The 72,089-nt window shown below is 36.2% G+C and overlaps 1 long non-coding RNA gene across 1 annotated transcript; it reads right to left on the reverse strand.

The window, feature by feature from the left end:
* Nucleotides 1–18,467: 18,467 nt before the first annotated feature.
* LOC147652679 (uncharacterized) lies at nt 18,468–48,268 on the reverse strand. The gene is made up of 3 exons (XR_015288046.1): nt 48,100–48,268; nt 26,181–26,271; nt 18,468–18,668 (listed from the first exon to the last, which is right to left on the reverse strand). It is a non-coding gene; the product is annotated as an uncharacterized LOC147652679 (long non-coding RNA).
* Between the last annotated feature and the right edge of the window lie 23,821 nt (nt 48,269–72,089).

Raw genomic sequence — 72,089 nt, forward strand, 5'->3', positions numbered from 1 at the left:
CACCTCAGAATAATTTTAAGATATAGAAGTTAGATAATACTTGTAACAACTGAAAACATGCAAACTTTGTGAAATTATTTACCCTTGGTTAGTGGCTTGGCTATAAATTCTCCACACTTTTTTCAGAATTAGGTACATATATGGGTATTAGGCTTTATGGGAAGCCATGCAGAAGGCAGAGCTAGACAGCCTCAGCCTGCCATGGCCAGTTCAGCATGTGTGTGCTAATGATGCCTACTCCTCTACCTCTATATTTGGCAGTCCAGTATTCTGGAGTGAATAGAAGAAAATCTAGAAAAGAAATGCATTAGCACAAGAAGGATGAAGGGCTTTAAAACATGTTTAAAGGTGGAACAAACCTGTTTTGCAGGTGGAACAAACCACCTGCAGTACTGAGAGCGACTAATGACATTGCATCCAAACCCTGCATCATCTGCCCTATCTCTCTCTTTTTACTTTTAGAAATCTCAGAGAACTTAGAGAATTCTGTTTTACTCCTCGTAGATAATACAGTTTACTGAAGGAAGGATTTTTAATGACCCTCAAAAATACTGGTCTCCACTACACAATATTCTGAAAGTTTAACATAAAACAACTGGAGAACTTTTCTTGTGAACCCAGCTTCTGATTACTGATGTTGCAGAGATCCCACTTAGGCTAGAGTAACTTATGTGTCATGTTTATGCCAGGGTTGATGATAATAATCTTTTTGTTGAGAAAATTACTTATGTTATATGACTTGAAAAAATAAAGACACAGATGTATGTGCTCATTAGACCAGTGACCCCAGTAACTTAATGAAACTCATTGCAATAAGTCTAATAAAATGTGCAAATCATGAGGTGCTTCTCAGACATTCCCCCAATAAAGTGAGATAAACTTGCAGAATCTCTGGGGCCAGAATGAAAAGATTTTTTTTACTTTGGGTAATATTATTAATTTTATGACTTTATATAAAGAAAAGAAAATTATGTGCTTAACTATGATCATATCCTAGGAGCTTTAGTTGTTTATCTGTTCAAATAGGCAGCCAAAGTTCCTTGACATAAACACTGTCAGAAGGCTTCTCAATCGGCTGATAGCTGAGACTAACTTGCAGCAGAAAGTACTCCACAGAATCAGAGAATCATTACATTTGTAAAAGACTTGTAAGATCATCAGGTCCAACCTTTGGACTGCCAAGTCCACAATAAATCGTGTCCCTGAGCACCACATGCTTGCCCCTTTTAAATGCCTCCAGAGATCAGGATTCAAACACCTCCCTGGACAGCGTGTTCCAATGCCTGAAAACTATTATACTGAAGATTTTTTTTCTAATATCCAAACTGAACTTTCCCTTGGGTAATCTGATAATGTTTTCCCTTATTCTATCACTGGTTGCCTGGAAGAAGAGACTGACCTCCATACATCTACAACACCTTTTCAGGTAAATGTTGAGAGTGACAAGGTGCCCCCAAGCCTCCTTTTCTCCAGGCTAAACACACCTGCTCCCTCAGGCCTCATATGCCATGTTCTCCTGCCCTTGCTCTGGCTTCATTGCCCTTTCCTGGATTCACTCCACTTCCACCTAAATGTCCTCCCTGAACTGAAGGGCCTGGAATGTTTGATGTGTGACCTCACCAGTGCTGAATACAGAGGGACAATCACTGCCCTGCTCCTGCTGGCCACACTGTTGCTGATACAAACCAGGATGCCATTAGCCATCTTGGCCACCTGGGCACACCCTGGCTCAAGTTCAGCTGCTGTTGTTCAGCCTGGAGAAGAGCAGACTCCATAAAAACCTCAAGCAGCCTTCCAGTACTTAACTAGAGCTTTCAAGAGAAATGGAGAGAGACTTTTTCCAAGGGCAGGTCAAGGCTTCAAACTGAAAGTACATTTAGATTAGATGTTAGGAGGAAATTCTTAATGTGAGAATGGTGAGACACTGGAACAGGTTGCCCAGAGAAGCTATGAGTGTGCCATCCCTGGAAGCGTTCAAGGCCAGGTTAGATAAGGATTTGAGCAACCAGGTCTAGTGCAAGGTGTCCATGCCATTGACAAGGGGATTGGAACTGGATGATCTTTAAGATCCCTTCCAACTGGAGCCATTCTATGATTCTGTGATGCACACATAGATGTAAAATATAAACCTCAAAGTATCTCTGTCTCAAAAAGTTGTACTGAAAGTTCTGGGACATGCTGTGATTCTATATGGAGCCTAGAAACCTTCAGTAAAACAGGCTAAAGATTCACCTTCTTTGAACATAAAAGAAACATTATCACAAGGCAGACTGAAACATTTTATCTCTCCAAGCAAAACACAGAGATAGACAGATACAGAATGCAGAGGTTACCAAGATTAAATGCTAATTAGAGACTCTCACTAGCTGCTAACAGAATGTACCTAAAAGAGATTCATGGCTTGAATCCTTGTAAATGCGTAAATCTTATCTGGCACATAGCTCCAGCTTTGTTTAAGATTGAAAATGGTGTATAATCTGCAGGAGATAAGTAACCAATTGTCTAATTCAAAACCAAAAACGAATAGAAACATGGAGAGGAGGGAAGGGAAGGGAAGGGAAGGGAAGGGAAGGGAAGGGAAGGGAAGGGAAGGGAAGGGAAGGGAAGGGAAGGGAAGGGAAGGGAAGGGAAGGGAAGGGAAGGGAAGGGAAGGGAAGGGAAGGGAAGGGAAGGGAAGGGAAGGGAAGGGAAGGGAAGGGAAGGGAAGGGAAGGGAAGGGAAGGGAAGGGAAGGGAAGGGAAGGGAAGGGAAGGGAAGGGAAGGGAAGGGAAGGGAAGGGAAGGGAAGGGAAGGGAAGGGAAGGGAAGGGAAGGGAAGGGAAGGGAAGGGAAGGGAAGGGAAGGGAAGGGAAGGGAAGGGAAGGGAAGGGAAGGGAAGGGAAGGGAAGGGAAGGGAAGGGAAGGGAAGGGAAGGGAAGGGAAGGGAAGGGAAGGGAAGGGAAGGGAAGGGAAGGGAAGGGAAGGGAAGGGAAGGGAAGGGAAGGGAAGCATTTCCTATTGCTGGGGAAACCATCACACTTTGCCTCATGTCATTAAATAACCTAGCTTAGCCAAAGCTCGATCCTGGTGGAAATCACACTGTGCTAGGAAAGGAGGAAAGCTAATAATAATAATGAGGAAACTAATAATAAAAATATTGTAATAAGATAAGAAGCAAATTATTCAGGAAGACAAGAAGACTGTGCTGAAAAACAAAGATAAAATGCCATAAAAGTAATTTCAAATTGCACATATTTTTGTAGGAGTTGCCTGGTTTGTAGCTCTACATACTATAGAGTCTAAATGCTCAGCAGATGTAGTTTAGCACAGCTCCAAAGGTTGCAATGAGTGTTATGATTCTAAGGATTCTGGGATGCCTGAACCACCTAGACCTTTCTTTTGAGTCACTGCAGCACCAGAGCTACATTTAGAGACCACATCTGATCTGTGATGGAGCTCTTCTGCAGATGGGACTTTGGTTAATACATGTGGTATATTGGTGTTGACATATAGGTACCAGAGCTGCTCTTTTCACCATCAGGAGTTCATAAATAATCAGGAAATGTAATCAACACAAATAGTATTTTTTAATGAAGTTTCTTCTTTCCTTTTAACATTGGAAGTGAAAAGTCCAGTAAACAGATTTTTAAGGTAACAAAATTTCTATGTACCTACTTCCCTGAAGCCAAATTAGATATAATTTCCTCCAATTATATGAAACTTTGTATTTATCTGATTGCAAAACTTCTGCCTTTGTAAGGAGACACTTTCTTAAGGCAGTCAGATGCTGCATTCCTCTTTCCAGACATCTCATCCTTGCTGATCAAAAATTTGCTGGAGCTACATGTGAATGCAGAATCAAGGAATCATAATGCCTTTTTTCTTCACAATTTCCCTGAAGTGTTATAAGTAAATTTGTGTTAGGAATCACCTCTTTGCTGTTTACACCTGGGAGAACTAATATGATACCTTCATATACAGATCCTGTACTGCCTTTAATATTCCTCTAAGAAACCCTGTATATATATTAAATTCAGTAAGTGTGAGCAAAATCAGAATTTTTTTCTGTAGTAGAATACATTTTTGTTTTCTTTTGATGTCTTTTCTCACCCTACATCAATTCAGCCACTGGAAACTCTGTCATCTTAGCTTGACACCTGAATAGAATTAGAAAGTAGAATATTCATGGGAGGACAAAAAATAACTATTATATTATCAGCTGCTTCATTAGATACCTGGTTGTCAGTGTAAGCTCTGGTGCACAAGAAACCTCCTGCTGCTTTTTGGGCCTGCTGCTGATAGCACTAACTGACTTTGTCCTCTTGATATGCCTCCCTAGAAATTTCCAACCTACAATTGCTGCTACTATCTGCTCAGATCTGCAACTATATTTATAAGTACAAAAGAAACACTTCCTTTTCTCATCATCCACAAAGTGAGAAGATGACCTTCACAGTTTTCTGGTAGTGAACAAAAGGATGTGAGCCATCCATAGAGAAGGAGGAAAGTGGATTAACTGAAGGCTTCTGAAAAATCTCTTACCCTAATTATCCAGGTTACAGCAAAGCAACTTTTTTGGTGTTTATATAAATCCTTGGAATAAAGTGAGACAACAGCAACAAACCTTTTTCTTGGTCATCTGTGATTAGACCATCTAAAAATACTGTGACAGTGCTCTCAATTATTTTTAACATTTCACTCAACTTGCTGTATGGGACCAGAACCTTCTGGTTCTAAAAACAGCATAACCTAAGTCTTTCTAAAGAATATAATCTGTCTAAAGTTCTAAGAGCATGAAGCACAGAGAAGGAAAACAGACATAAAGGCATGTGAAATATCTGTCCTACGACTGCAGAGACATTATAGTAGTTCAAAAGTGGGTCTGTACCGGTTCTAAAAAATAGGATGAGAGAGTAGGAGAAGGTTGGGAGTCTCTCTCTGAGTGGCAGAAAGTGTGGAAAGCAGAATAAGAACTCCAACCATCCTTTTTCTCCCCATTCCCCTCCAGGGAGACCTCAAGAAGAATGTAACATTTATTATGAGCCACAGAAAAGGAATGGGTGGACAGGAGGCGAAGGGGGCCAAAGTTTGCCTGCAGTTCACAGTCCACTTTTGAAGGTGTTTGAACAGCAATGTAAATGCATATGGACTGTAGAAGGTTTAGGGATCACTGCCTGTGGAGGAGACAATGAGGGCACAGTGTCTATCAGCAGCTACAGACAGAACATAAGGATCTCAGGGTGTAAGGTTTTGAGGCACAAGTATTAAATGGAAGAGAATGGAACAATATTGTTACACTCAAGACAGCTGAAACCTGGATTTCAGGGACTTGGGAATGAAAGTGAGATGTGATGTGTTTGTGTTTGCAGTGGAGGGAGACATGAGAAAGGAGCATTACTCTGTAGGGAGACAAATTAAATGTCTTTACAGAGTGTCTTTTATGACTTGGATCTTTCATTTTTCCTCATTCTTATCAAAATTGAAAACATCCACACTATCTAGTTTACCATAAATTTAAGGGGTTAATAAATCAGGCCAGACTGACCAAGAAGAGAGTCTGTAATTAACTTTCTCCTGGGATAATTATAAGAGATTATGATGACTGTGTGATGTTATAATATATGTGTTTGCATCATCTGAATTTAAAAATATCTGTTTTAATTGCTGCTTGCTGGTATGGCACAAGTCATGTCCTGAAAGTATGGATACCCTTTACACACTCAATACAAAGCAGTATCCAGAAGCAAATCTTCCAAATTGTATGTGACTGAATGAAGACCTAAACAAGACCACATACACAATCAGGTTAGCCCCAGTGGAATAGTTATCTAAATGTTAGCATTTAAGAGGAAATACATACAAGAGGAAATATTGATAGAATATCAAGATATTTTTTGTTAAAATTCCACACTTTCCTGACAATCAAAGACTTGATTTACCATAGATCCTGCAAGATTTTTCCTTTACCCTAACATGACACTTAGGATAATTGCAATAAGGCTGTTGCTAGATGCAGAACAAGCTGATTAATTCATTGGCGTATTGGGAGAGACATCAGACAACAGCAGCAGGTATTCTCTTTGCATGCATTTATACAGCCTTATAAACTTATTGATGATAGATTTGCATGTCTCATTGGCATCTGGTTCAATGAATACAAACTCAAAATAAGTATTACTAATACCCAACTTATATTATGACTTATTGTGATAAAGAGAGAAGGATATAACCTGTATTTTGTGCTACTTTGACCTTGCACCATCTCTCCACACCTCATGTATGTGGTAAGCCAACAGAAATATTTTAGTCCATAGACTATGAAGCTGTCAAGTACACAATATATAAATATTGGGGTTTGGTCCTTGATCCTGTTTGATCAGCAAAAAAAAAAAAAAAAAAAAAAAAGCCTATATTTTCTCTCTAATAAGATTAAAAAAATTCCATATAAGTTTGGATGTTCTTTGAGCACATCACAGTATAGGTACATTTATTTTCTTTTGTTGTACTTCCAAGTGTAATCATACAGCGATATGCTTGTTCTTCTTTTATGTTAGAGTTATTTGCTATGAATTTGTGTGCTTAAAAGTTCCATGTTCATAAGAGAATGATATTCTCTCAGTTTTTTACATGAAATACTGATTTTAAGGGTGAAATTGCAAATGTTCCCTGATGAATAGAGCTTTAATGAAATATGCAGGGTACCATGTACAAATGACTGTGACTCCAGTGTTATGTGCACACAGACAGCTTGGCCTAGATTCATTCTACTTAACTGCTTTAACGTATATGACTGAATTAAGAGCATGATTGCTGTAGGCTGTCTGTGTTGTTAATGGAGAGAAATGAGCTGTTTCAGATGTTTCTTTAATGGGTATGAAATCTGAATCATGCTCTGAATGTGCCTCTCCCCACTGAATGGAACCTCAGGCAACCAGATGTCCAATGTCTAAGTATCTAATGTCAAGATGTTATGCAATTTATGGTGGGAAGACCTTGGACCAAGGTTGCTACTATTTATATAGCTCATAGAATTAATCTTCTGATAGAAAGACAGACATACTTCTGGAACTTGACAGGAAGAGTCTAAGATACATGGAAGAGAAAATAAGCCAAGTGGGAATGAATAGTCATACCTAGTTTAAAAATATATGGAGGAAATATGAAACTGTATTATATCACATATTCTATGAGTTAGGAAAAAATTAGAGATATGACAAGTGAGATGATTTGGGATCTCAAAAGTATACATACTTTTGTGCATCCTGCTAGGAAGTTAAGTAGATTTTTCTAGAGAGTTTCACTGTGGTGCACATTCTACTACATCAGAGTCATCCCCTGGACAATCCTGCTTTTATGTTATTGTAAGTATCCTGAACCATGTACTTGAATAATATAGGAATTTGAAGAATTGGTTTTGTATCTATGGCACAGTACTTTTTCTTCACCAGTTGGAGGGTGTTCTTTACCTGTTTTCCCATCTTCAGTGATTGTATTCAGCACATAGCTGGAAATAAGGAAATTTAAATCAAATTACCAGGGCTGACATTACAGTGAAAGAAAATAAAGTATGACCTATTTCTAAAAAGAGCTTTGATAGTTGCTTCATGTGATGGTAAACTTGGACCCAGATCAAATTCCCACTTGACAGAATGGTGCCTATATATATATATATGTGTGTGTGTGTATTACAAGAAAATGCTATTGAGGTAATTCTTTAAAGACATGGACAATTTTAGATTCACCTGTGTGATTATACTGTTAGTTGTATAAAGGAATTTCTGCTTCATTCCATAGTATGTTAGGAGCTCTCCAATTCACTGGAGGTTTTTAATGGTTGTATAAAATAATATACATCTGGATTATTTTCCAACAGATTCTTCAACTCACTTCATTTGAATGTCACTTGTATTTTGGAATCTTAAGCTCAACTTCAGGTATTACTTAACTAGCTCCATTGGCAGTTACATGAGGAGGAGGAATTCAGTTGATGTCAACTTTTCCTGATTTCCTGGATGCTTAGTCTGCAACGGGTCCTATTTCTCTGGGAAAAGTGCCCAAATGGTAAAACTTAAGTTTTATACACGTGGGAGAAGAATGGGAGTAGCCCATACACAAACATTTGCAGATAAATATACATATCCCTTGGCAGACCAGACACACAGAGGGAATTTTTCCACATCAACCCTTTTAATGCAGTTTTATATTTCATTAATTTACAAAAATTTCATTATTTCATATGCATTTATCAATAAAAGTTCTGCCTTTCAAGTAGCCTGAGATGTGTGAATTATTCATCTGCTCTGAAGGCTTTCTGCAATTAAAACCTTTTTAAAATATCTTTCCTTTTTCCAAATTTTGGGGAATATCCTGTGATATGCTTCCAATATCCTTGATTTAACACCTGGCTGAAGGTTTTATGTCACAACATAATAATCCTGTCTCCAGACAGGATTAATCTCCTCATATCAGTCAAGAATATCTTGTGGAGTGGCCAGAAGGTGGCAACAATATAGTTCTTTTAGGAAGATGAAAGTGGTGACTAAACAGTTGTACCCCTTCTGGCTCTTTCCAGATTATAAACTCTTAGATCAGTCATCCTAGTTTGTGATTTGTTGTCCCAGGAAATATTCCTGGTTGTGAACTCAATAAGTAAATTAAATGTCCGTATTGAATGATACCATATGTGTAGAACTCCACTCTTGCCATATTTGTCAATGTCCCAAGAGACTTCCAAGAAGTATTGAATTATATTAAAAAAAAACCAAAAAAACCAAAAACAAACAAACAAACAAAAAAAAAAAAACAAAGAAGAAAACCCCATGAAAGTAGTGCTATAGACATTATCCTGCAGAGTCCTGGGCATGATTTGCATCCATCTGAGTCTCATTGAGAGTCTATTCCCTCCTCTTTTGCATGCCACTAGTACATGATTTGCATTGCTGAACTGTCTTGTTTTGGACTTTTTTTTTTCTCACCAAAGTCAAAATGGGTTTGGAAACAAAAACACAAACTATGGTTCTTGCTTCTTTAAAACTGAGAAGTGTCTTAAAAATGACTGGAAAGGTTCCAAAGCTAACCACTTATGGGACTGGTTTTTATTGCCCCAGGCTATCAGATCTACCCATGCTATTGTGGGATCCAGGTTGGAGCCTAATTGAGATACCTGATCATAGAAATCTTAAATTTAGGAAGTATTTAAGCTGCTCACACATCAAGACCAAGAGTATCCTCTGAAGACATCATTTTAGCAAATGCAAAAATGTACATAAGTCTTATGAACTCCTAATAACAACCATGGGGCGATTTTTGTTTTGTTTTCCTTTTTCTCCCTAAAATACTTAGGCCACTTCAACAAGCACAGATTAGTTTTTCAATCCTGGTTCAAATTCTAGTTCAGTGTGCTTTGTGTAAATCCTAAAGTTCTGAATTAATAGACCTTCAAGTTTTCAATGCCAGTCACAGAAAACACCATTAATGGTCACAATGTTGATGAAAAAACCCCACATTCTTAAATTAAATGTGTACTTTGGGCATTAGTATTATGCAAATACCATGTTAAGAGAAGAAAAGTTAAACTTCAGAAATTGTCTTGACAAAATAAACAGCCTACATCAAAAATTTAATTGAGCCAAGTACTTCTAGGTTTTGGTGCAGATGTTCTTCATCATGGAACCCAAAATACCATCCTGCCAAATCACAGTAATTTTATGACCTTTATCCAAGTTCTGCAGAAAGAGGAAGGGAGAGATTAGGTTATGCCTCTGTCTCATCTTCATGTTTGAAATGATGTTGCCAGAGAACCTATCCAGCCAGATAATATTCCCAAACTCTACAAAATAAACCAAGTATTGAAAAGCAGGTAGTAAACATCACTGCAGCATGTGTGTAAGACTGTAAGGATGGTCAGGGGCCTGAAGCTCATGACACAGAAGAGAAGCCAAGGCAATTGTCTTTCTATAAACTTAAGGCTAGGGTAGGTCTTACTGCTGTCTACAACCATACAATGGATACTGTAGAGAAGGCAAAGCCAAAGTCTTTTAGAAGTAAACAGCTATCACACAAAAAGTAACAGATATAAGGATTTCCCTCTCTCTTCAACTTTTGGAAGAAGTCAAATCTTTAGAGAAGATTCAGAACTCAGTTGGACAAGACCAGGAGCAACCTCTGTTAAGTGACACTGGTTTAGTACGCGGTTGGACCAGATGTCTCTGGAATGTCTCTGGAACTTTCCGTATGACATGATTCTGTAAGTTCTGGAGTGAATTATGAATGCTAAGTGCATAGACTTCACATTGAAGAATAATATATGTGCTGGAGGGATAACCATAATAACCCTAGTGTTTTCTGACCCCTTTCTGAATATTCCTGTACCTTTCATAAAATATTCTGCAAAAGTCTGCTTTTTAATACAGGCAACCTAGACTCCAAAGCCAGTAGCTATACTTCACACCAAAATCATACTGTCAGCTTCATTCACTGAGATAATACAGCAAACAGGAAATGCTAAGTACACAGTTTGTGAGACATAAGTACAATGGAGTCTAGTTATTCAGCAGCTTTAATTTTAACCAAAGCTTTAAGTCTTTCCTGTGCATTTTGTTGCACATTTGGTAATGCATAACATAGTTCCATCTCCCTTTGCCATGCTGAATATTTATTTTTCTTAAATGTGTGTGCATGCATACTTACATTTATAGACATATATACGAACTTCCATCTCCAGATGCAAGTTATTCTTCAGAAAAGGTACAATATCTGGCTAATATTCATGATAAGGCTAGTTTTGGTTAAAATCCAAACATGCTGAATTTTATGATTCATAACCATACCTATTCAAGCATGTTAGTGGCTTTAATGAAATTTAGTTCATATACAGCTAATATCAGCTATTATATTATATATATATTAGCTAATATGCCTATATATAGGCTATAGTATAGGCTTGTACTGTCAGAGGCACAACTTTTCAAGTGATGAGATGTCAATAGCTGACACATGCTTTTAACCTACACTTAGGCACTTGGGAGTTTATACACCATACATGCCATTTTTCCTCCACTGTGACCAGGGGAAAGATTGTCTGATGGTGCCAGAGCTAATTCTGCCAAGGTTTAAATCAGAGTAAAATTTTTTGTGCCACCAAACTAGTTCTGAATGAGTTTTATCGCTGGAATATCATCAGAAGGGTAGGAGGTCTAGGCTGGACTGGTAGTTTTAGCTTCAAAATTCAAAGATAAGCTAATATTTATTTCCCAGTCAGAGTCAAACAATATTTTGTCTTGGTTATTTAGAGAATCAACAGTTCACATTTTTCCTTGCATCCCTATACAGTGCCTTCTTTCATTCCAATGTACTAATAGAGCAGGAACATGAGACAAAACAAGATCTAAACTGTTTTTTTATGGGTATTTTTAGAGTTCAAATGCCTATCCTTTGCTCTTAAATCACTTAGCTCCTTCTCAGAACTCCAAAGTAGTTAAAAAACCCCAAACTTGCAAAACACCCAAACCCAAAATCTCAACCCCTGAACTTGTTTTTATAACATGAAAGTAGAAGATTCTGCCAAAAATTACATACTCTCATTAGAGATTTCTCCTTGTTTAGGCCATAACAATAATTTTAGACAAACTTTCTTCAAGTATGGGAAAAATTAAAATAGCTTTTGAAACAAGACAACACAAAGGGAGTGTTCATATTAATCTCTTTGTCTGGTTATTTTTTCTTCATATTTTGGCTGGACAGAATCTTCCAGATCTGTAAATCATTACAGGATTTTTTTATATCATATTAGCCACATCAAATGCTATGATAACACAAATGGCAAGGCTTTTAAGATACTAATGCAAGAGTAACATGGTCTGAAGGGCCATAAATAAATTTAGTCAGTGCCAAAAATGAACACAGGTCTGGGGAAAAAAAGTCTTTCTTTTGGAATTTTACGTTTCCTTCCTGCTTAGAATAGTATTATTCTTGGCTGAGTATTTATGGCCATTCTGTGGTATGTCGATGGATATATTGATGTACACGCAACTGAACTCGTCCTCAGAGGGTAACACAGAGCAAACACAGAGACACTTTTCCTTTTGGCTTTACTTTTCCCAAGTGATTAATTATCTTTGTTATGCTATGAGGCAATATTACTGCAAATAGGCGGAACAAATGCAGTCATATTTGGAAAACCCTCCCATTTCTGCAAACCAACAACTCACAAGAAACTCACTAACACTGCTGTGCATAAATTTAAAAGGGTTGCCACTAAGTCCTATGGCAATTTAATTTTTATTTACTTAGATAATGTATATTAATTGTAAGTGTAAATACACAATTTTGACAGGAAATAAGAATCCATACTACCTGATCGTTTTCTACCTCCATCATCAAGCAATTTAAACTGCAGAAAGGAACAAAGCTCCCTGATTTAGATTATTTTGGTCAAGCTGTGGGAAAAGACATGACAAATGCAAATATTCACGGCTATATAGGTGCCATGACAAATGTTCTAGTTACTGTAATAAGTTTATTTGAAACACATGGCTTGATTGAGTACATACAGTCTCAGTACCAGAGCAAACTATTACAATTTCATAAATCAAATACCTAGAACAGTTCATTATTCTGAAAAATTGCTGTGATATAATACATTTATAGACAGGTATTGTATTTTTTTTATTGGATTGACTATGCAAAACAGCTAAATGATAAGGGCTTTACAAACAAAGTTACATGCAATCTTTGTGGAGATTAACCTGAAAATATTTACTTTAGAAAATGACTCCTTAATATCTATCTGAATGAAACTCATATTTTATTTCTGTTGTGGAATATACTGTGAACTACAACCAGTTAAAATGAGTCTGTAAAAGAAAACAAACAATTGTAATTATCTTTATGCTAAGAAAACTTCATAAATGTCAGAGGTGCTTAGAACATACACCTGCAGGCAGCTAAAGCAGTACATCACTAACCCACACAAAAATCAATCAGGTACAACTGGCTATATACACTAAAAAAACATTGCCAGTGTAGGCACAGCTTCCTTCCAAGTTCTGTCTCCTCTAGATCTGCATGAGAAACCTATGATGACCATAGGTTATCATAACATGATATCTGAGAGATATTGTGTCTCTTGAAGGCTAGTCTGGTTTTCATAGTAATATGACCGAATTTAATATTGAGGAAAAAGAAAACCTTTAATACTTTAGTTGAAGTGAGATGCTGCTCTGTCTGGATATAGTGACAATATGGATGTAGGAATTGCACTGCAGAGTGGATATTTCTTTTTCCCATGATCTTCTAGACAGTTGGAGACTGGAACTCTCTTGGTGTGTCAATGTATCTAGCTGAACAATAAACTATGGCACATCTACTCGTATATCTGTGCGTGATGCTAGCAAATATGGTATTTCACTCTACATGTGTGATGATATAGCATATTGTGAAAGAAAAATAAGGTGAAAGGATGACTTTTCCAGGTCAGACTGAAAGGGACCATCTATCCAACTCTCCTTTTTACAATAGGAGAATGGACAATAATAGATAACGGGAGAAGGATATACAGGCTGTGGCAGAATTTTCTTCAGTTCTCCCCATACTAGTGAGTTGGAATTCCACAAGATAGGTGTAATTTCACAGCCCTCACAGTTAACCACTATTGTATTTAAGAACTCTAGATAAGGGGTCTTTTTTCTGAAAGTATGTCTAGATCATTTTGAAATTTTTATCCTTCACTAATTCTTGCAACAGTCAGAGACTAACTATACACATCACACCTCATTTTGCTTTTTTCACACCATCAGTTCTTACTTTCTTACCCCCTAGTTATTTTAATCAAAAGGAAAATATTGGTATTAAATAGAAAACTATTCCCTACTTAACTGTTCCTTTCTACACTGAAGAGTTTGTTGGTTTTTTTTGACTAGGGAGAACCAGAAATTCAGGCAGTGTTCAAGGACACATATGTGGAGGCATAAGCTTACTAGGAGATAGTGATGCCATGAGAGGCTACCTAGAACAGAGGCTAGACGATGTTAAAGGGATAAAGGAGGTGTTTATTAGAAAGGCATTCAAAGGATACACCTTGGGCAATACAAGACCCTGGCCAAGGCTATACCCAAAGTGGACAATGGGTCACATGTTTTCACACTTTCAAAAGTTTTGCTCCACTTACATACTGGGGTTAATTGTCCAATTACAGCTTCAGGCTATGAAGTCCCATCCTCCCAGATTGCTCTCCTCAATTTGCTGTTGTTTGTACTTTTTCAGCCTGAAGCTGCAAAGGTGTCCTTGGTTTCAGGCTGGAAAAGGATTGTTTTGTCTAACTGAACTGTGAGGAGAACTTGCTAACACTTTATATGAAGTTCAGTGTTATATACTAATGCAATACAGAAACTGAAAAATAGGAAAGCTATAACTTAAGGAATCAACAGACTTTTCTTCTCTTTGTCTGCACACAAATGCAGAGAGGTTTTATCCATTACTAGTGATCCTAAGCACTATTCTAAAATATAAATAAAAATAATATTCAGGTTGGCCTTACTATAAAACCTGGTAGATTCAGGTGAGAATTCAGTGGAAGGAATTTAGGCGGAGTTGTGAAAATGTTTGCTTGAGGCTGTAACTTCAAAAGGCAAAGTTTCAGCACCACAGGTTGTTGAAAACAAAATCCTGATGCTATCCTACTTTGTTTACAATGTTTCATCTATGAGCATTCAATAAATGCAGACTTGCTGAGAACAGGAAATTGAATTTGCTAGGTTGAAAATTAATCATTAAATATCACGAAGCCGACTTCCTGCCTAATCATGAAAATGTTGGCTTTACAGGTTTGAGAAGCCTAGGACTTCCTCCAAGCTAACAAACAAAATTACTTATAAGAAAAACCTGTTTTGAAAAGAAGGAAAAGATAATTATGTTAGTCCTAACTAGCACTGAAGATGGGAGTATATGCTGACATGTACTTCAAACAGATCAGATGAGAAATAGCTCAACTGAAATATATTAACATATGATATTATACAGGCAATTATACAGAAAATATATGACTAAACCCCATGCTTTCCATTAAGCTGTGGATCAAATGTATGTATTCATCAGTTCATCCCTGGTCTTTCTTTATAACACCTTTCAGAATTTATCTTAATTTTAAATGTAAAATATTATTTGATAGAATGATAGAATATCCTCAGTTGTAAGGGATAACTTTACCAGGTGCTTAATGAGACTAACAGGCCTGCAGTTTCCAGGGTCCTCCTTCCTGACCTTCTTAAAAATCAAGACAGTGCCCACCAGCTTCCAGCCAACTGGGACCTCTCTGGATTCCCACAGCTTCTTCATGAGGGGATGCAGAGGGGGAGGCACTGATCTCTTCTCTCTGGTGAAGAGTCACAAGACCCAAGGGAACAACCCAGAGTTGCATCAGCAGTTTTGTCAGGTTTAGGTTGTCTATTAGAAAAAGGTTCTTCACCCAGAGGGTGGTTGGGCACTGGAACAGGCTCCCCAGGGAAGTGGTCACAGCACCAAGCCTGACAGAGTTCAAGTAGCATTTGGAATATGCTCCCAGGCACATGGTGTGACTTTTGAGGCTCTTCAGTGCAGGATGAGGAGTTGGACTCAGAGATCCTTGTGGGTCCCTTTCCAACTCAGCTTATTCTGTGATGAGATGCCCCCTCATCTCAGAAGTCTCCCCTTCTTTAGACTGAACAGATCAAGTGGCCTCAGTAGCTCCTCATATGGCTTCCCTCTTTTTTAGAATTTCTTACTCATTGCATAGCCAAACACTGAGATTTAGCAAGCACATTGGCCTGTGAATCATCTTTTCCCAGTCTAGGCAGTTTGATAAAGAAGATTTTTTTTTTAATTTTGGCTGCTATTGTATGGCTATTCTTCCAAAAAATAAAAAGCAATGATGGCTCCAGTAGATGTCTAGTAGCAATTCCTCTCTTCCTATACAAGGTAATGAGAAGCAAGACACAATCTTTCTCCATCTGCTACATAGGTTTTGTTCAGCCTTTGAATTCTCAGGACATAGTAGTCTGCTGGAAAATCTCTGTTTCTGATCTTATGATCTCCCAGTACCCAGACTCATTCTGCTTGTGAAATTTTAGCTGGCATCTACATATTATATGGATTAATGTCTCCTTCCCGTCAAATAATTGATGAGTTTCAAAACAGGAGCATACTCTGCCATCATGTCAAGCCAAACAGAAATAGCCAAAGTTATTACTGACTTTTTAATGCGCCGTGGCTGCAAGCAATGTCAACAGGTCTCATGGGAGACAGCTTTCAGTATCCACATTATGGTTCTGCAGATGGAAGGTACGTGGGAGGCAGCTTTCTTACAGATCCTCTTTAAGGGTGGTATAAATATAGATTTCAGCAGGACATAAGCATCTGTCTGTGATTAATTGTAGCTAGATAAAAAAGCTTCCTAAATCATGGCATTTGGGCTCTGGCTCTGATTTCAGACTACAAAACAAACTCATGGCCCACACATCTTTAAACCCTTCTTAGATTTGAGATATTTGTAAACAGAAAGTTGGCAGACACTCATTTTAAGCAACCCAAAACAATCATACTTGATACCATCAAAGTGAGATTATGCATATATGTTCAGGAGGATGTATTCTCCTCAGCAAGCTTCTCAGTACACACAGGCATCACAGCTCTGGAGGAGTTTGAAAGCCTTCTTGTCTCCCCTGTGCTCATGGGTTCCCAACTGCCAGTGCTTGTTTCTGTTCAGATGTATAAACTCAGTGTGTTATTGGTTTGAAGATAAACTTCTCACCAATAAGGTCATAATCTGTGTTTTTAACATTTGTTAAATCTATTTATTTGTACCATTGCTTGTTTTCAGGTCAATGGTCGTACTTTCTAGCAGACAGCTGGGGCTTTAAACACTTTATTTTATTTTATTTTACTTTGGGAAAAAGCATCTTACTGGGACATGAGCTACGTGATAAAACTCTACATTTTTCAACTCATCAGAATCACCAAATGAACAAAAGATCTCTGGCCCTTTTAAAGAAACCTATTAGCTAGAAATATTTCAAAAGTGAAGATTTATGAGCCAAGTGGGAAAGGTTGTTTTTTTTGATTCCTTTAATACTCTTCAAGACTTAAGGAATTTTAAATGGTCCTTAGCCTCCTTTACAATAAAGATTCTTGTGGTTATCTCATTGAGGCACACATGAATACACACACATTGAGGTCATTAATTTTGTGATCTAGAGAAAGCTATGCAACTTTGCAGACCTCTCCAGCTGTTCCATAGTCAGTGGAAAAGAAGATATCATAGCTTTTATAGACAGATTTGAGTGGCATTTCCTAAAGAAATCAATACCAGCAGTATGGCTTAGCTGTGTTTCCAATCAATGAAACAACAATTGCTTCAGCTTCTCTCTTTTATTTAAGAGTGGTACTTTGGGTTCCTGACTCCCACAGGCTGAAACTTGATCTTCATTTTTTCCTCTCCTTTCTTTTAAAAACAACCTCTGTTTTAAACATTCTGTCATCTTAGGCAGTACATTGTGCAGTCCATTCCTCCACATTTTGCTGCTGAAAGAACACACATGGGTACAGAATGAGCCATGCAATCCCATGTAGCAGAGTATTCCATTTCTGTATAACTGTGTCTTGCCTTCAACAAGGCACTGCCAGCTATACTCAATGAGCTGAGAAGATTTTAACAGTGCAGGAGAAAAACTGCAGCATCTGGGAGAAAACTCATTGAACCTTGAAGGGCCCTTTGTTTTGTTTTAATCTTTTGTTTTAATCTTTAAGCTTTGGCCCTGCTGATATTACTGAAACTACTGCATTTAGAGCTAGGAATTTAAATATGAAATTAGGGGGTGGCAGAGAATGACAACAATAATTAAATAACTGTTTATAGTGGGGAGATGACTTAAATGCAGCTGATGAACTGAGTTAGAAGGAAGAAGGATATTTATCCAAATGTATGGGAAATGCACTCAGAAAAGAGAGTTCATGTCTGTTCACATGCTACCTGACAAGATGCTTTAAAACTATGATTTTAGAAATGTTCATCCTGTGAAGAGTTATGTTACATTATGAAAACTAACAGTAAACAAAGGGAATGTTGGCACACCTCAGAGCACTCCAAATAACGTTGTTTCATACTGATGTCACATCTGAAATAATCCATTATTTAGTATGTGTATAACACTATCTTTTTAGAGATTGTTTGGATTGCAGAAACTTTTTGTCCTAGGGCAACTCAAGTGGCCCCAGAAACCTGACATTACATTTCAAACAGACTTTCCCTGATGTAGAGATGTAAGCCAGATGACCTTTACTGAACACAAGCCTTTTAATTTATGATAATAAAACAACTGAATGGACCCAAGGATTTAAAATTTAAATATATATAGGCAAGAGTATTTTTTTTTCCAATCTTCTGCACAGTTAGGATTTGAAGTTACTCTGCCATCCCCTGATGATTGTCAGTTTAAAATAATTAAGAGAGGAAAAGTCTGTGATATAGAAAGTGTTTTTATTTAAAAAAATAGTATACCAGCCAACAAAAAAACTCCAAACCCAAACAAACCAAGCCAACCAGCCAACCAACCAAACAAAAAATCTTTCCCAATCCTTCGAGGCTGAAATGATACATCATTGAGCTCATGGCTTGTCACAGAGATTTTGCTGAATACTTTAGGATGAATTGCTGGGAGGCTAGAGATAAAAAAATAGGAGAAAAAAAGAAATTTATTTATTTTTTTATTTCTACCTCTTTGAAAAGCAGATAGAATAAGAAAACGATCAGAAATATACATCAAAGTCTATGATTCCATGTAAATATCTGTCTAGAGAGAATATAAGAAAATTTACAGCCATTTACTAAAAATTCCATGCTTTGGTAACACAGTAAAATTTGAAACCTGTGGAAGTATGGTGTCCCTTTGCTCAAGCTGCTTTCCTCACAATTTTGGTCATTATTCTTTATCCCACAGGTATGCATACCCTCTGTTCTTTTACTTTTCTGCTATCTAGACTCCTGATTTTACAGCTTGTTGTTAAAACTTTATTCCTTTTGTCATCCAGTCAAACCCTCTGTTCTAATTCTGGTTCCCTTAGGACTGTTCTATGTTACTCCTGAACTAAGGTTGCTCTGTATAGAACCCCCACTTATTTATATAAATAAACCACTCCCATTTATATAAGTAAATAAATATAATATTTTAATGTATATTATTTTGTGAGGATATGAATAGAACAAAATATTCTAGACCATGTGAAATACAGGTAAATAAAATTCAATGTAACACCTGGATACTACCTCCAAGATACTATTAGCAGCACAGCTTTCCATTGTTGGAAAGGCTGAATTGACAAAAGCAGGTGCACAAATGGTACTGATGTTGAAGATCTCATGATGAAACTCCGATATTTCATCTTAAGAAGTTATTTCTATTATAACTCATAGCAGAAAGGAATTATGACATAGTCTCCTCACCTATTACTGATTATTAATAGTGTTTATAAAGGAATTTCTGCTTGCAGAATCTGTAATTTACTGCACAGAATTGCTTTTTCAGCAGGTCCCCTTTTGTAATCATCATACTCAAAAAGGAAATGCATCTTTTACAAAAATGTTACTACAAGTGTTCATATCACTGCTACTGCTTCATATTACTGATCACTCAGCACATTGACCAATCATCAAAAACAGTGATAACAACAAAGACATTAGGCTACTTATTAAATACTTGCAAATTTCTGAATTTGAAGACCAAAGTCTGATTTAGATACTGATGAACATCCTTTAGTTAGGTTAATTCCTGGCATCAAATCAGGGAATTATCCTTGCTGTATTCAGGGTGACTAAATTTGGACCTGGCCCCCTAATTCTAAGAAAAATAATGAAAATCATAAAGAAAATTGAAACTAATTTTTTGAAAAACAATTTAGTAATCTGAGAGTTCTTAAGGTAAAATAGCTATGTAAATTCAAGAGATTTTTCATGAAGTGTGTAATTTTAGATAGAATCTTTTTGCTCTATAAAGCATCATATTTCAAATTATTGATAAATTATATAGTATTCTAACCAAATATGCAAACTGACTTCTTAGAAAGTTACTTAGATGTCAGGGTAAGTAATGGCTCCTTTTGTAAATTTGTAAATTTTTGTAAAAAAACTGTGATGAACTGTATAACAATTCAGGAACTTTTAGCTAGAAAAGCTTTTCACCATATTTTCAGTATTACTCATACATTCTTTTCAATAGATGAAGCATTTCAAACACTGGAGGAAAGTTGTTTGTGATTTGAGACTGACATCTTTACCTGGATGAGATTTGATAGTGAGATAACTGTAATCATAAAGAAGCAGCCTGACTTTGAATAACAAACAGGGTCATTTCTACAAATTAGAGAGAAGTATAGAAAGATTAACATCAGAATTAAACCTTTAATGTAAATGGCCTCAGGAAAATAAACTTAATCTTAACTAAGCAATATGAAGCCAGTAGTTATGATTTTAAACCAAATCACCTGCCAAAGCCTCATTCTCTCAGTCAATTCCTTTTTCTTCAATGAGATGTAAACAGATAAAGCCCAAGGGATTTTAGTGAGAAGTTAAATGTTAACTAATCAAGTCTGAAATAACATATGAGCTCTTCTTTGTCACTTGTCTCCTTGAGCATCTGGTCTCAGCTACTGTTACATTGTTAGTGAACAATAAGAGAAGGAAGTTCAAAGCACTGATTTTTACAATAGCTCGTTTGGCAATTCTATTTGTGTCTGGCTGTATTTAAAGAACAAGACAGTCTCCATTTCATGAAATAACCTGACTACAGAAACTGGGCAAGAGTCAGTAGCACTTTTAATGCTTTTGCAGTAACAAACTTAGAGTTCTCCTGTGCTTTTTTCCTGGAAACACATACTCTTCCTGGGAATAAAAAGCTAAGAGCAGTAATCTATTTTTGGAAAGGATAAAACTCACTGGGTTTTGATGTTAACCCTTAAATAAAGATAAGCAGAGGGTAAGAGCTTCCTGGCAAGAGGGTAAAAGACCTTTCAGATAACAAAATGTTTGTCATTAATCCAGAAACTCTGTAAAAGCCATTTGCTCCTAGATTGTAAGGTGTCTAAATACACAAACCCCTTACAAATTAAACATTTAATCAAGTAATAATGGGGGCTATCAAAATAATTTACATGGCAATTTTCTCTTATTAAGAAAACTGTAACACTCAACTGTGGAGGAAAGAAAATGGAAAGAAACAGTTCTGCTTGGAGACAGGTTTTTTTTAAATTATGAAAAAATTAAAAATTAATGAAGTTTAAACTGAAAAACTATAGCTTCTACTTGGAAATCCACCTAGACTACAGAGCAAAATCTTTTTTCTAGGTGTAAGAAATGATACAAAGAAAAGATCTAGTACAAATATACTTGCATAACTTTACTTCAAGGAAAAGCAAAACATATCCTTTTTTCCCTCTTCTTAGGCAAGAGATGTCTGCCTGGATTCAATCTCTTCTGTTTAGCACTAGGATATGTAAGTACCTTGATGCAAACTCCCTACCTTCATTTCAAGCTGATTAGACGTGACAGTGGTTTCAATCCCAAAGCCATACTGCAACAATACACAGTGATGATGAGTCCTTCTAAAAGGAGGGGATCTTTTGCCTCCTGCTGGTTTGCATACATTTATTGATCCAACAAATGAGAAAAAAGTCCTTAACCTCTGAAGCTTATATCCATGATTTCAGTTTTAAGAAGAGTGTGCTCTACCTACCCAGTTAAAACCAAAAGTATGAAAATCCTCATCATTTCTCTGTTTCAACCTGTGTGGGAAGGCCAGTGAGAAAATGAAGAATAAGGAATCTTGCTACAAGCTCAGTGAGATCTCTGTAAAGCAGGGACTCTAACTCTGATCCTTGCCTTCCCACTGCATGCTCCATATACTCTCCATTACAATGTCACTGTACAAAATATTTCCCTTTAGGAACATGACCTGGGAGCACTGCAAGCTCCTTTGGCCTCCAGTCCAACCTGGATCTGGTCAACTCCTACAATGACAGTTTAGGCTCATTATGATTTGTCACTTCTGAAGCCAGTTAAAATAACTGCACTCAGGCACACAGTCCTTACCTTATCCCTGGTCCAATACCATTAGAAAATTACAATAATCACTCCTTGATACCCCCACAAACCTTCAGGTCTATGTGGGGTACAATTTGAGTCTTCCTAATTCCACACAGCTGCACAATTCCTTTTTATGAGCCTAGGTGTAATTAGATCCTGGCAGCTGCAGGGCAAGGGCTGTCACTCCACCCTGACAGTATCCAGGCCAAGTGTTACCTGCTCTGTGAAATACTAAAGTTCTTTCCTTTGATTTTTTTCTCACTGAGGGTAAAATCAAGACTCCATGAGATAATCCCAAAGCAATCAGAACCTCAAAATTACACCTTTGTTCTAATTATATGTTTATTTTAACTGACATTGAGGTTTAACCAACCACCTTTTCAGGAATAGGCTCCTTATGACTAAAAAATGATATGGCTGGCAAGAGTTAATTTTAAAATTAGACTTTCAGGTTAGAACTAAAAGGGAGGGGTCAAAATCAGAAAATTATGAATAAATAGATATTAGAAGACTTTATGCCAACCTCTTTTATACATGAAGCAGAATGGATATGCCAGAGAGGCAGTGGAATTGAGCAGTGCACAATTATTTCAGTAAAAAAAATATGACCACAGTATATTTCATCAGGTAAGTTAAATACATACTATTCAAGCTTTTGCTTGAGAACTGCTCTGTTGGAACCATGTACAGATTTTTTCAAAATACTTCAAGACTAAATATATCTTTGTGGTTTCTGATACACCTTAAGGATACTTTTTGCTCCATTTGGCATGTGGGAGGGAGGTGAGAAATGTAAAAAATAAGCCTAAAAGTTGAAATATAGAGGATAACATCAAAGGAAGAAAGTTATTAAAAAACCATTGCTTGTGTCTGGTCTTCTAGAATGGCCCAAAATGGAGCCACTTAAACCAGCTTATAAATCAAATCTAATATGTTCTATTACTACATTATAAAGGACTTTTTTTCTATACTTTTGTAGTGGTTTGATCCTGGCTGTAGGCCAGGTGCCCACCCAAGCTGCTCTATCACTTTCCCATGCTCAGTTTGCTAGAGGAGAGAAATAAAACAAAAGAACTGTAGGTTGACATTACAGTCATGGGCTAAACAGATTTGACCCAGGATAAAAGAATTTAATTTATTTCCACAGCTATCAAAGCAGAGTAGGATAATGAGAAATAAAACTAGATGTTAAAAACACCTTCCCCCTGCCCTTCCCTTTTATTCCTGGCTCAGCTTGACTCCTAATTTCTCTACTTCCTCCCCTCCAGTGGTAAAGCTGAATGGGAAATGAAGAATGAGGGTTCTGGTCAGTTTATCATTCATGTCTGCCACCGCTTCCTCCTCACCCTACTGCCCTGCTCCAGTGTGGAGTGGGGCTCACCAAGGCTCGGTATAGGTGCCAATCCTGTTTAATGTCTTTATGCTAAGCTTTAGTTGGCATAATGGTGTTTGGTCGATGTCTGAACTTGATCTTGGAGGTCTTTTCCAATCTTAATGCTTCTGTGATCCTATCAACTTCTCCAACATGAGTTTCTTGCGAACTGCTCCAGCCTGGGTCCCTTCCATGGGTTGTAGTCCTTCAGGCACAGACTGCTGCAGCACGAGTCCCCTGGGGTGCACAAGTTCTTCCTGCAAACCTTCTCCAGTGTGAGATCCTCTCCCTATGGTCACAGGTCCTGAGAGGAGCCTGCTCCACCACAGACTTCCCAGAGTGCCACAATGTCCTTCAGGCCCCCACCTGCTTCTCCACAGGCTCCAGGTGGATCTCTGTTCCTGCATGGAGCCCCACGGGCTGCAGGGGGACAACTGCCTCACCATGGTCTTCACCATGAACTGCAGGGAAATCTCAGGTCCAGCACCTGGAGCACCTCCTCCCCCTTGCTCTGCACTGATCTTGTGTCTTCAGAGTTATTTCTCACATATTTCCATTCTTCTCTTCTCTGACTGCTATATTCTTCTGTGCACTAAGTTGTTTTTTATTCCTTCTTAAATATAATATCCCAGAGGTTCTGCTGCTATAACTGATGAGCTCAGCCTTGGCTAATGGTGAATCCACCAGCGTCATCTTGCATTGAATCTCTTGCACATAGGTGAAACTTCTGGTAGCTTCTCAAAGAAGACATGTTTGCAGAATTCCACCACCAAAACCTTGCCACATAAACATCTGTATACCCTCTTTTCTCACAATGAACATACACAATGATTTTTTTAAAAAAGGAAGTGGAATGGCCTCAGAGTTACAGTTCGAGGATTCCTGTTTTTCCAAATTGCAATGTTAAGTTTATTATGGTAATATTCAAATTAAAACAGCTGCATTGAAAGCAGTCTGGACACATCAGTTCATCCCTCGAGTATATTTCTGAGTAAAAATTAACATTTTTTTTTAAAGCAAAAAATAGCTTCTTAGTTTCACTGATACAGGTACTCTAGAAAATCAAACCATTAATTTATTTGTGAAATGTTTTCTACTTAAAATTCAATTATCTTATTTTTCATAAAAGTTCCACACTTGCTATTGAGAGAACTATTAGAATAATTTAATAGAATGATTAATGGTACATTACTTTGGAATATCTATCAATTACCAGGTCAAACACATACTGTGAACAATATGACCTACTGTCCCATATAATCTGTTTATAGATGTTTTGATTCTTGATGATTTTATGTTAACTACATAAAGTGCTATGCATAAGTTGGTCACTGTTATCAAAGGCTGTGAAATTTGTTTTCCTAGACATTGTGATCAGAGAAAGGATTTAATTCTCTTCTAGTTATACACCACATCCCAGATTATACTGAGATGCCCTCTTTCACAGCTATCATTGCTTCAACATCTTTATTATCAATGAGGTTTCCCATTTCTCAATCCTGCAGCACAGTGGTGGCACAGGAGAGACATTTTACCTCAGCACGTGAGTGGGCAAAGGGATGTGTCCTTGCAGGTACAAGCCATGAAGGTGATAGAAAAATAAGTAGGATAAGCCCAAGGAACAGAAAATAGGTGAAAAGCTGATAATGCTGTTTGGGAAGAAAGAATTTTAAAATATGTTAAACTACAAGGAAGTAGAATTATGAAAAGGATGTGATGGGATATAAAAGATAATTTATAGTCCACCTTGTTCTTTCTTTTGAATGTGAGATATGAGGTATATCAAACTCCTGGTCAATATGTTCAGCTAGACAGGGATGAGTCATCTAGAAAAGGGTGGACATTTCGAGTTTTTTATTTTGAGATAAGCAGACAAAGCGAGGCTTGCTTATTTTTCTTTAACCAATATTTTTTATAAACTTACGTAACAGTTAATATGAAATCTCTTTGTGTAATTTACTGACTGATTCTGTAAGAATTTTAGTGAAACTTGCATAGAGAATGCTTTGGCTGGGAAACATCAAAGCATACCACAAAATGACGATAAGCCTAAAATAAGAGTAAAAAGCATTCTCTGATAGTGCCTAGCACCCCATTACATATTATGGGCTGTGAATAAAAAGTTCACTGAACATAAGTACATATCAAATGGAAGTGATAGCATTTCCTTAAGACGGAAACAGTGAGTGTTCTTACTATCCCCATTGATGAAGAGTTACAAAAAAAATACATAATTTTGACATTAGAAAACCAAAGAAGGATGTACTTGCCATTAAAGTCTAAGGCAGTCAGTGTTTGGGATAAAGAAAACTCTTCCTAAAAATACAATTAATTTTGGTGTCATTAAGTATTTGTGAATCATGATTCAACCTCAACTAGCTCTATAAAAGTCCATATTAGTAATTTTGTGCTTGTCATAGTTCTGCTGTGCTCATCTGCTCATCACCAAGGCAGGCAAGTGCTGGAGGTAGCAGTACTGAAGCAAATGTTTAAAAGAATAACAGCATAGCAGAGAGGCACAAGGAAGGGCAGTACTAGTTGTAAGTACATCAGACCTGGAAGACAGGATATTTAAAAAAATCATTACAGAATACAGAAGCAAAAATTTAGTTTTCATACTTGTGTATATATGAATCAGTGTTCTACAAGAAATGCATATATGCAAATAATCAAGGTTAAAAACCAATTAATCTCCACTGGTAAAATTCACATGGATTTTTCTCACCACTGCACTATAAGCTGTTTTCTTTGTCACTGAACAGCAGTCATTTTCTGGAAAACAATCTTCTCTTTTCCTGTCTCTGTAGGAAAGATTTCTGGGGAAGAGAGACAAAATATATATCAGAACTATCATAACCATAGAGCAATCATAACTATAGCTGACTAAAACATGCAATGTCCAGTTCATGAAAGATAAAGGGGATCCTGCTCACATCAGTTCCCATAAGATGAAAACTCCAAAGTTACAGCTCCTCATGGACAGAAGGACTAATAAAAACTTGCATAAGCTCATCAGAACTGGAAGGTGCCAGGCAGTAATGGGCTCTCCAGGCTCTAGTGCTTTTTGGTGACACTGATTTTCTCTTCAGTATCCTGTTTGACACGCTTTGAAAATGACAGGCCCATTTCACTGTGCATCAGCACTCCCTGCTTCCCCACTCTCTTTGCCTATCATCGTGCATGAAATGGAACAGTGCCACATCAGCCTCTCAGACGCATGACTCATGACTCTCAGACTCCTTTTTCAGCCCTTCTGTGGTCCCTAGATTTACTCTATATCCATTTGGAGATTTGTTCAATGTGTCTGCTCCATGAAGGACCCTTGACTTCCTTCCTCTGTACATCTGTTATCTCCCTACCAGAGCCAGTGACCTTGGAAACACAGTGCCCTGGCATAGAGAACAAATCCCTTGGCATGGACTGCCAGGATGGAAAACCCTGTCACTCTGGAAACCTACCTGGCAGTGAACATAAACTTTGTGGTCTCAAGATATCTTCAAACAAAACTATTGTTTTTGAGATGAAAATTTATTTTCACAGAAAATAGACCATATATACTAATTACAGCAATGAAGCTAAGGTAGAAGACAATTTCCACAAGCCACTATAATAATATCTTTTTCTTCAGAAAATATCTATGTGTAAGTCAGTCTATTAAAACCCAAGTAGAACAATTCAGGTGATTGTTTTTCTTTTTCTCTGCTCTCAATTTCTTTTAGCAATGTAGCTAAACACTGAAATCTCCCCTCCCCTCCGTTTCCTACTTCTATTGTGTTCCATATTCACCCTCACTAGCACCACTTTTCATTCTTGCAATAGATGCAGAGCTGAGCTGCAAAGAGAACAGCTAATTGCAATAAAGACAACTCCTGTTAATTTATGGAGGAACACAATCCTTAAGTGTGACTACTTCCTATTTTGAGGAAATTTTCTGTCACATTTTGTCACTTCTTAAACATCTTCAAATATCAATGTGATTATCTCAAAAACTACTAAACTAAGGAACACTCTTTTATTCAGAAATTATGACTGAATTTTGATAATTATAGTTTAAAATATCACTTTACATTATATGTCAAGATAAATATCATAGCAATTTACTGAAATGCAACATAAGATTTAAGCTTACTTTACAAAGAACCTTACCATATAATTGCATATTTGAATGGCATGTTTATATAAGATTTATTGTTATTTTGTGGGTTAGATAGCTCAGGCAATATGGTAATTTTAAGCTACAGCTATCCAGGATATGTATATGATGACAATATATATACAGAATGAAAATAGATGTAAAAGCATCTAGAGAGAGAAAGAAACAAATGGAAAGAGAAAGAAGGAGGGTGTGTATGCTAGGCTAAAACAATGTGGATGGAGAAAACCATTGGAAAAAGAGTGATGAAAAAAATACATCTTCCCCCCAGCAGGTTTTCTATTTTTGTTAATGTCTTTAATAATTTTATTGATTTTCATAACACTGAGGCTTTAATGAAGTCAGTGAAGTTACCTTGACAAGGCACAAACATTAAATGTGATGAGAATTATATTTTCTCAAAATGTGGTAAGAAAGGCATTATTTCTTATAGGTATTTGAAAACATAATGTATTAAACAATTAATTAAGAATGAAACAAAAGAATTGCTCAAAATGTCTAGTACTGGTTCTAAGTATTTCTTTATATTCAGCAAAGTTTTCACTTAATAAATTATTGAAAAACTATAACACAAAAATGTCACTGAAAATCCTAATTTAATTTACTGATCAGTAGCAACAATTCCTTCAGTTAAAAATCTTAAAATCTTATTTCTGGGAAAAAAGGGAGGCAAGGTTAACATGATAATGAAGGACCCTGAATAGATGCAGCTCAGTGGTCTATCAAAACTGCAGTATACAGCAACTCAAATTTACTAATGGTATGAAAAAAAAATAAAAATTAAGTGCTCTATTCCCTAGTCAGTTTGCTTCTTTATGTGATTTATAACTATTTGGAACAAGAGAATGGCAACATCTACACTGGAGGGAAAAAAAGAGGTATTTCAAGAGTATTTAGGTACAAGCTGAGGCACCTTCCAGATTCTGTCTTAGAGTTTATTTGACTGTGGACTTGACAGGTCCCTTTATGATCTACTTCTACTGCCTGAATGAAAGCAGAAGGTTGGCTGGGTCTTGTCTGGGCCTGATGGATCGACTCCTCCCATCCTCACTTCCTCCTAAACTGACACAGTTGAATTCCTGATGAGGTGGCTCATTCTCCTTCCATGGTTGATCAGGGAATCGAATACCCAAGTTTAACTTATTGTGACAGGCTGTGTGCCAGATGTCCTTGTGATGTTTATGTCTTCATAATTGTACTGCACTAATGTTGAGCAGCCAAGGGTGAAAATCAGATTATTTGGAAAAGTTTCAAGGTTAAGAGTCTCCTGCATTATCAGCTGCTCCCACCAAGACTTTCATTCCAGACCTCCTCTCCCTAAGAAAAAGAAAATAACATGACTGTATTGTGATTTGTTTGACAGAGAATATTATATTAGATCTTGCTCCAAAATGCCAGGACTCTTATTTCTATTCATATTTTTTAATTTAGCCCATTATCCTGTGTAAGCAGGATGAAATCTATAAAAATATTTTCTTTCTTTTTTTTTTTTAATACAGGAATTCCAACTATGCCACAGTGAGCTGTATCCAGACCACTGTGTTATGGTATCCTAATTCTTTCACACAGCGTGTTTGTTGTGTCTTTTGCTTTCTTCATGTTGGTCCTTCTAGGAGAACTTTGTCCCACTCAAGCTACTCTGCTTTCCCAAACAGACTGAATGATCACCAGAGAAAGGATCTGGGCCTGACTCTTCCACAGGAATACTCCCAAATCACGCAGTTGGTATTTTCTTTTTACCATTGTCTATTGACTACTTAAATAATTTTCACAGAGCAGAATTGTTTCACTAGGGAAGAAATAGAAATAGACATATAGTTCAGGATTCCAGCTGTTTAATTATTAAAGATCTTTCATGAAAAAATGGAAGAGCCCAGCTGAAATCCCTCTTTCATGCTATATATGGAGAAACTAGAATTTTGCTCTCAAAAATCAAGGAAAACAAGCTGGGTAAAACCAACTGCTCTTCACACATCATCAGGTGTTCTCTCAGTGCTATTACTAGCTTTACTGTAGCAGGGAAATATCTGCTTTGTAATTTTTCCAGGACAAAATTAAACTAAGGTCTTAGGTGTTACACAATTCAGCAGAAATGAAGGTGCTGAGGGAAGTAGTCCTTACAAGGTTTAGACGTGTTAGACATTTTGGCTTTTAAAAAGGTAGTTTGATGCCTAATTTCCATTTGAGAATCCAGAATGTTTATATATTATTTTATATTTTGCTGTATTTCAGCATCATCTTTCCCTATGCATTCAGTGATTGCTGGGGAGAAATTTTTGCCTTTTGTGAGTCTTGCAGTCTCCTGCCCCTTCAGTTTCTGCTGAACAATCTGTCACATTCGCACTTTCTATTAGCTAGTGACACAATCTCTATTGACAGCCTCGAATGCTAATGGATTTCTCTCTCCCTTATGCAGTGAAATTAAATAGCATCTCTAAGTCCATCAGGAAAGCTGACAAACACCATCTACATAAGAAAACAGGCCAGGCAACAACCTCAAGGGGCCAAACGTTGGCAGAGGTTTGTCGTGCGTTCATGCTTTCTCTACAGGGTTCCTGGGGGCTGCCAGGAGAATTCTCTGAGCTGGGCATAGCTGTCATTTTCACTTGAGTAATGCCCCATGTTGGACCAGGAATAAAGAATCTAATAGCTAAAGTACCCTTAACCTCACATGAGCAGCATAAATAGGCTAAAACACAGCGCAGATTAGCGCAGCACAGCTTGAGGTATCACAAGCCCTACACGAGCCAAGGGAAGTGCAGTGCTTAATGGAACACTTTAGGGCTATACAGATAGCTGTCCCCATTGGGCATTCCTCTCTCTGGGGCCTGCTGCTCTACACAGTCACATCTGCTGGGCTGATTTTTTCTACATGCATTGATCTTTGTTCAACAAGGCCAACAGGCAAAACTATTGATCTCTTAAATGCATTTTTTCTTAAGGGAATGCTGCTTGGACTTTTTAGAATCATAAGCTCATCAGAGACAGAGTTACCACACTGCTAGAATGGCAGATTCTGTGCAAAAACCATGATGGCTAGTTGTTAATTTTTAACTCTCTTAGGGTGTTCTTTCTACCTTGAGCAAGGAAAAAAAGAGTATATATAAGCTCACAAGAAAAAAAAATGACGTTAAATTAATGAAAAAAAAAAATAAACAACTTTATTGCCATTTGATAATGTTTTCTTTCCTTGGTAAATGGCTATAGGAATAATCAAATAACTTGGAATTAAAAAATAGCTACTGTCTAAACAGCAAAACATTACCCTTGGAAAAAAATCTTCAATATACAAAAGTCTGGAAATGTCTCTCTCCTGTTTAAGGGGTGCTTCTTAGACTTGTCAGACAGACAAATTTCAATTGTGTCATATCTCCAGAAAAAGAACAAACTTAGCAAAGTTCACATTATTCTGTAGGTAGCTACAGATTTTATTTGGGATGGGATTCTCTGGGTGTGTGTGACAGGCTGGCAGGGGAGGACACTTGGTATTTGTTTGTGTTTTGTATTTGGATGTCTAAAGACAATGTGGTGAAGCAGAACCTGGCATCAGACCTGCTGGATACCTTCTGGTGCCCAGGTCTGAATAAAGGGCTGCATATGAGATTATGTGGGCATTGTCAAGAAATCTGCCAGCTGCTAAGAGAAGGTGGTGCTGCTTCAACCTCCAGCTTTTAAAGATTACCCTGATCTTTTAGAGATCACTGAAAATATTTTATTTCTTTTTGTTTCTTGCTGGTCTTTGATAAAGAAAATCCACAGAACTGAGAAGTTTACTGTGTTTCTTATCTGGTGAAGAAATATGCCTCCATAATTTTGCCTTGTCTCTCAGCAACCACTGAGATATAGTAAACCACTATATCTCATTTGTTTATTTCCGTTTCTGCTGCCTAAAGTGTTCCCTGTTCTCCAGCAACATTTCTGTAGTTTGTTTCACAAAGTTAATATTGGAAGCTGATGAAAAACTCCCACTGAGTTCCACAACACGACAGTGAGAACAATCACATATATTCTTCTGACAATTGTTTTATTTAGCGTTTCCACATTTTCCTCTTAAATTTAAAAACACTGATAGACTTCACCCATATTGCTTTGCTGCTTCTTTATGCTTTTTTCCTCACTTAAGTTTCATGCTGAAAACCACTGTCCTGTGTCTCTGCTTCATTGACTTACCACTCCATTGCAATTCTCAGCTGAAAAGGAATTGTTTCTCTGCTGCTAACCAGGGCCTGATTCTAATCTCTGAGCAATTCTGTATCTGTGTAAAGCACATTGATTTTAGTAGTGCTAGTTTCAATTTACACCACTGATAGAGGGATGTGGCTGTGGATATAATTTCTCTCTTTCCATTGTTAATATTGTTATCTTACCCTGGAAGAGTATTATCTACCTCTTTAAAGCCTTTGGGATGCAATCTGTACAAACCACATTATACATAATAAAGTTGAATTGTTATGTTTTGACTTGCTTTAAAGATAAAGCACTAGATTTTTATACCAGTCTTAACTAGATCTTTCCTTTTGTATTGATTTGTTTAGACAGCCAAGTGTGAAGAATGTGTGAGATGTCTGTAATAGTTTATTAATATTATATGGTCTACTTGCTTGCCTGATTATTATAGTTGTGTTTTTCCTACAGATTACAAGACGGTTAATTCAAGCAGAAAGTCCTTTCAGAGCAGGGGCAATGGTTTATTTGCAAACTTAAAGAGGCAGTTCAGGTACGACAAGGCATGAGATTTACCTTTAGCTACTCCACATTTAATAATCTGGTTTATAAATTGAAGCCCTGTTATAGATGGAAAGCAGAAGCTAGGAAATATCAGAGAACAGCAGCTGAAGGATGGAAGGTAAGCAGACTCTTAAGAAACAAACTGGACACTAATCTGTATGGTCATTGGAGAGGTCAGGGCTTGGTACATATTCAGGTTAATTTTATACCAAATTAGAAAGAACATCCTGTCTTTTTTAATTTTTTTGTTTTGCTCAGGCATATTTAAAAAAAAAAAAAAAATTGTTTGCTACATTTCCTAGAACTCTTTAGTACTGCTTTAGTCCTAATTCATCTCAGATACCTTGTTTCCTGCATCCATTTCTGCCCAAGTTCTTCCCATAGGTGTGTGTCCTCTGTTTCTGAATTAAACCTGTTCTTCCTTTGATACATTCTTTGGCTCATCCATTTCTTTTGGCCACTAGGGAGGGCTTTAGGTCATTTTTCACACAAAATTATTCTCTTTGTTCCACTCTATCCCCTGTAATGCAGTGTAAGTCTTATTTGATAATATCCCCTAGGAAAAAAGTTTAGCAAGAGTGGGAATCCCCATGAGATTTACTAAATTCTCCCACATGGCACTCTGTCACTGGGACCAGCTGAAAGAATATTACTCTGATTGCTTCAGTCTCCCTTTAGACTGGCTGAAATGGAGAGCTACAGTCAGAGAGCACAGAGGTGACAGACTGCAACCATCTTTGATTTGTAGGTCTGCAGAAGGTAACTAGGAATGTTTAAAGCATTTAATATCAGTATTATCCATTATTAATTTCTCTTATTTCATTAAAAGTATGTTATTCCATCATTCATGAGCTGATTTGGAGCATTTTTATTCTATTATCTTTGACATACAGAGGTACTCACTGAGAAATATGAAAGAATAATTTTTACTGGAGCTTATTTGTGAACTGCTGGCTTTGTGTATTCACTGTTTGTGTATTCACTGTGAATAGTTTGCTATTCACAGCAGGCAACAGATCACCTAAGCCTAATGCCATTGTTTCTGCATCCTCACTAGATGACTACAAATTTATAAGCAGAGCACTAACCAAGGCTATGTAATGAGATTTTCATACCAAGTTAAATCAAGCAAAAATTCAAGAAACTTTCAATGCACTCTCTGCGAATACAGGAGTGATGTACAGTTAATCACAGAGTGACAAAGAGACCTAGACAGGTCAAAAACATAAATACAACCTTCTCAATCACATCATTCTTTATTCTCAAAATGTCTTTTAAGTAACTGAAATTTTGTCAGTTAATTTCAGTCTCTAATTACTGATCTTAAAGGAACGTGGTTAAAAATCTGGCAAAGGCACTGGGAAGGAAATTTAGTAGTGTAATTTGCATAGTGTATGGTACATCTACTGGACAATATTTAATATGTATTTTTATGATGACTTGTTTTTAAATAACTATAAAAGTCCAAGTTGAGATACTATTAATTTCATTTTTTCATTGTTTGCCCATCCATCTTTCCATTGTCATGATACAAAAATATCAAGTCTAAAATACAAAAGTAGAAAATATAAAATGTAGAATCATAAAACAAAACTAAAAGCATAAAAGCAGAGGATTAAATCAATATTCTATGCGCAAATATTTTAGAATTGTTGTCCTGGTTTCAGGTGGGATGGAGTTAATTTTCTTCCTAGTAGCTGATACAATGCTGTGGTTTGGATTTATTATGGGAATGACATTGTTAACACGCTACTGGTTTAGTTGTTGCTGTGCAGTGCTTAGCCTAAGTCAAAGGCTTTTCAGTTTCCCATGCTCTGCTGGCAAGCAGGTGCACAAGAAGCTGAGAGAGAGTACAGCCAGGACAGCTGACTGCAGCTGGCCAGAGGGATAATCCATATCAAAGAGCATCATGGCCAGTAGATAAACTGGGGGAGTTGCCCAGGAGGGGCTGATTGCTGCTGAGGAATGGGCTGGGCATTATTTGCCCATTACCTTTTTTCTTTGGGTTTTATTCCCCTCCCTCTTTTTCTTTTCCATTTTTATTTTTTTTTCCTGTTATTAAAAATTTTTTAGCTTAACTCACAGGTCTTAATTTTTCTGATTGTCCTCATCCTCTGGGGATGGAGGTAATAGAAGAGACAGGAGAGTCTAGTACTTTACTTGATGGCTGGGGTTAACACACAGTAACTAGGATTTTTTTTAAATTCATTCTCAAGGGCAGTTAATCCAATGAAGTCAGATTTGTAAATTGAAGAAAATGAACATGCTCCAAAAGTAGGCAGAACTAAAATTTCAGTGGTGTTCTCCTTTTCACATCTCAAAAATTCCCATGGATCTCCTATTGTTCAACTCCCTTATTCCAGATGTAACCAAATGAAAAACCTGATAAAGATGAAAATTCTCTTCCTTTCTACATAAATTTATTCCACTGTGTATCAGGGATGATAGCAAAAAAGACAAGAGCTGTGAGACCTGCTTTCCTGAAGCTAATGGAAAATTTTCTGTAGAATTCCATGGTCTCTTAAATAAGACACTGGAACTTCATCAACATCCTTGAAAATTCATAAATTTAAGATTCCATATTCTAAGATGGTAGATGAAAGAACTATGTGAATGCTTGCTACTTACAGAGCAGATGGAAAAAATTTCTTCTATTAATATTTGCAGGGGTAAGAAATGTCAGGAAAATATCAGGTCTTTATATAATCTCTGGCAACTGCATTTTGAGTTATCAAAAGACAATGAGGATGTAGTTAAGCCTGAGCTATTCAGTGTTTTTTCAATATTTTTTTCCTGAAGGCAGAAAGCTAACATTATGACCTATAGCTATCAATATTTTGTGCTAATAACACTAAAATTGGGAATACAATATAGATTAAACCAATATAACAAGACAAATGTTAGAAGATTAATACAGTTATAATGTATAAAATGCATTTAGAGAAATAGAAATTCAATGTAAATTCAATTTTGTACCAGACTTTACAATTTTACAATATGGTTGTCACTGTAATTTCTTAGGTTTGTTAAAAATTCTTTATTCACTACTATCTAGGTTTAAATTCTACAGAACTATTCAATAAGACTGCAGAAGAATGTACCTCATAACTCATTTATCCAAAACTATTTTCAAAAGAATGAGAGGATAGTTTATCTAATAACTAATATTATAGGTACTTCAAAAACAAACAAGTAGTGATGCTGCTTTTAATCATATTTTTTCATGGGTGAACAGTATTGTAATTTATCCCATGTCAAAATTACCTGAAGCAGAATGGAACAGTATCAGAGATTGATGTGGTCCTTACTCTTTCTAGGGTGCATACCTGCTGTCTACCTCTACATGGTTTGACATTTTGATGGATACAGGTCAGGCTACCACTGCTGGTCAGTAATTTCAGTTATCCATAGGTGGTTTCAATCATAACTAATTTATTATTTTGCACATCTGGACTGATGTTATTGCCCTCTCTTCTCAGTGCCCTCATCTAAATAACTCTGGGGAAAGTAGGTAATGCAAAAGAGAATAACAGAAAAACAAAACAAAACAAACAAACAAACAACAAAAAAAAAACCACCAAAAAATCCCCCAAACCAAAAAACCAATAAACCAGGCTTATCTATTGTGATTATTATAATCATCTGCATTGCTCAGTTCAGTCTGCATATGTAATAACTTAGAAGGTGCAAGGGCTAATATCTTTCTTGCTTATAATACTCTTACAACTCTAATGAGTGTTTTAATGTGTCAAAACTCCCTGCCCCTGTGAGCTGAAGAATTATTGTTGTTTTCACCTTGCAGATGAGAAACTCCATTTATACAAGATTAGATTTGGAATCTGCTGCTCAACCAGGAGCCATAACAGGATCTCTCATGTCTCAGAACACCTTTCAGGTACCTGCATGATTTTCTACCTCTGTTTAGCTATCTTCTTACAAGTTTCATTATTTATTATTCTGTATTTACTCAAAGATGGATTCTCTGGAGGAAAGATCATGAACCACTTTTTCCATAAATTCCACAGATCTATAACATTAATGTGATGGCTGCAGGACAGATCCTAATCAGTACTAAGCAGAAGGATGGAGAGCAATCAAAACTCATAGCTGAAATTCAGAAACTGTAGTGATGGTACAGATAGGTTTAACATTTTTATAGTGGACAATTTAGGCCAGAATGAGCAATGGTGGAAGAAGTGTTTTCTCCCACACAGTTCTTGGAGCCACTGGGACAATCCCAACATTGAGCTTTTTTGAAAACCTATAAAACACTGCAAGATATTTGAAGAGCATGTAGAAAAAGTTAAAGAAATAATTTGTATTTCTCAAGCATCACTAATTTTCAAGGTATAAGACATAAATATTTTCCCAACATGTAAGTCACTCCCAAGTAGTAATAAATCCAAAATCAACAATAAAATTAGCTTTCATGAAAACAAAATATAAAGTATATTTGTATTAGATGTTATTTAATGGCATAGTCCTACAGTAGAATAATGGTATTAATTTTGTAAAGATTGAAACTCTTCTGGTTTTCATACCTCTACGTAAGCTTTCTTCATTCCACTTCTGAGTCTTTGCTTTTTCATAGTGTCTCCCAGAATTATTAAAGTGGTTAAGATTTCTTAAACATGACAGGGTGAAGTACAAGAGCACTGCTGTCTTTCTAATAGCTCATGAACAAGCAGAACTATGCTCTGGAGGACTGAAATCTCATAAGGTGCTTCCTCAAATAAGATGATTTGATGTGATAAAGGATTCTCCAGACAAGTGAAATGAGGCAGCTCTAATTTTTTTTCAACTTCAGGAAAGTATTTGAGATAATTCTTTCCTATTGTAGAACAAAGACCTTTAGATATTGGAAAACTGGACACTGAAAACATAATAAAAAAGATCAGATTTAAAAATTGTACTTTTTCATTAACCATACTGCCTGTGATATGAAGAAAAACGTGTTTTCTTTTTTTTTTTGCTGATTTGCATCTGCTTCTTTCTAAACTATTAGGCCCCCATTGATTACTTAGGTGAACATCTCCAGACTGATATTCTTATAACAATAATATTTTCATTTGTTAAAATAAAGGTACCTAGAATGGAGGGTTTGTTTTCTCTAAGTTCTAATGGATTTATTACCTTTTAATTAAATGTCTGTTTTACAGAAAACAACTGAAGGTAGTGGAAACATTTTACTTGAAAAACTGATAGCATGCCATTTTCAGAAATACATTTAAACCCACGTAGAAGCCACAGGAAGGAATCCTCATCCTAACTCTGCTTTAGAAGATAGAAATTATAGTCCTGCACTGCAAGGGGAGGTGAGCTGTGAGCTGAGCACAGATGGGAGCGGTAACCTGGCTGACAAAACACCTTGTCTGGGTCAGAACAGAGCTCAGAGACTGATCAGCAAGTCTGCAGCAGAGAGATGGGTCCAAGGCCAAGCCGAGAAGTCAGACCAGCAAATCTGGATGGGATCCACAGAGGTGAATCAGCTCAGGCACAGACAGAGCTCCTACACAGCAGCAGTGTAGTGCAGGCTGGGGCAGTGTTAAGTCTCAGTTTACAAGCAGCTCTGAAATGAAAGGCAGGGCAGGACCTTGTTCCCAGCTTTCCTCACAGGAGTTCCTATCACCAGGGTCAAACTTGGACTCAGACAGCTGAACCCTGTAGCTTTTCCAGCTGAATTCCTGAAAGTGAGATGAGCTCTGGGCCCCAACAGCTGGAATGCAGGAAGGAATGTGGAAACAACCACAAAGCAAGTATGAGCCTTATTTACTTCTGGGAAACAGGTAATTTCATATTACATTCTGGAGGATGTAGCACTTCTTCCACACAGTATACAGGATTCCCACATATAACTGGTGCTGATACTGTAACTGGTTAATCAAGGAAACACAGTTATTCTATCACAGTGAAAACTTAAAGAAAAAAAACAAGGGCGACAGGAGATTGTGAAATATTAGTGGACAAAGGGTTAAATCCCAAGGAAAGGCTATCAGTTTCCAGTAGAACTATTGCAACATGAAAGAGACACTGTGGGAATGCACCAGTGGAACAGGATGCACATGTGAAAATGAAAAGCAGATTATTTATTTGACAAGTGGGCTTGAATGTACTGCCTTCAGTCCAGACATGCCTTTGGCTGTGTAAATTGGTCTTTGTACTGGGACCTGCCCAGGTCTCCAGCTACAGCTCCTCCTGAGCTCTTGGAAAGGCAAAGGATCAGGTTATGAGTGTCTGCACATGCTGCTGACTCTTGCTTCCAAACCATTCTGTCAGAAGAAAGCAATAAGTGCAGTTCCTCTTCAGCATTTTTTTTCTCTCCAGCCACTATTTCTCCTCCTTTGTAAGCAAGACAGAGACAAGATAGGAAATCTTTGCTGCTATAATGTTGTCATGAAAAAGAAACCTCGATCAGAAGCTTTCATCCCCTCCTTCCATCTCTTCCAATTTTTGTTTGCATGGTCTTCATTATGTTTTTTGAAAAATGTGTGGGAAAAGTAATTTACTCTCATATCCAAAGTGAAAGGAGTCTTTCAAAGGTCTAATGAAACAGCAACTGCTTTAGGTCAGTCTGTTCATGCAAAATTAGGATCGCCTGCTAACAGTGTTAATGCCAGCAAAACTATGGACCTGCTGCACAACTTACATCTGCTGCTGAAAATAACTTCATGGTCTGCCTTTTTAGTTTGCTAGAAGAGAACACTAGAAACACTGTTCACAGAATGTGTTTGGGATTACAAGAACAGCCACATTAAAATGCAACAGACCAAGCAGATCCTCGGGAGTGTGCAGAAGAATTTAAGTGGCCTTGAAGTACTTTTGTGGCTGTCCAGAAATCTGTCTGCATCAACCTCTCATCCAGAGAGCAAATCCTAAGTATGGACTCCTTGTTGTGATTAGAAAAATCCTTGAAAAAAAGTTTTCTTCAAAACTGGCATGCTTTGAGCCTGAGGAATGAAAATTTCCTTCACATAAACACATTTTTTCTCTAACCTTAGGAGGATACGGCTCTGTTCATCACACTGTCAAAGAGTATATGCAAACAGATAAGTACCAGCACAGTGATGGAGCAACACAAAAGCTGAATCCTGAAACTGAAAGCATCTGCATAGCCCCACTCTGGAGCCTTAGACAACACCTGGGGCTCTCTGTGGACCTCCATAGGGACCTCCATGAGCCAGCCCAGGCACAGCCCCATCCTGAACCTGTCCAGCCACGAGCAGAACATCTGGGAACACCAAGAGCAGATCCCATCCTCAGGACTGGGCACCTCCCTGGGGATGGTGATGGGATGAGGCCAGAATGGGCTGATGGCCCAGCTCAGCAGATCCCATGGGTGGGCAGGGCAGGGCTGGGGCGAGCTGGAGACAGGGCTGGGGAATCCTTGGGGCAGGGGATGATGGATCTGGCCGGATGCCAAGGGGTTCTGGGCCTGCAGAGACTGGCAAGGAGCAGTCAGACCCATCCGTGCTCTCAGGGTCCTGGCAGAAGGGACATCAATTACTCTCAGGTATCTGCAGTATCTCATCACTGTATCACTGCATTCTTACTGCTTTACAAAATATTTTCATCCATACTCAGGTAATATTTGGGTTTTATGACTGATTATTTTACAAGTGCCAAGATTTTCCAGAAATACTTGTGGGGAACAAGCAGAAGTACAGTCAAATAAAATTTCCATGCAAAACTGAGTAACTGTAGAAAATGCTTTTCAGCATTCACCCTGTTCTAATCAAAGCAAACCCATTATATTTTTTTCCAGAAATAGAATTGTACAGAGTCTACACAAAAGCACAGAACACAATGCAGACATAAAGGATGATAAACACAAGATATAAATTTAAAGTTTTAAGGTAAAAAATGGACAGGAGTTTAGACAAATGTAATACTTGCAAGCACAAAATGTTCAAAAGACATATCGAGATATGAAAGGTAGTTTTAATATTTGAGATTAAAACATATCAAACCAAATTTATGAATGCAATACATATTTTTAGGCCTGAGTAGAGACTATATTCCTGCTTCAACAGATAAATATGACTTAAAGGAACTAGGACAAGTAAAAGGTAATTAAGAAATATCCTTAGAAAAACTAAGATTTATGCAAGCTGCTAATTAACATGCCTGAAAATTATATAAATAGGCATGGTTTAACACATATACATTTTGCTGTCCTAAAAAAGTATCATTTTTGAGTTTGATCTGTTTCAAGGAGAGTGGTATGTAGAGGATTGCAGCAACATAATCCAAATAAAGAGATTTATGATCAAAAGTTCCAACAAAATATTGCAAAGAGAAAAAGACAGAGCCATATATGAGGAATTTTAGCTCATGATTCAATTATTTCTGATATAATAATATATTTTATTATTATTGTTATTATTGTTATTATTGTTGTTATTATTATTCATTATTATTATACACTATTATATATTAATAGAGAATTATAGGGGAAATTTCAAAATATATTGGACATCTATACTCTACTGCAAAGTGTATCAAGACCAAACAACAATGACTAGAAATCTTAGTGTACAAACAAAGCTTAATTGGCCTCTGAGAGACCTGATAGCCTAAATCAGAGATACAAAAAGACAGGTGGGGAGAAAATAAAGCTTTTTACTGTATGATGAAACTATTTATGCTTTCTCTGTAGCTCCGAAGGAAGAGAGAAGCAGGCCTGTTAAAAGCCTTCAAAAAAGATAAAAAGGGGAATAGAACAAAGGAGTATCACAGTAAGAGAGAATAAGACTGATGCACCTTATTTCAGATGCCTAATACCTGAAGGATGTGGCCTTCTGGTAAAAGGAGAATGCCTGCTGCATAAGAATTATAAATAGACCCAGTCTACCAATAAATTATTGAGGACAATGTTGAAGCATATATATTTTACAAATGCTGAGAGAACATAGGCTGTGCTATGTGAAAGACGCACCTGACTAAAGAGAAAGAAACATTTGAGAACGTAGAATATATGTGAAACTTTCCAAAAGTATCAAGTAAATAATTCTGTGCAAATTAATGTAAAAGTGGAGCAAAAGCATAACTGTAGATGGAAAAAACAAACTTTAGACAGGAAGATGAGCTTTCATAAAAAGCACTTCTAAAGAGAGGAAGGAAATAATATTAAGTATGACATTATTCATATTGGTAATATTGGTACAGAATGAGACTATAAATCTGAAGGGGTCTAAGAGTAGGATGTGGTTTTATAACAACAAGCAGATAAACTGGAAAAAAGCATAAAGGAGAAAAACAAGTGCTGAAGTGCTTACAAGTTAGACTTATGAAGACTGCAGGAAGCTGAATGGGTCAAGAAAATAAACTAGTAAAGAGTAATTAGATCACCAAGGACGGGGGTTTTTTTTATTGTTTGTATGACTTCCTTTTCATGTCTACAAAGGGTAAACTAAAAAGTGAAGTGTTTAGCACATGATGGGAATATTCAGATAGATGTTAGCTAATCAGTTGGGTATTACTAAGACCTTAGAATATCTTTTTAGCATTCAAGTTTGGGAACAAGTTCTCTCGCTAGGTTCTGCAATCTTAATAATTTCAGAATTACACAACAAAAGTTATTCTCTAATCCTGAAGTTCTTGATAAAGCAATTTTATTGATTTAAATAAGAATTAATCTCCCATTGATTCCTGCATCCTCTTATTCCTAGAAGACAGATTACTCTATACTGTGCACTGGTTTGTTTTTCTATTAAAGCTGGACAGTCCAAGATTAAAATTCTGATTTCTCTGCTGGAAGTGTATCATTTGTTTTGTATCAAAATCAATTCTTAGAAATATACAAATTCTAAGAAATATACAAAGCCGTATATGAATAATATGCTTGGGAATTATGACAGTAAAAGGCTTAAAAATAAGTAGTCATTTCAATGGTGATATGAACATGATAGTGCAGTTGATGATCTCATCCAGTGCAAATTATTGTATTGCCACAGAAGAAAATACATTCCAATCCAGAACCTGCTTCAGATATATATCCCTGAGTTTCAAATTAATAAACAATAATTTAGTAAAACCGTTTAAAAAAACAACTAGGTATTATATGTTCATATTACAATTTATATGCTTCTATCAATATATATTCATGCTTTGTATGATATAAATTAAATCCCTGTGCCTCACTGCCTTGCATTTCACACTTCTCTTTTTTTCCTATTTTTCTCTCTTCCCCTTTTTCTCACATGCACACACCCCCTTATGTGCTCATTCTCGTGTGTGTGTTCCTGGCACCAAAATTACTTTTGAATGGGAGACAAAACAAGGTGGTTGGAAACCCAAGGTAGGTAATCACAGTTCAGCTACCTAGAGAATTATAAATTCTTAAATCAGGGCACTGGTACAGTTTTCTAGCAGCAGATGGACTTAAAAGTATAGAAAGGGAAATGTGTTTGGAACTCTTGAAGCAGGAGATTTACACTAGTGTTAGTATTTAGCATAAAATAATGATCTTTAATCAGAAACATCAGACAATGGATGAAGACTTGAATATTGCCACCTCTGTCTTCAGGTCTCTAAAAGAATTCAAAGGGATTCCAAGTCTGCAAGAGTTACATTACTTCTACTTTGTTTTTGCATATAAAAACATGGTTCTCTTCAATACTTAGTTCTCAAAGGGTTTTTAAGATTTATTTTAACATTTAAAATCTTTGCTTCTTGATTTCCATAAAAGATCATATTTTTATTTCTCTTGGTTCACAGATAAATAACTGGTTCATAGATCGGAAAATTATTTGTGATGAACATTTTCCTTGATTCATAGTGAATTAAAATGAACAAAAAATTTTGGACCCCAGAGGGGTCTTCTGAAAATAAAATAGCTTATATTAGATTCATCTCAAGCTTCAGGCTGTATTTTAAATTGACATCTTTTGCATACACATGTGAAAAGCACATTTGAATACGATAGGGATTTGCTAAGAATTCTCATGATTTTCTTTCCTATCTAAAACTCTCGTGCTTTTTAATTTTCACATTCTAGAGAAAATCTAACAACTGCAATCTTATTTAAGATTCAAAATCCTTTGGCTTCCATTATGCTTTAAAAATTGGAAACAAAAAACACTGCTAGGTTTCTGGTCTAAGCCTTGATGTACAATTCAATTCAGTCCTAACTGCAGATCTACAAGTGGTATATATCCATCAATATTGTGCTAGGACTTTTGTTTTTGTTTGTTTGTTTCATTTTTGACAATAACATAGATCATGGTGGGGCTGGGGGAGGAAGACTGATTTATAAGGTTCTCACTTTATTTTTGAAGATGTTTTGAAGAATATGAGACACAGGTAAATAGACATATCTAGTGACTCTACATTCATCTAACATAAATATCTCAGGCAGAAAACTTGTTCCAATGTCTTCCACCATATATAAACTCAAGGAGGTACAGACACCTTTCTTTGTCTTGCCTTTGTGTAATTTTCCTAATAGCAAGAAAGCTTATAGCTATAATGATTTGTAAAAGCATTCAACACAAGCATAACTTTGTACCTCTCAAAATTTTAGTCCATTTAGTCATTTAAAATAAAATTAGTATTTTGCAAGTGGCTACTTATTCATCATCTGTTTACTCAAATGAAAATGTTGCTTCTATATATGATAAAGTTGTTCATTTTCTACTACAGTATTTATCCAAGGCTCTTTTTTACCACCCATCTTAAATTTTCTTCAAGTTCTGTTCAAATCTCCCTATGATTAAATATGTATTTCAAAAATATATCAAAGATTTGATCATATTCTAAAGTACATTAGCCAAGAGAAAGAACTTGTCTCTTGCTTTATGCTAAAAATCTAACACTTTCCTAAAATCCCATTTTATGCCATCACAGAATTGTGTGCATATATAGAGAGACACAGATATTCTGAAAAGGCAACTCACAAGATTTCTGATTTTCAGCCAAATTAATTTAGTTTAAAAAAAAATCTGTCTTTGAAAAACTTACTATTCTTTAGATTTAAACATGTTTAAATTTGCAAAAATATCTGTTTTTCTAGATGCAAAATTAGATCTAAGGGCAGAATGCAAACCGTAGTGGAGATGGGGTTATAGTTCAGACTGCAATCTCAGATTCTCACAGCTGCTCACATAATGTAGAAGGCAGAAGAAAGGCTAAATGCAAAGTCACAACTCTTACTACTTATGGCACTTGTATGAATTTGCTTTCCAAATTACTCTGTAGGATGTTGTATTTTCAGGGAGACTTCCCCCTCTCAACAACTTGATTTGAGCTAGATTAATGCCCTTTTTTCTCTTGCTGATGCCCTATATTACCTATCCTGTATTCAGCATCAGGTCCACAATTTAGATGTCTAAACCCTTTGAAAACCCTCTCAATAAAGGAAAAGAAGATGAAAGTAAGATCTTACAGTATCTTTCCTGAAATACTGCATCCCCACTGGACAGAAGAGAAAAAATACGATAAAAAATGACACAAAGGTAGAGTTAAGGTGGTTTACCAAAGCAAAAATGAAAGTTTGCACACACACAAGCAAAGAGGGGGAAGAAAAAAGGGCTATTATCTACATCCTGTCAGCAACTGGGCACAGCTGAGACTTCTATAGAATGCCTAGAGACAGTGGAGGAGTAAAAAGAATATGAGTGTTGTGTGTTGGAAAGAACTTGTCATTCTATTAGTTTCATGTGATGATAGAGATTTTGAAGAAAGGGTCTGTGAGCAGGTGATAATTTTTTACTTTATCTCATTTTGTTGTTGGTATCAATTCTCAAGACAATTTTACAAATTTCATTCTAGTGTTTTTTCCTAATTCCTTTGTGGGTATTGCCTATATGATATTTTTCCTGTAAAAGGTGTTCTCTGAGGTAGAGTTGTGAATTTAGTATTGAAGATAGAAAGTTAATATTATTTCCTGATTTTTTTAATTAACATTTCGATTCTGCCAGGTTGGGAAGTAAATAAATGAATTTTTTTCTTGCATTTTGGCTATATACTACCAAATACTCCTGTAAAGAATATGAGCTTTTCCTTCACAGCATGACAAAAGGGCCATATAATCCATGTTTAATCATATAGTTATAAAGTAATTCTATTTTTATATGCAACATATTAAAACGATGTTGTTTCCTGTTTTGGTCTGAACAGCAGGTCTCTAGCAAATGGTATTTGAAACAAAGATTTAGGTATCTGATATTCCATGCAAAAATACTGTGTGTATATTTCTGAAGTACCTGAGCTGACTTCTGTCGACTAGTTTTTAAACTCTAAGGAGACATGTATGCATGCTTCTGTCATTCTTCTTCCTCTCCTGTTAATTACAGAAAATTTTCTTTGATAAAGTCTAGGGAAGGCAGATACTTGTAATAAGGAAAGTGTGGTAAATATGTTTTCTTAAGTTAAAATCTCGTATTTATAATGTCACTTGAGAAATTTAAAGAATAAAACTGAACCCAAAAGCTACGAAGGGAGAAAGTAGTCTTAATGGATTTTTAAACTTAGCTTGAGATTTGTTGTTGGACTCACACTGTCAAATAAATTAAAAAATTTAGTGGTAGATGAATCTACCACCAAGGTCTGAGTCTAATCTATTTTATTTATCAAAAGCTCTTAATCTTTCTCTTTCTAACTCATCAGTTGTGCCAAACACTCTACTAACTCTTGTAGGCTTCAGCACTTAAAAAAGTGTAGAACTATTTTTGCTGGTGTGATAAAAATGGATAAAATACTGTTTGTGCCATCTTTAGTTCATTGGTGACACCAAATGTAGGTCAGGATATGTTTGCTATTTTTCAGGAAAAAAAAGCAAAAAGCAAAAAAAGCCTGCTGTCCTTTTTGCTGCGCTGCTGACTCCTTGAGCAAAACTGGATCTTTCAGCTCTGCCAGCATGTTTGAAAGGTCAGAGTTCATACTGGCATGGCTACAAACACACACTTCTGTAACTGAGCAGCAGAGCACCATGTCAAGCATACAACATCAAAGTAATGTTTTTTCAAAGGAGGGAAGGGTTTTCTCTTGTAAATTCCTGATTTATCACAGTGGTACAGCTATACTATCTCCCTTGGGATTCTAGACAGCATTCCTATTATCCACTCAGCTTGTACAGTCTTGTTAATGTGCTTCTGTTGTTTTTAACTGTCACAGAATTGGTGATGTGTAAGTTGCAGAGAATTCACAATAAATTCTAAATGTGCATGTTTAGGTAAACACTTTTTCCCCCTTTAACACAAACACAGATTCTCCCCATTGAGCAATCACCACAGGTTCTGCTCAGACTGGGGATTTTAACAACAGTGAAGAATTCCCCCCAGACTTGCCTCTCAAGAAGTTTGTGCCTCTCCCTCTTGTTTGCTTACAGATAGAAAATATATTTTGTTTACAGTTTGATACTGCATATTTGTTTTGTGATCACACAGCTGTTCTCATGTCATCATCTATATAGGAAGGAAAAATTGTGAGGACAAGAAACAAACTATCTGCAACTCAGTGTTAAACCATATTCTTTTGGGTTGTTTTTTCCTATGATACCTATGATAGGTGGAACATCATTAAAGATATTCTCCTGAGTATGTTAAAATGAGGACACCTGCTTGACAATTACAGCTGCTTGTGTTCTACTCCTATTTCCCACTTCTGCATGGTTGAGAGGAAGAAGCTGGAAGATAACAATAACTGTTACTTTGATATTATGTACATCCCAATAATCCACTGAAGAGGAGCAATATTTAATTAGTTTTACTCACTCCCTCCATTTTGTTTCTATTTTGGTATGCCTCTCTAATTATTCAGAACTTTGTTTCTTTGGGCTTACTCTCTAGAAAGAAAGTTAAATTAATTAAACACCAGGTACATTTAGTCTATCTTCTATAGATTAATAGATTAGAATGGATTTTAAACTGAACAGGTATCCCACATTTCCACTTGGTCAATCACTGAGAATTTGCCCAGCAAATTGTCAAAAAAAATAAAAAAGCAGTCATAAGATTTTCAGTCTGTGCTGATGGCTCTTGTCCATCACTTTCCTTCTGACTAAAAAGAAAGTCTCTGTGACCATTTCTGGTGATTCTTATCCTTGTCATATCAGAAAAGGATGTTCCCATCTTTAGGTCTCAGAAAGTGACTGTAAAGGTTTCCCCCAGGTCTCTGCAAACTCCCTCATACTGACAGGAAAGTGATATTTAGCTGTGGGAGAAATGCAGAGGCCTGAAGTACCTGCAGCTGCTCACTTAAAAATTCCTACTCTCTTCCCTCCAAATAAATACAATATATGAGGTAAAGCTGCTTTAGATATTGGAGCATTGTAAATCTAAGAAATATTGTATCTACATTTCACAGTACAAATAGCACCATTTTTTTCATCCCATATTTTTCTTGTGGCCCTTGGTAAGTCAGTACTTACAGAATAATCTTACATTATTCTCCAGCACTCATGAAGAGTGAGACCATAAATTCAAGCCTTCAAGATTATTTCCCAGTCATTTTCAGATAGGCAACATATGTCCCACTTGGAAAATGGAACAGTTTGATAATCTGTATAAAATCTCAGCCATACATTATAAATTTTAATCTAATGCTTGCCCTTGGAGAAACAACCCATTGAGTTTTGGATGGGGACATTGCATCAGAATTAGGAGGGTATTCTGGTGGCAGCAATTCAGAAAATTACTTTGATCTTCAGAGCTGTTGATCTGATGAACACAAAATTGAATTTTAAAAGCTTTTCTGAAATGATTCAACATTTTTGTAACTTTTGAGTGCTATCACATTTTCATACATATACACTGTAATTCTTTACCTGTTTTTCGAAACAGACCATGGCTACTGATCTTCAAAGAGCCTTTTTGCTGCTAGCATCTTCAGCTCAGGTGGCCAACAGCTTTTGTATGGAACTACAACTCCTACAAAGGAAAGGAAGAGCTGAGGGTGAGAGAGGGAGACTACCACCGAGGCTGAGCATTTTTTCCTGCCTGACCACCCACTTCAACTCAGCTACAGTTTTTCCAAAGGTGATAAAAAAGGATTTGGAAATAGATTTAACTGTGTATGAAAACACACGGGCCAGGGGATCAATTTTGTAATTAATGTGTGAGAGAAACACTGGTTTAAGAAACAGATACACCTGAATGATGAAGAAGCTGTTACCTTCCCTCATAAAAGGCAATTTATTGCAAGTTTGTGTCAGCTCCTTTGTGCTTTAAATGCAAGCTTAAACTTCATCTGGAGAATGAATTATTTGGGGAGAATTTATAATAGGGTTTTGTTTTTTATTTCTTCCCCCTATACAAATACAACTACAATATGACCCTTTGGCTGAGGGTCAGTCCTGATGTCTTGTTCTACAGAGAGTGTGGAAATGCAAAGAAAAATATAATTTATAATATCTTATTTTTTGTAAAGATGGCCCTCATCAATTTGCTGAAGGAAATCTGAACAGATTTTGGTGCCATGATTTACAATATACCTCTACTCTTTGCTTGTGCTTCCAGGACTTGTCAGTACCCTGAGTGCTGATTTGTAAACTTGTCTTACAAAAACTGATAAATGTTTAGCAAAAGAATAGAAAGGTCTGCTGCAATAGCAGAAGAGGTAGTCAATGCTAATGCAAGATAGTACTAGGCATACTTCAGCCTGTTTAGGGGCCTGGTTGGCAGAGCTCCTTGGGAGGGTATCCTGAAAGGAGGCAAAGCAGGCCAGGACAGCCGCACATTCTTCAAGAGGAAAATCTTACGGATATGGAAGCAGGCTGTCCCCATGTAGCCAAATGGATGGCCTGTTGGGGATCTGTCTGACTGGAAAAAACAAATTTATCAGCCTGGAAAGAAGGGGCAGGCAACTCAGGAGGGGGACTATGCGAATATTTGTGTAAGGAGAAAATTAGAAGGGCCAAACCCCAACTATAACTTAGCCAACCTTCCTTCCTTCCTTCCTTCCTTCCTTCCTTCCTTCCTTCCTTCCTTCCTTCCTTCCTTCCTTCCTTCCTTCCTTCCTTCCTTCCTTCCTTCCTTCCTTCCTTCCTTCCTTCCTTCCTTCCTTCCTTCCTTCCTTCCTTCCTTCCTTCCTTCCTTCCTTCCTTCCTTCCTTCCTTCCTTCCTTCCTTCCTTCCTTCCTTCCTTCCTTCCTTCCTTCCTTCCTTCCTTCCTTCCTTCCTTCCTTCCTTCCTTCCTTCCTTCCTTCCTTCCTTCCTTCCTTCCTTCCTTCCTTCCTTCCTTCCTTCCTTCCTTCCTTCCTCCCTCCCTCCCTCCCTCCCTCCCTCCCTCCCTCCCTCCCTCCCTCCCTCCCTCCCTTCCCTCCCTTCCCTCCCTTCCCTCCCTTCCCTCCCTTCCCTCCCTTCCCTCCCTCCCTTCCCTCCTCACTTCCTTCCCTCCTCACTTCCTTCCGCACTTCCTTCCGCACTTCCTTCCGCACTTCCCCACTTCCCTCCCCCAGAAAAATCCATAAATTTTTCTTTACAAGTTAATATAGTAACTGTAATGTCGTCCTTACTTTCCTTTGCCACTTGCTTGCATTAAACCCTTGAAAACAAGAAAAAGTACTATTTCAGTAGTACATACATTCCTAATTTCTTTACATTATTATGTATGTTAGTCTTTAACTTAGCAGGATCCAGTCATCTGGCTAGTAAAATATGTCTACATGTGTTTATATCTAGCTGTAAAAAACATTAAAATGTCAGTTGTTAATTGCATCTTAGTTCCTGTATCTCTCAGCCAAAGCCCTTTTATTTTTTCCTCTTTAGCTTTTATTACTCAAATAGGCATTATTTTTTTTATTACATAATTTTTAATTGATTGCAATTGTTAAAGTAACTCCAAAACCAAGAGTTTATAAAATATTTTCTTTTTACTTGATGTGGAGAAGTAAAATAATTTTTAGCTCCATACACAAATAATCATATCTATAAAAGTAGGGCAAGCAAAATGATACAAGAAATTTTCTTGAGTTTCTCATTTATGAAGTAGGGGACAATGGGAAGACTTATATTAAATTACATTAGTATTGACAAAAATTTACTTTATCCTCAGGCCAAACAGGGAATACCCACAAATGGAAGTAAAGCTGACACTGCATAATTAATAACTTGCAAAGCTAGCTACAGAATTCTGTTTCTGTGGAACTGTACTGCCAGCTTCATAGCCCTCCTGACAAGACAGGTCAGATGGAATCAGTACATATCTACTCAGATATTGCTCTTTCAGTGTCCCGGCATTAGATAGAAGAGACAGAAAAGTTCTTTACTTTCAAAGTTGTCTCTGGAAAATTCTGTGCTAATTAAGATTTCCAGGATAATTCAAATTGCCTTTTTCTGGTGCCATCTTCACACTTCTAAAGTGTCTTCTTCAGAGGAGAATACAGAGTATTATATCTTCTCTGTGTGACCTCAGGCATGATAGTAGGCTCACAGTGTCTATGTTTCATGGTTTCTTAGAGCTGTTTGAAGGCCTCTGTGTGGCAGAGGAAATCAAACCTAACATGACATTTATGCAAGCTCTTTGGAGAAATCTCTGAAGTTTGTCACCCTCTGGACTGTGGTCAGACATCATCATGGAGGGAGCAGAGAGAGAAGGCATTTGTCAGTGCAGACTGAACATATATGGTTGTTGCCATAAACCTATATGAATGTCTGAAAGAATGTGGCTGTGCCTCTATAACCATGACAACTTTCTCTTTTAAAAATGCTCAGCATCTAGGAGGAAAAAATGGTATCTGCATGAAGAGGCAAATAGGGTCTTGCATAGCTGACCTGCATATCTAGGGAACAACCTCTTTTTAGGACACTGGGTAAGCTCAATGCCTTGGACTTCCTGGGTATGCCAAAGGCTGAGCACACATAACAGGTTTGGCTGTGACCACCATAGTTATCAACACTCAAAATGAATGCTGGTTATTCATTGCCTATGTATACAGTAGTTCATAATCACTGACCATTCTCAAATAAGCGTGAAGGAATGTGAAGCAATTTTTATAGAATTCACTATGCCATGAACATGATGCATGACATAATCACTATGAAGGCAGATTTTATAAAGGAATAAATGCTAATTTCTTCAGGGACAGAGGAAATAATCTGTTTTATTAAATGGCTTGTTAAATCTATTTTGCCAACTCTTTTATCTGTTTGATTGGCTTGGCAGTAGAGCATGCTAAAACCAGATCTAGACAGTATTTTAAATAAGGACTGAATTTTGCTACCTTAACACATTCAAAGGAATGGCATCTACTTGAAGCAGTTGTATTGTTTACATTGACCCTTTTCAGAGTCACTACACTGCCCTCACAAGTAGTTTACCACTTGGCCTTTTATTAATGAAGAGTTTGAACTCTGATAGGAGTGGGTGAAACTCAAGTTTCAACCTGGTACCAAGGTCTTGTAGTGAGAAATCAAACTCTACTCAGATATTGTCCAATTTAAATAATAAAAGAAAAATATTTCTGTTCTCTTCCTCTAATATCAATATAATATATTTGTCTTTAATCTACGTCAGAACAGACAAGTACAGTATCACTTTCTTGGGAAAAAATCCACACTTGAAGACATTACTATCCTAAAAATAATTACCATGCATGCATAGGACAAGGCAAATACTGAAATTCTTTGTTATAAATATACTTGATTCATTATTTTTCAACAATGTATTCATATTGTAGTGAATGTCATCCACTGTAAAATCAAGGTAGTGAAGTGTAAAGAAGCTGTGAATGATCCCTAAGTATTTGTGGAAATGTTTACTAGCATTACATTTTGATGTCATTCTAGACCAATAATCTTATTTTTCATGGAACTCTCATTTAAAAATATTAAAAAAGCCAGCTTCTCTTTGAACCCGGACTTCTTATACAAAATAACTTAAAGGTCCTTAAATAACTTTAAGGACCTTTAGGGAAAATATTCTTATTTCTTCTTCGTGGTTTGTTTGTTTGTTGTGGCTTTGTTTGTTTTGGGTTTTTTACTTTCGGAGAAGGAATCATAAGGAAGTGAAGTACACTAAGTGAAGTAATAAATTCAATAATGGATAAAAGGACAGTGGAACCTGACTGTTCAGGCTGAAACCTTCCAATAAAGCACAGAAGTTTGCCCACCAACATGACTGTACTAGGATTCAAATTTGCTCATTTTGAAATTCTGTGTTGCACGCTTATATAATTCTCATTAACCTCGGTGACATCTTACACTGTATTCCTACTGCAAGTGCATCTTGAATACATAATTCATCACAGAATTGTCCCTTGCCAGAGCAATATAAGCAGATTACAGACAATGGCATCCCAGAAAACACTGAAATAGTAAAGCCACAAATTACCTGTAAAATTGGCATGCTGTTCATAAGTTTAGGGTTTTCTGTGAAATGTGATGGCTTTCCATTGCAAGACCTGGTCTTAACATTCTTATTTCTCATGTTGAAAAGAGAAGAATGCCTAAAATACCTCAGACAGTTTGAATGCACAGTGAATGTCAATTCTTGACAGAAAAGTGTCCTTAGACAAGTTAATCTGTCTTCTAATAGGGCACCAGTGACTACAGGGTATTTCCTTGTACTTATTAATAGATATATTCAACTTGCCAATGCTTATTTTTATGAAAAATAATTGAATTTTTTACAAAAAATGGCAAGATCATTAATCCATTTTGCAGGTAAAATTATGCCAGCCAGTGCACAGGAAAAGTGATTTTATATGGCCACACAGAAACAGCAAAAACAGGACTAGACCTTGGCCCCACTGCAGAAAGCATTGAACTCTGCTCATTTCTTGTGTTTTCACTGACCTTTCAACTAGGAGACGTGTGTTTATTGAACCACAGATACTTCTAGAAGGAGAAATTAGTCCAGAAGGAGAAAACATTATCCCAAAATGGAGTCAAGATGATCGCTGGAATGCGTTCTTCCCATGCACATTTCCAGATGATAATCAGTTTAACATGTGGGCACTCTGTGTTTTAAAGAACTATTCATGGAGCTATTTTCTATGCAGGTCTTTTAAGAGCAGCTCCATCAGACAATACTGCACTTCTATGTTGCTTCCAGAAATGCTGAGCCTGAACCATTAGGTCTGAAAATGGCTTATCTGGAAAATATTATTGTGAGGTGAATCAAACTAAATTAATACCATCACTGGTGCTTGGAACGAGTGTGGCTGTGCTGAATAACTGCAGTAGTGCTTTCCAAGTTCTCTCACAAATTGTTCCAACCAGGAGCTGTTACTATTAGTATAATTGAAAAATAGATTCACTGTTCCATTAGTGGTATTTCAATGTCACTTTGGAATGCCATGAAATGGCATAGGATAGAATGAGTCAGTAACATTATATTATTGATTTTAGTAGAGACTTACTTTTCTTACAGTAGCACAAGAAAGAATTAGGGTACATTCAGTAAAATGCTCTGAATTATATTTTACAGGAAAAGGGTTACAGATTACAAATATTCTTTAAATACATCATCATAGATACTGAATTTCATGCATATTTACTGACACTCTCAGAATGAGTTGAGTGCAAGTTTGACTTACACCTACAGTATCCAACACTGAAATAAAAAACCCGTAGTAGAAGCAGCACAAGAGTAATGAGAAGGGGCAGGTAAATGTAACAGCCACTGTCACAGCTCTAGGTCAGTTCAGAGACCTCTTCCTGGAGCAGTCAGCAACTTGGAAAGTTTTGGGTAAGTAGAAACAGATGCATAACTCAAGCCTTGTTACTACATTAAGTCATTAAGTAAAAATTTCAGATTTGGCTTTAAGCAGTGTTGTTCACACACATCTCCCCATGAGCAATAGTGTGGGAGAAAGTTTCTCACAAAGGAATGGATGGCAACCTGCAGGTTGTTAATATCTTCATCCAGCTGATCTTCCTATAGACTCCTCTACCAAATTTTACAGTAATGAAAAAACAGTTAAATTGCTTTTAGTGTGATTTTAGGCAACAGCAGGAAAAGGAGAGTCAAACTTCTTTTAGACTCAGGAGCATGCAGTTTTTGCTTCAGCTAAGGAAAACTTTTGGAAAAGACACTGAAATCTTGCATTTACATTTTTTTAGCTGTGATGTTCACACTTTTCATGATCTGACTGGTTTTCCAGTTTATTTTCTTTCTAATTTATTTATAGATGAAGACTGATACCAGCTGAAAAATTAGTCTTTATTTATTATGCTCACTTTATTTTTTTTTATTTGCATAGTAGGTTCTAACTTGAAAGTCTCCCAGAACAACAGAGTACTTTTAGAGGGAAATATTTTTGTTGTGTGTATTCCAGCCACACACACATCATAGTCTTGTCGGGACTAGAATACACCCTGGACCTTGAAAATTTATTACAGGAAGTGGAATCTGGATGGAAATGATAAAATTTTCCTAAGAAAATTATCTTTCAACAAAGTAACCAATATCTCATGGAAAAATAGGGTAAGTAAATATCCATGCTTAGAGGGAAACACTGTTTCAGTATTTAATCAGCCAAAGAGATCTCTGTTATTTTCAAGACTGCTGAAATCAGAATAGATGAAGGTTTGACTATGTCAAGTTTTCATGCTGATTTTGTGATTCAGAGTGTTACTGCTACATTTCACTGTCCAAAAGCTGCTGAGAAACATGTATGTTCAAAAACAGATGCAACTCTGTATTATGCCAAATATTACCAGTTGCCTTTTTCATTATTATTTTTTCATTTTTTTGGGAGGAGGAGAATGGAGATAATAATTTCTTTTCTATTTCAGCAGATCCTTCATCCCAAAGTTCATCTCAGATCAATGAACTTATGTATCACTTCACTGTCATTATGGGTTCTGACTTTACAAGTAGCTGTAAAAAAGATTCTTACTAACTGCATTCTATCTTACAGAATAGTAGTGGTTTCCTTGATTATCAAAAGTCTTTTAGATCAAGATTATTTAAAATTTATTGCAATGAATTTTTTATTGCTGCTGCTTCTTTGGGGGGGTTTTGAGTGTTTTAAAAAAAAAATAATTTATACACTTTTAACTTGTAAAAATATGAAAACAAAAACCAGGGGCTAATTTTAAACAACCTGCTTTTAGACTTTCTTTTTCCTTGATTCAAGTGTTTTGCATGAATGAGGTTATATATGCACACCCTTCTTTGAATGAGTCTCTGATGTTCCTGATTGAGAAATCTGCAGAGAGTCAAACTGTTGTTGTTATGAGGTCATGCTGGTGTACATTGCTCCTTGGAGCTGGGCAGAACTGTTTTTGCCATTCTCTTTCTATGCCTTTTGTTTAATATTAATGTTAAGGATCAGTTTCTGCACTGCTTCTCTTTTCCTTCAGTTTTGGCAAAGGAGTGAAGGTTTATGGGACACATATGAGATCATTTATTGAGTGTTACAAGAAGCACACTCTGCATGTAATTTGACACAGGAGCTACCATTGTAGATACATACTGATTTTAAGTGGTAAATAAGTTTGGTGAAACCCACATAACTTGTCAGTGTAAGTTAAGTTGCTCGGGAGCTAGACAAGGATACACACTGGGCTATTCAGTTTTTCCTTTATTGAACTGGTAAATTAGCATGTGAAAAGCCACATAACCTGTCATTCTGCAGGTTAAAATTATTGCCAATGGGCCTATGATACACACTGGGTATTTAAGCAATTTTTAAAAATTGTGTTGGTAACGGATAACTCTGTTTTGAACACTGGAGCTGTTAAACCCATGTCCTGTTGATTTTGGCTTCTTTCCTCCAGCACCACCCAGCCCAATGTGTATGATGAAGGAGCTAGTAGACTCTCTAGGCAAATGAATCATAAAAGAGGTACTCCTATATTTTTCAGCTTAAATAGGTAATTCAAAGCCCCACATCTGAAGGCAACTAAAAGAAGGAACCATATACATCTCCTTTCTGTGTAAAAAAACTTGTGGCTTCAATGTATCTTTTGCTTTCCATAATCTTAGAAGAGTTGTTTTATGCATTTAATAAATTCACAAATCTTATATCTTCATGGTTTCCTCTCCCATCTCATCAAAATAAAGTTTCTATCTCTATGATTATAGGATTGGATAATGAATATAAATCAACTGCACTTTAATTAGAGTTTTGCTACCTGTAACTGGGCTTTGAATTTTTAACTCTACTGAATTTCTTCCTCTTATTAAGTCATTATTCCCCTTTATTTCCTTTTATTTTTCTTTTTCTTTCCTGCTTTATAGCAGTTGCATGATTCAGCAAAAATCCAAGACTGGTAAGATTTTGGGGAAGAATAAGATTATTTACAGAATAGAGGAAGTAATGCAAGCCTCTCCACCAGCTCTCCTACCAGAACAGCTCAGGTGGGATCTGCCCAAGATCACCTTAGTACTGTGTTCTCTCTTCTGAGGTGACCACACCTGTTTGACAGGCTCCTTTTTTCAATGTGATGGAGACAGATCTTCACATCTGTGAACTAAGCCACTGTCTCATTCACTGAGGTTGATAAAAGTTTTGTTTAATCATTAACAATCCAGACTAGAATTGATTAATTAGCGGCAATAAAAGATTTTATCCCAGTCAGCTCTCTATTCCCTCACCCCAAATTTTCACCTTAAATTTTATTGAACACCTGTTTATTATTTAGTTGTTCTTTCATAAAGTTTCATTATCTTTTTTCTAGCAAAAGACTTCCTATTCTTTGGAAAAGAATATCATGTGGATCTGCACAGGTGGCAGGGGTACCCTGGGCAGGCTGCAGTTTCTGAAAAGGCTCTGAACTCTACATCACACATGTGGGGAGGTCAGCATGTCCAAGATACCCACAGAGAAAGGTCATTTCCCCAGGACTTTCAGACATCTGCTGCTTTCATTGGAGCTACTGGCATTGTTTCTGCAGGAATGCTAGATACCCAAGAACCTAGCCAAATTCACTTTTTACCAGGCACAGAAAATTGTCACTCCAAAATAAAGATATAGTCAGGATGCACGAAGTGCAGTCCTATCTGTTAGATATGGGTACAGGTCAAGCTAACATTTTGGAGGACTCAGTGCCATGAGAAAGCAATATGATGTAGTACCAGATGTCTTCTCACTATTCTGTTTTTACTTCATCTGATGAAAGCAATTTCTGTTTTACTCTTAATGTAAGGTTTCCTTATCCTATCTTTGTCACCACTTTGATGATGAAGTGTCTTTGACTTCTTGCCCTCCTACCCCAACCTCTTTCAGCTTTTAAAGTCACACTACATTTTCTCACCAACTATTTTCTCCTGATTTTTAGAGAAGGGTAGAAAAAGCTTAAAATCCATAACTCTTTATCTATTTACAAAATTCACACAAAATATGCTTCACTTGGTGTTGATGAGTTACGTTTATGAACCTTCATGTCAATTCACCTCCTGACCTCTTGTTATCTACCGGAGTTTCATGGCTCTTGAAAGAGACAAGCTAAAGCTTGGAGGAGCACACAGACACACAGCAACAAGTTCTGTGCTTCACAGGGAAACACTTCCTTCCTCTTTACTTATTTTGGTGTGCTTCCAATGCAATTTGCTTCCAATGCAATTGAAACGAGTCATCTGCTGAATTTATTTATATTTGGGCAAAGGCTTATCACTTTGTTACATTTGCATTTGCAAAATAACTCTCAGCTTAAGTGTAATGAATCCCTCTGGTCTGTCAAATGTGGCAAGAGTATTTATTCATTCATTTGTTCATCCATCCAGTGACTTGTATGTATATACTACAGAGTATCTTAGTCCAAAGTATATACTACTCTAGTAAATATAGGGTAACTGATGCTCACTTACTGAGGTTGATCATTTTTTTTTTATATTACAGTCACAGATTTTGCATAACAACATCAGATAATCACAGAATATCTTGAGTTGGAAGGGACCCACAAGGATCATTGAAGTCCAGCTCCTTACACCGTACAGACACCCCAAGAGTCACACATGTGCCTTGGGGTGAGAGCATTGTCCAAACACTTCATGAACATTGTCAGGCTTGGTGCTGTGACCATTTCCCTGCCTCCCATCAATAGAAACACAAAGGCTTTTCTTAACTTCAAAGAAGTTGGCATTTCTTTTCCAATTCCCAAAAAATTATGTAACAGTGAAATCAGTCATTTGAAATGCAAAGCTGACAGAGGTTGGTGGATGATTTTGAGCCCTTTACACTGACATGGAATTTCACTAGTTCTACCATTTTTATAGGTTTGTGTGTGGGTGTGTGGGTGTGTTATTTATATACAGCAGAATATAATTTTTTTGTATGAACCACAACAACATGCAATCAATAGCTCATACAGGAACTTCCCTGGCCAATATTCTGGGATAACCTATCTGCCCATTCCTGCACACTGCCGGATAAGTGAGAGGACAAAGGGTACAGACTCATTAGCATGTAGACTAACCTTGGTCTTTTGTTTCAGTTCCTTACCTGTTAAGTATGGAATATGTTATCTATCACCTCTGAAAGTTTCAGAAATCTCCATATAAAATGTTTTATGTTATTAGCGTGATGTGCATATAAAAGGAAAAGATTTCCATTTATTCAGCTAATGTCAATGCCAACATTTTAAAATGATCAGATGTATTCATAAAAAAATGAAACACCATCTTTTTTTTTTCCTGTTCAGTAAAAGGAGAAGAGAACACTCAGGCAAAATGAGGGTCAGAAGAATGTGTTCTGCAGAACAAAAACTCCCTTTTGTGGATGTTTGCAGTAAAGCTCTCCTTTATTCTCCAATCAAAACTTCAAACTCCCCTCTAGCAGCAGCCAGGTCCATTTTCCCTCTTCTACCATTGAGTGCTGCTCTTCCAATTTCAGTCATAAAAATATTATTTTAGGAAAGCGTAAAATCAGTTCCAATTTCAAGATCTGTAATCCTGGAGCTGAAGAAAAGCTATTTGAATATTACGTGTTTTGGTTTAATCCAAAAAGTATAGTTTGAAAATCCATATGGGTTTTCTGTTCCTTCTCTTTGGCTGAGCTTGATGAAAGCATAAAATGAGAGGAAGAAAACTCAAGGAGAAAATGGTAAACCTGGAGCACTCTTATTATTAAATTATCATATGTAATGCCATTGCAGGGAATTATATATACCTGTATCACTTAGACACCAGTCATACTTTTCAAAACAGCTATTGGTAAATATTACAGTATTATCTATGCTAAATTTGGGCTGACAAATAAAACTGACTACTGTGAGACTTCACATTCTAATTTCAACAGAAGGTGACTGATGTCTTAGATTTTGAGGACAAACCTAGAGATGAAATTCTAACCTTAAAACCCAGTAGTTTACATGTGTGTGTGAGTGTGAGTGCATGAGCTAGTTGTGGCCGGGTGTTTGTAGGTGTATACAGAAGCACACACACAAATAAAAACAGCCATCAGCTGTCACTCCCTCCTATTTAAAACACAGCATTGAGAAAACAGTCCTGCAGTTACACATGCTACCAATACATGATCACATCCAGGAAACTTTAAAGTCATAAAGAGAAATTCAAAGAAGATGGTGTTAAATTATCTTTTTGGAAATTGTAAAGCTAAAATTAACCCAAAAAGTATTCAAGAAAATATTTAGAAATTAATTTTATGGAATTCAGACTGATCTATTTCAAGAATGCTACCCCACCTAGATGGAAGAACTATGAACTTTTCAATAGAGAAATATATTCTTTCTTAAAGAAAGGAGATATTTTTCAAAGATCTTTTCCAAATCATGAGTAGCATAAATAACAGATAAAGTTCAATAAAATTTTGTCCTGACAGACAAAATGGCAGAAAAACCCCAATCTGAACAGTGAAGAATTATTATATAAAAGAATATGTCTAGGGTATGCCATAGTGTTTCTAATTTTCTAGATTAATCTTGAGCCAAAAGTTGACTGCCTTCATCCAGAAGGGCAAAGCTGTGTAAAGCTCCCTCTTACAGAGTCCTGACCTAGCCCTGACACTAGCTTATCACACCTGAAAATTGAGTTCTTTGACCAGTAGCTGAAGTTTATAGTTTTGTTTTTACTATGCAGTTTTGCTTTTTACTATAATGTTTGATAAACATTTATCAAAAATTTGATAAAAGAATACTAGTGTGTGCGTTTTTTCTTTATAGGCAAAAATTAAATCAAATATTAAATTGTTACACTGAAAAAAGAAATAAGCCAATGAACCTTATATTATGACATCTGAGAGAAAATAATGCCAGCAGCAGGCAGCTATTTGACTGCAAGGACAGTAAACAATATAGTTGTCTGGAACTAAATAAACAGCATGAAAACACAAATTAAGAAATATTTTAAAGTCTGATTGTATTTTTCTGACCATAGCAACTGTTTCCTCTACATGGCAAGGATATGACAGAGTTTGCAGCACTGGGAAGTGCTCTAAGAAACTGGAAACTCCTCTAAGTTGCATATACAGCATTCAAAATATAAACCTTTTTTTATTATTATTACTTTTATTAAATTCATAGAATTTGTAGGGTTTTAAAAATACTAGAACGGAGCCTGGTTACCATTATTTCAGTATATTTATCAAATGAACAATAGTAAAAGTCAACCAGACAGATCCACACTATTTGCATTAATATTGCCAAAGTTTAATTCTTTTTAAGTTTTCATACTCATGTTTTAGAAACCATAATTCATTGTATGAACTGGAAAACCTGAAGTACTGTCTGTGAAATATTTTCACGGTGGAAATGAAACAATGCTTTTTGTTTTTAATGACTTTCAGTCCTGAGATAAAGAAAGGAGTCCCTGGAAAAGAAATCTGGTAACACAGATTTGAATTTCAAAATTGGCCATACCCTGACCAGAAGCCACTCCCACATTTTATCTGAGGATCAAACCAAGCTTTAAGGGGAATTGTTCTTAAAAGAGGTTTTAAAGAGCAACACTCTTTTAAATTAAACTGCAAATAGATGATTGCTAATTGTCTTAATCTGACTGTAATGTTTTTGTTAATATCTTTCTGTCCTTTGTTTTGAAAAAGAAAACTAACAAAAAACTTCATTTATTTATATGATGGTTAATCTATTTTACTTTAAACATAACAACAATCTGGATTCTAAAGTTTCCTCTGAACTGGCTAAAGTGCCTCATTTGTGGATGTAAATTCATTATAGGATTTGGGCACCTAAACCACATTTAAGCACTAGCTCCAAAAAAGAGCAATCACCATTATCACCATTTCCATCATGATAGCAATCTCTGCCTGAGAATGTTTTTTTTTTCCTAAACCACAAAACCTCTGTAGCCATCAAAGTGCAGACAAGAAAAGGCCTCCTTCTGATGCGTGACTCCACATTAAAACACTCTGCTCATGGTTTTCTGCCACTCTATTGTTCAGTCAAGAAACAACAAGCAAAAAAGAAATTTTGCATATGAAACAAATGGCAAATGTTTGCACCTGCCAAAATGTTGTTTTTCTGGAGGGAAAATTGTTCTTTGTACATTGAATAATCTCATAAAACTAGTGCACAACCACGAGCGTTCATACCATAACTACGACATTTTTGCCATTAATTTATTTATTAAAGGTCTTTTTAGTAAATACTGTCAAATAAAACCAGACTGTTGTTTACATCTCTGAGGAGTAATAAACAGGAGACAATTAACTGCTAATTATTTCCACCTGGTGAACTCTATTTTGAGAGGTTTTGATTAATTAACAGTGGGGATCTATCATCATCATTTGCTAGAGAGAAAGGGAAAAATAACAATTTACATCAAATCAACATTAATCTGAAGTGAGGTCTTTGTCCATTTTCTGGGTCATTGCCACTAAACTCATTATAGAAATAATTGGAAAATGCAACCACTGTTAATCAATATAACAATATGATTTCCTTTGTGAAGCTGATGGCAATTATGAGGAAGTCTGAAAAGAAATTTTAAAGAAGTAAAAAAGTATATTCTTTAAGCATGGCCTTACTCTTAGCCCGTTACAGAGAAAGAAAAGCCACCTAGCTTTTGTTTGCTTTTGAGATAGAAAAGGACAATTTGGAAATAGTGGAGTGGTTGTTTCAGTTCTCCTCATTTCATCTTAAATCCTACTCATTTCACTGAAAAAAAAAAAAAAATATATAGAAAGATTTTAGGCTATGCTGGGTATCCAGGTTGTCTCAGTTTCCCTGGACCAATGACCGAAAGATTGTCAGCTGTGTCAGGGTTTTATTTGGCAGTGTGCCATAATCCAGTCCAGTTAGCCCTCAGTAACACATCCCACCCACTCTACATGTTCTACTTTCTCTTGAGAAGCTGGATTTGAATGATCCTATGGGTCCCTTTCAGCCCGGGTTATTCTAGGATTCTGTGAACATAGCCACACATGTCATCCAGGCCCACATAGTTCACAGTTTAGGATCCTCCAGGGGAATTTTTCAGGAGATTAATGAAGTTGTTTGTTGTATTTACACTGATGAGGAGTGAGTTTGTACACAAGGATAATTGACAGAAATGTTATTTAGTATATATTCAATTATATTGAGAGTTCCCAGGGAACATGCAGTGAGCAGTAAAATTCAGTATAAAAATATAGCATGGTAAATATAATGTATAAAAAGAAAAAAACAGGGGAGGAGAGCTAAACCCTTTTTTCCCCCCTATTTTTCTAAATGTGCTCTTTTTCTTATTTTGCTCAGCTGATTTCCATCTTTCAGCTTTTTGACTTTCATCTCTGCACATGCGAGTCTTACTCATGCATCTACAGACTTGTTTACCTACTGCTACTATTTTATAGCATACATTTATTCTTGAGTATATCTGATTGTCAGACAATACCATTTTCCTGTTATACCAATCAAAATTTGAGGCAAAAGTTTCTTTTTTTTTTTCTTTTTTTTATTTAGTCAATAATTATAGCAGAGAGTTAATGGAGATATATTAAAAGCAAACTGTTTCTAGGGCACTCTTTGATATGTTAAAAATAATGAACAGATATCTGCAGAATTTTGCAAGAAAAGTTTCATCATTTCCATTTGAAATTAAGAGAATCCTATATTTCTATTTTCTTCTACTGTGCAAAAAATCTTCATGCTTCATCAAAACAACATGCAAAAGATACTATATGTGATGGCCTTTGCCTGAAATACAAATTCTGCTGTCAAGTGTCCTGCAGAACAAAAGGGGAAATGGAATGAGAAGTTTTAATACTTATTTTTTACCACTCTCGCTTTTTTAAAATCGTATTTTTCTCTTTCCATGCATAGTTTTCTTATAATCTTCACAAGTTTTGTACCTAAAAAGGAAAATACTGCTGGTTAAATAGATTATCTCGTAGAATGAGATTAAGAAGCGAAGACAAAGCAGAGCAGTTTGTTCATTAACAGGATAAACAGCAGCCAGTGTACTATAGGTTTAATTTCCATTCAGAACTCATGCTAGGACAGCTAATTGTCTCTGTAACATCTGCGACCCACACTCAGGTATTGAGCTAGAAAATAAATTTCAAGCTCAAAACAAAATATGGTTGACTGGTTGCAATAAACACACTGTCCCCATTCATTGCAATTATTTTCCTATAACAGATAAAATGTAAATTCTAGTTCCTGACAAGACTCAGATAAAGTAGATGATTGCGTAGTTTACTTGTTTTGTGCCTGGAATATATGGACCTATGTACTCAGACGTTTCCATTTACTGTAAATTTCAAATTTGTGATGTATGCTCCTGATCCTCTTCTCACTCTCAGTGGTCTTGAGATGCAACAATCCAAATGTGACCATTCAGCACCTTTAATGATTAACAGGGTGTGGTACAGGTAGGGAAAATGTCAGATGTGGTTGTGGTCTGTAGCACAAACAAAGCACAAATGTTTGATTAAGTGTGTTTTAAGTGGAAAAAAAAAAAAAAAAAGGAAAAATAATTGGGGCAACAATCTTTGTCCATATAGGTGTGTAACTATGCCCCAGCATTTTAAATTCAAACAAAAACATCTGGCCTGGTATCTGAAGTACTGTTTTTGAGCCTCCCAAAACATTTTCAATGTTCTTTTTGGAGTTTGGCAAGATGCAATGGTCATTGTATTGCAGAAATCATCAAGCCATATCACTTACTCTCTGTCACCATGTACAAGTTGGTATGCTGATATTTTGAATACTTACTAAAATAACTTGGAAATTTCAGCCATCAAAAATCCAACATTCTTACTTATCTATCATATATTATGAAATATCTCAGACTATGTTTTCTACAATATTTTCTAATTTCAAGAAGAAACTTCACAGTCTACATGTATAGTATACCTTTTAGTATGATTATAATTGACATAGTTATTTACAGATTAAAAAAAACCTAGTAGAAATTATAATTCTCAAAATTCAAGATAGACTGGATTGAGGAAGAAGGTCTGATTTTTTTATTTTTTTTTTTTTTTCATACTATAAAGATCTTTAAATATATGAAACATTAAAAGCAACTTTTTCACTTTAGCATTCAGGGTCAAGATCAGGAACTGATGTTTGCACCCCAGAATTAATCTTGTTAGAAAACATATCAAATTTTGGTGTGAATAATGATGTGTAATCTTACTTTATTTCCACATATGCTAAGTCTTGGTCCCAGTGATATCATATTACCCTCAAAAGGTGTTGGTAGGAAGGAAGAGTCCTTGCATAGAGTAGGTGTTGCTACAACACACACAGGACAAAGTTAAGATACAAGAATTGAAAGAGGGTTTAGTACCTCTTTTTAGTGAATTGAAAAATATATACTCTGGGTTCAAATCAAGTTCTTGCTAGACACTGATATAGGAGAAAAAATGTAGAGAATTGTAAGGCCTGGGTAAAATTATATGACTGAGCTCTGAAGAAGTAAGGAGAGAAATATGACTGCTCTTTCTGTAACCATAATCAGGATTAATTCCATTTTAGGAGTAAAAGAAAATGCATGTAAATAGGTAAAATTGAAGTGTCAAAATTTTTGACTGATCTTGTGTTGTTCCATCATTGTCTCTACAAACACACTTAGAAAGTTGTTCTCCTAAACTCAGTTAATCCAGGAAAAAGGGTTCAGGGCAGGATTCCTATTTTCACTTAAGCTGCTTTACACAACACCCGAAACATAAAGCACCTAGGAAATCTGTCTCTTACTCTTGCTAAACCAGAAGGTTTTCCAGAGCAATAAGGCAAAATTCACACTGTGACAGCGCTGTAGAAAAAGGGATTAGATCAGCCACATGTTGGGTGGAATGTAGCAGCTATTTACCAAAACACAGCAACCCTCTCAACATGCTAGGAAAGGAAATTAAGAAAGCTGTCTCCATCTGAAGCTGCAGGGGAAATTTAGGGAAGCAGAATGTAATTAACCTAATTGAAATTTTTCAGAGTACAGGATTTTTACAGAATGACTTTATCATGAAACAAATGAGCCACTGGCACAGGCATTCACTTTTAGCAAAGTAACAGCTTTGATCTTTTGTGCACATCTACGCTAAACTCCAAAGGCTGTTCATGTATCAAGCATTCAGGCCTCTGTACTGTTTGTTCTTGGCAAACAAACAATAAAATCCAGTTGGTGTAACAGGACATCTTGAACAAACAGTCTATAATTGTCAATATTTTCACTGGTGACATAAATTAGAGAAGCTGACAATTTTTTAGGGTCTTGTGAAACTTAAAGAAATGTTGGTATTGCTGCCATAAAGCATTGACACCCTGCAGAATAAAAAAAAGAAGTCAGTAATACATAACCTATTCTTTTTTTCAGAGGTTCATCCAGTGACATTTGTTGGAGCTGCAATTCTTTCTCGTGTGAGCAGCTGTTGGACAGAGAAGCTCACTGTACTCAAAATCTACATCGCACTTCAGATGTGTGGTGTTTCCTCTTCACCTCATTCCTGTTCAGGAGGAAAGGAGGAGATGGGACTATTTTCATACACTAGCTGTTAGATACATAAACTGAGATGGGTGATGGATTTAGTGACTTCTCAATTTTATACAGCATTTCAGTAGCAGAGCTGAGAATGCTGAAGCCTGCTTTAAACATTTCACCAATTCTCTAGACAAATTGTTAAAAATTCTGTCTGCTCTGTCCTGAAATATGAAGTTCATGTAAAAGAACACAAGCCAACTATTTAGTATTAATTACAGTCTTGATTTCTCTAACCACACATGCAGCTCAAAGATTACTCCACAAAAACTTCTGAGCTCATTTCTACAGCTATATTGTGGTTCAATTTAACACATTCTCAGTTTCAATTCCTTGCTCCCCGGCTAATGGTTTTACCATTCCCTAACTCCTACTGCCTTTTCTGCCTTCTAGTCTAGTCACCTTACCAAAAATCTTGAAACTTGACTCTAGTTGCATTGTTCCATTTTTCTTAGTACATTTCTAGTCCTGGTGTTATTGAAGAATATAGTGTTTTATTGTTGGGGAAAAACCCCCCATTGTCATTGTATAGATATTTTCCCAAGAGAGACCCAGCTGTTTACTGTAACTCTGCTGTCCAATAAAGTATGGTCTCTAAGACATACAATAGAATCCTTCATGTCACACAGTGAGCAAGAAGGGGTCGGAATTAGCAGTGAAGAGCTGTTTTACAAAGGGTTTGAAAGAGAAATATTTTTTACGAGAAATTTTGCATGAGGGTCATCATATTTTAAAAGAGCTCAGTTGAACATGTTAGAATGCATAAAAGTATGGATGTTAACATCTATATCTTAAAAAAATACATATAAGTTAATTCCTCCTGAGAAGGTGGGCTAAATGAGAATAGAGGAGAGGAGCAGCTGGTATGGCTCTTGGGAAGGGAGCATCAAGGCAAAGGCTCCCTGCTGATCCCATGGTGACTGGAAGGGCAAGACAAGACTTTGTTACCGCATTCAGAATTTTAGAGTATTTTTATGTCAAGAATAACCAGCAATAAATAGTTATTATCTAATATCCAGTTCCATAAGTGCAGAATACATTTTTTTTTTTCCTAAAAAATCTGGGTTTTATCTTCTGAACAAAGATTTTCAGTAATAAATGCTGAAAAAAATTGGAATTTATTTAATATCTGTTTGGTTTAAATTAATGATAATCAGTACTTTAAAACTGCTTCTCAGTTTTCATCTACACATCAGTTTGTCTCTTACCCCAAGATCTGCTTTTCACAATCTCAGGACATTTTTTTTAAATTCTCTTGATTTTCTATGTAATGTGTTCAGTAAATCCTTCCAGGCATTTGTCCCTTTCCTTATGTCTGAGAAACCAAATTAAATGTCGTTCAACGGACATTTTCTTCATTTTCTTTTTCTTAATTTCTTATTCAAGTTTCCTAACAAGTACTGATGACCCAATAGCTTTCTTCCTTTTTTTTGCTGTTGGGTTTTTTGGCCAAAGTTCAAGATTCTATAAAAAGAGAGAGAGAAGTTCTAGGAACATCTGCTTTGTCTCTCAGGCATTGACTGCTCTTTATTCCATTCTATTTCTGACCTCACATGCTCAACTAGGTTAATACTTTTGCAAATGATCTCCCAGCCAGGATCGATTCATGGTCAAATCTGTGGAAGATTAGAAGTGCTGAAAATGGACTGTCTGGTCTGGAAACACTAACACATTCTGTATGAGTACATCAGAATGATAATAGAAATAGACAGTTCTATATATCTTTAAGTGATTTTTTAAAAATGTATTTCTCCTATAAAACCTAAAGTGGTAAATAAGAACCTGTAAATTCCCATTTCTTGAAAAGTGGCTATCAAGATCAACGGTTTTAATGGCAACTACTTAACTTTAGAAACAATCTTCGAGAACTTATGAAAGCATTTTGTAAATACAGAACTATGAAATGACTCTCATGTAATCTGCAAAACAAAAGTTTATGGTATAGTTTTACATGACCTTCCATGAGACCCATGATTATATCCCTTGACTCCTAAATGGAAATGTAGTTGCCAATATCAGTTAGAAAATCAGTTGTGGGGGAATTGACACTTATGATTGTATTTGATGAATATGTAGAAGGAATATGAATATATGTAGAAGAAATATGAATGTATATAGAAAAGCACAATATCAAACCAAACAGGTAGTGTGGTTTATCAAACTATTTCAGTAGAGATTTACAGGTTACAAAACTATTGAAATTAAAGAAATAGCAGGCTCAAGATTGTTCCCTCACCAATAATTTTGCTTTTATGAGTTTGTTTGACAGTCATTAAGTCTTCAGATGCACAAGCACCTAGTCTGTTATATCCAGTATAATGCCCTCATCAATAAAGTTTGAAGCTTTGGACCATAGATCTTCAGTGCACCAAAGTTTCACAAATTTCTAGTACTTCCTTCAAGGAACAAATTATTAGAGTTATTACTACTACTACTACTATTGTTATTATTATTATTATTATTATTATTATTACTATTATTATTATTACTATTACTATTATTATTATTACTATTATTACTATTATTATTGTTACCCCCAATATATACCAGCTGCTACATGTAATGAATAGAAACAGAGGATTCTGTGTCCCTACACAGCCCAGGTCAGGCTACCAACTGCTTTAACTTTCAGAAACACTGTCTCAGGGGCAGTGCAGTTAGCAGAAGGTAACTTGTGTCCATCATGTCAAACATCTGGATCCTAATACTAAATTATGCAGGGGTTTTGTTAAGGTATAAATCTCTGATGTACAAAAATGTCACAAAATACATTATTGAAACATGGAACAATATTGAACACATGATATTCCTGTTTATTTTCCCCAGTCCAAAATTAGGAAATAGATGACAAGTGCTAAATAAGTAGTCTGTGTATTTTTTAGAAACTCAGTCACATGCCACACAGAAGTGAATTCTTAAAAGCACATTCAGTTTTTATGAAAGAAAAGAAAGTGAGAAAGGAGTGATTTTAGTAACATTCTTATTTAATCATTTAAATAAAAGACTTTAAATGGCAGTTTTGATATCTGTAAAAATTCAGATGGATTTTAATATTATAAAGAACACATAATTTCTTCCCTGACCTTCTTGGCAAATTTGAAGATATTTTGATAAAAATGTCAGAAAGTTTCAAAAGTGATCAGGCAGAATGACCAATCCCAAAATAAAGATTGGGAAGCAGAGAATGGGCATAGTTTTAAATCCAATACCATGATCATGTACTGCTGTAAAGTTACAAGACAATTATATATTTATCAGAGGTCTGTTTCAGGTTTGGAACTTTAAAAAAATTATTCGATTTTTTAGAACACTTTAGTGATGCTAGTACCTTAATAACTAGTTAATATGTGAAAATTAAACATCTGCTAGAGCTATAAATGTGAAATTAATAAGTTTTCTTTTTAAATCCTCTTATCAGTTAAACTTTATATTGTGTATTCAGGGCATGGGCAAGATCCACAACGCAGCTTGCAGGCATTCTTCTGGTGGTGGTTTTGGGTTAGGAACACAGTTCTTGTAGGACATCTTTATGGAAAGGAAAAAGAAAGACTGCTTTATAAAGTAATTTTTAAAGTACTTTACCACTTTTTAAAGTTTTATACAACAGAAAAAAAGTATTTATAGAAGAATAGAAACAAGCAGGGGATAACTGAGCTGTCAGTTTTCCTTTTGCTCTGCTTTAAAGGACTAGGGAAAAGTAGATCGAGCTTCATATGTTTTCACTTTTTACGTCCAAATAAGTACCAATATTTGTGTGAGGCACTTGGAATCTCTTCCTTTGTGAGGGAAAGAGTGCTAATCTTTCATTTTTATTTTATTTTTGAATGATGGCTGATGTTGAAGTAGTTTCTAAACTGAAAAATCCATGTCTTTGTGCATTACTTGCTTGATATCTGATATTCTTGATGAGCAGAACTGAATTAGATGGTGATCTATTGCCAGGGAGCAGAAACACTAATTTGTAAATGCAGTGCTAAATCAGTGATGCTAAGGAAAGCTCTCTACTCCTGCAGCTTTACAGATTATGAGATATTATTTCATCTCTTGTTTCTTGTTGTGCCTTATAAAGAACAGAGAAACTGGGAAACAGAATTCTGCTTAATTCCAAATGCTTTTCTTAAAGTGGGACACAGCTAATTTGGTTTATGAGGGTTGAAGAGAAACTTGATTCATGTAGATTTTAGTTAAAGCTGTTACACTGTAAAATCTGGTTATTTTTAATGATATAATTTCCATTGTAACTGGAATTTAATACTTCAAATACAAGAAAAAAAAATTGGGGAATGGTTATTTAAATTCTAGTTTTGCCTTTAAGAGTGTTTTAAAATGTCCCTTTTCCTCCCTTTACCCTTTGAACAAAATTAGAAGTTTCTGAGAGAGCAGAAAAAGGGAAGAAAGCTGATTCCTTCTTCATGCATTTATGATGTTGATAAACAAAACAGATAAACAGACACCCCTTTTTCCTCCCCCTTAAGCACAGTTTTTATAAAATAATTCAGTCATCTAATCCCATGGAATTTGTTTTCCAAATATGCTTTTGATCATAGATAGAAACACTTGAATCAAGTGTAATTTTTTTTTCTTAGTCTTAAGTTTTCTACAAATTCACCCTTGCTTAAAATTTAAAGTCAAAAAAGACTACTAAAAGTCAGCTATTATTTTTTTCTTAATATTGTTATTGTTACAACAGCCGTTATGTTTGAAGTTTTTAAGTTATCTAAATAGTTGGCATTGAAAAATACACTCTGATACTCAGAGGTTATTCTTTTGGATGTATCTGGAATCTGATATCCACCTGATGATACAAAATGAGTGATGCATGATAAATCCATTGACTGCATGGGGAGGCATGTTTCAGGGAAGGACAGAAGATTTCTGTTTATCTCATATTTTGGTTTTTTTTAATGTATTTCTGTAGTCTGAACTACCAAGGTTCAATGATTTAGGCCAAGGGACTGGAGGAATTTTGAGTAGCATCATCTGTTACCTTGACAGGCCCTTGTCAGAGTTAATTATCTGTTCAAGCAAAAAAAAAGTGCAGAATATGTACCTGTTTTTGGAATACACACACCCTGATGTTTGTCTTTACAAATGCATTACAGACCAATAGCCCAATATGGCCACAAAAGAGAAAAAAAAAACCTGAAATTGTGTCTGGAAAACCTGAGGTTTCTCTGGGACCATGATGTGGAGTGACTCTTCCCCTTTCCTGAGGAGCACTGTAAATCATCTGGTAGGGAAGAAGCTGCCTGCTGTCAGGGCAGCTGTGTCCAGCCTTGCAAGGTGCTCAGGTGGAAGTATATTTATTGATAGGTGAATGAAGAACGCTTTACACCGTTGTTCATGCCTGTACATTTTTTTCCCTGGAGTTTAAAACTGTTATGCCATCCTGAGAAATAACTACTCCTTTATTCCTCCATCATTGTGACTAAAGCTGGCACAAAAATCATCTAAAATACTGAATAAGACTTAGCTCCCTTATTTTCTTGGTGCTAGATTTTCAACTTCAAAGGTATTACTTCATTTAGCTAAGGATTATATAGTTTAAGAGAAACACCCAAAAGGAGAATTAACTCAAACTAATAAAGCAGGCAATAGAAATCAAATCAGTTTAAAGATCACAATTGCTTTGAAAACAATTAGCATTAACTCAGATCCCATTAAATATTATGTATTACTCGGCTAGAGGGTCTAAATTAGGAAAGAGAAAAGGAAAACAAAGAAAACTTCAACAAAAAAATAAGTAAACTGATTAGTTTCACAAAAACTGTTGTATATTTTTCATTACTTTTATTTTAGCATTTTTCCCGTTCACATAAACACTGTTGTGGTGTTCATACATCACAGGCTGATTCTATTTCTCTTTCACAATATGACTTTTTCTCTAGGCCAACACACTTTAAAAGAGGGTATGATCCATTTGTTTGCTTTGCCTTCTGGACTTCTTCCTGTCCCTGGCATGATTTTGTGTTACTTTCTGTAGTAAAAA

The sequence above is a fragment of the Cyanistes caeruleus genome, chromosome 6 (genome assembly GCF_971803275.1).
Source record: "Cyanistes caeruleus chromosome 6, bCyaCae1.hap1.1, whole genome shotgun sequence".
NCBI classification, from domain to species: domain Eukaryota; kingdom Metazoa; phylum Chordata; class Aves; order Passeriformes; family Paridae; genus Cyanistes; species Cyanistes caeruleus.